Source organism: Thermobia domestica, chromosome 1 (assembly GCF_964235325.1).
Source record: "Thermobia domestica chromosome 1, izTheDome1.hap1.1, whole genome shotgun sequence".
Taxonomy (NCBI): Eukaryota; Metazoa; Arthropoda; class Insecta; order Zygentoma; family Lepismatidae; genus Thermobia; species Thermobia domestica.
Genome location: NC_137454.1, coordinates 310983626 through 311055714, shown reverse-complemented (window position 1 = coordinate 311055714; position 72089 = coordinate 310983626). Strand labels below are relative to the sequence as shown.

Below are 72089 nucleotides of genomic sequence, written 5' to 3'. Positions count from 1 at the left end.
GACTTACGTACTTTCACAAGTTTCACCAATCTACGCCACAGTATTAAATAAGAACAAACCAACACTTAAAACTATGCCACAAAGCACTAATATCACTATTTGTAATAATTTGCCAGATTGTAGTAAAGCAGATTGTAGTAAGAGCACTGAAACTGAGTGGGAAAACACACACTTGTACCACATCACTACAGAAGATGAGAAACACACCAATACATTAATGGGACACTATGAAACCAAGAAAACCGACATTTTCCTTGAAAATTTTGACAAACACGGGAAAACCGAGTGCCCGAAAGAAATGAAAAGTGAGTTTTTTTATCCGTGCGATGTAGTTGTGCTATAATACACAATATTTTAAGACAAATAACGAAATATTTGGTAGTGCATATTAACATCCAGTGTTATCCGTACAAGAGTGACGCGCAAACAGAGTTGCTGGAGCGAAAATAAGATTAACCTTGGTCGAAAAATGATGAACAAGCAGTTACCAAGTTGGAACTTATAGCAGCGTAGCCAACGCCCTGCAGCAAGATTTTATTTCCGTCAACTTTAAAATATCTGTGGATAAATTTTAGGATGAAAATAAAACAATTATATTTTCAGTTTTTTTACAGTACTACGAAAAATATCAGCCTACTATGTTTTAGTACTATGTTAAGAGTTTTGTTTTCTAGATTTCCAATCTAATGGCAGTGGAAATAAATGATGATTAACCAGTACTAATACGGCCAATAAATGCGGCAGTTGGCACGTATGGACAGAAAGAGTAGTGGAAGATTTTTGTAATACGAAACCCTAAAAGCACTGTTGCGAAGAGAGATTAACCAAGAGTACTTGTAAATGAACATATATATAATTTTGCACAGAGTGCTTGTGCAAATGTGATGAGCAAGTAATTCATTGAAAACTCACTAGATGTCGTGAGCATATACTTTGTCAGTACATTTTGAAGTTTTGTATCCTATAATTATATGAATTAAGTAAATGATTAAAGATTGAAATATATATATATATTATTAATGTTTAGGGGAAGGAATATCAATTATTGTTTATACTATTTTGTAGAATTACACATGTTTTATTTAATTTCAAATTTACATTTATGTTTTACTACTGATTCATTTTGTATGTTGTACAGGGTGTTCATAAAAGTCGCCCTCTTACGAGGTCTACTTTGGTTTGCGAAGCAACCAAGATTTTAAGGGGGGCCATGTGGCAACACTCGTTTTCGAGTTAATTATTTTGTATATTTTCAATTTTATTTTAATGTTTACGTTACTAGAATCGTATATTAAGGTTAAGGTGATTGTATGTTATGTATGAGATATAATGCAAGCTGCACAATGTTGTTAATTCCAGTGTCTGTTGTAAATAAATGTTAATAAGATTGTCTTCGTTGAGAGTCTGGCAATGTAGGAAGGAAATGTAGACAATGCGCCTATTCTCACATTAGCCAGATTCTATGCATTGTACAAAGAGAATCTGTAAGATTTCACAAATTTCACGAAATCACGGATATGCGGAAATTGCTTAGAATCGAGAGATCAGAGTGTGTCGAGGGTTGCAGTTTTTGAGTCTTGACACATGGAAGGAATTTGTTTTTCCATGTGAAAAGGGGTCGCACGTGCCGACAAGCAGACGACGGAGGTTGGACCAAGCTCAACAAAACCAGAGGATCAGTCCTAGAGGTGAAGATCAGTCCTAGAGGTGAAGATCAGTCCTTGGAGATCAGTGAGGATCAGTCAACTTTTAGTCCATGATTAAGTCTTGGAGAACTGAGTTTAAATCGCCAGACAGCCAGATGACAGAGAAAGGGAATTCATCGTAAACTACATTAGTTGAACAACGTAGAACGTCACGTCCAGATAAGCTATTGAGGGGATTGCATACCTCAATGCTCGTCCTCGGAGTTCAGCAATCAGGAGTATCATCATAGAGGAGCTAGGTTCGACACCAGGTCGTCGCTGGAGCAACACCAAAGTCAACAGGTATGTGTTACACCAACTCAGGGCTCAAAGGCTCAATACTCGACCGTTGCTATACTCGTCTGGCAAATCGTTCCTAATATCCGTTATTAAAAGCATCACGAAATCTTACAGTAAAATCTTAATTATGAGAAATATAGTGATATCAATTTAATGAAGCTAACATATTCTTATTTGAATTTATCCCCATTAAAAGAACCTCTCGCATATGAATATTAGTTTTATCCCACTCATTCTAGATGGTGAGTAGAAGGCATCCAGTTGCACTCAAAATTGCATCCCCAAACTAGGCACTGAGTGGCTTGGTTGTCAATATATATATATATATATATAACAGTCACCAAAAATTAGAATAGCACCACTGCCTACAGATATGGAAGAAAACCTCCTTCACTGGAGGAAATCTCATGACAGTGAATTTCCAAAATTAGCTCTTCCTAAGTATTTGTGTAGGTACCAGCGTTCTATCGGAAAGAATATTTAGTTGTGAATGCAATATCGTAATTGATGTTCATACTTCACTTACAGTTAGTGCAGAACATGCGAAACAACTGATTTTTTTCATGAACAAAAGAGCTCGTTCCTAAATAGCAATGTCATGAACTTCAATGCATCATACATTTCTAGTTGAATACTCAGTGCTAATAGGCATATTTCTAAACAAGACAGTTATTGTTCATTTTTCTCTGTATGTGTGTTTGTGTTCTTCTAAGTTAATCCGTTGGCTTTACAAATTTAACACTTGGACTCTATTTTAATATCCAATTTTTGAAAAAGCACGCGATCAATCGAGATCTCTTTCATGTTATAATTAAATTGATAATCTTTTTGTATTAAAAAGCTTTACGCAAAGACGTGACATCTCCCACATGAACTTACGAGGTTTCTTGTTATTGGTTTTGTGCAAACCCATATCTAAAAGTGTTCATGTTTTTATTAAATTTAGGCTAAACCCTACGTCTTATACCATTATTCAGTTCTGCTTATAAAATCAATTTAGAAAGGTTCTTAGTCATTCCTAAATACAGTGCACGTAATAATGCATATTCTAATACTTAAGCAAATCCAAAGAAATAGGGAAGTGTTAATACTACCTAAACATAATATTATCAACTTTATATCGTGTCGTGCCTTCAAAGCTGGGATGTAGTGAATTAGTGACACGATACAAGCCGCTTCTGTCTACTATCCAAAGTAGACAGGAATACAATTATAATCATATCTCCACCAACCTACGATGTAGGATTTTATGTTTAACATGTGAAGGTTATAAATTAATTACTATGTGAGCAATTAACTTTAATTAGACATTTATTATCTTTACTTTAGTAGAGTTAGGTGTATTATGTTGTGATGTTCTGTTAAGTGAAATTGCTTGATCACGTTAATAAAACTGATGGCGATTCAGTCAATTGAGAATAACCAGAGATGTATTACTACATACCTTCGATGTATACTGGAGTCGAACCCCTGGACACGGAGTTCGAAGTCGATGTCCAACACAGTGGATGGGTTTCCACTGGAACTCGATGTGGCTCTGCTACAGAGACAAGAACTGATCCTAAGAACTGATCTCCTAACGGATCCTCTGGGACTGATCCTGATTCAGTCCGACATAACCTTTTTATGTCAATTTTCATTATGACGAATTTGTTGCTTCTCTCTTACCAAATTTCGTAGTTCATACATCTCTGTGCTGAAACCGCAGTTTCTGCATTTTCTCTCATTGACCAAAACTCCAGACAGTTTACGTCTGCGATTTTCACAATTTTACCTAATTTTGAGAATGTGTTCTTGTGAACACAAATTTATACAGAGTTTACATTTTTCTTCTTGCTTCAGTATTTGTTTATACTCTTGAGACACTTGCAGACTCGTGTCTGTTACTTAATGAAAACAACAATCATAAGCACTATGTAATCTGGTATGATAATCTGTCTGTCTGCAACATAATTAATTTCTTACTACAAGTTACTTTATAAACAATACTTTAATTTTCCTCTTTTTAGCCAATTAATAAAAGTAAATGAATTTTGATATTGAATTCTATTACGGAATTTTGGCGTACCGTGACAATATGTAGGTCTGTGTAGGGAAATGACAGAATGGAGGCTTTTGTTTGTTTTAGTGGGCTGAGTTATGTGGCTCAACTTACGTCTAGTAACCACATACAAATAAACGGAAAATTACTACTATGCACAAAAAACGAGTAAATTCTTGTTTCCCTGTCTGTTTAGATTTAAGCAAATTTTAGCACAGGCATTTGATTTTTCACTCGCAATGGCAATACAGCACAAACATTAGTTGTAGTGAGGATATCAAGTTGACTCGGTTAAGGAATGCAGCCATGTTAATGATGAGAAATATTTTGGAGGGCATAGCTCCCCGGCTCTGCACTGGTTTTGGCTTTATCTTCGAAAAGAACATCATTTCTGCCCAATACAATTTTTGCACAAAGTTTGGTTTGATTCGGTGAAGAAGTGTAGCCGATAATATAAGTTAAATACACAATATTTAGGTGGATTAAGTAGACGTAGAAACATCCCTACCCCACCGCCGCCGATTTGGACAATCTTCGAAAGGAACCAAATTTTTAACCCATACTAACCCTTTGTAAATTTGGCTTCATTCTGTTAAGAAATCAAGTCAAAAGAGAAAATTAAATATTAACATGGAATGTTGGGAAGCATAGTTTCCAAGCCCTATATTAATTTGACTCATGAAACGGGCCGTTTCTCTGCCTCATACGAGTATCGTGCAGTTTGTTTTCATTCGGTTAAGAAATGCAAATGCAGCTACTATTGCGAGCCAAAAAGCGTTATATACAGTGGTGTCGAAGGTATTTTTCAGCTGGGCGGGCAAACTGCTGTCTTGAAAATAGACACGGGAATGTAACATAGGCAAGATAATACGAATATGTGTTTGTAATATAACAATAATTTGATTTGATTTGTTAATAATAATAATAATAATAATAATAAATGAAGCTGTAAACAGTTTCGTGAGAGTGAAATTTCCATCTATTAGAGGCAGCTTAGTTTACATCTTTAGATTAATTAATCCCGTGTCAGTTTTGTGCTGGATTTTGGTCTGGTGCAGAAATTCTACACCACTGAAATCAGAATTAAAAACATATAAAATTGTAAAATTTTTACTGCTCACAATGACTGTTTGTAAGTACAAATTTTACCATTTTATATACTGCTACATATTTTTAACTGTATTTGGCATTGTCACACGGACACTATTAAAGAGAGGAAATTAAAATTATATTTTCAAAAATCCAGTTCTGTGTTTCAGTACACTGTAATAATAGAAATTGCTATTTAGAAGTACAAACTTTGTAGCACTTTGTAGTAGAAAGTTACTTGTATTATCTGTCAAAAAAGTAAATGTACACCTATTTTTCGAGTCTGGCATTCCTGCGCTCCATCCGTGGAGAGTATGAGAATTAAATCAATCAAATGTTTACTGAGGGGCAAAAAGAAAAGTTTAATCTGAATAAGACATTGCAGAGGCGCACAAGCTGTGAATACGAATAGTGCATACTGTAAATAAAGGACGACACCGAAAGAGAAAGTCACAAACAGCTGTTAAACTTGGAAAAAAGAGTAAAAATTGTCGAAGTGGGAACATAAAACACAAATAACCCAAATACGCCGACAACTAAACTTTCACTACGCCATAATCTTGGTGTAGTGGTTAAGGAGCTGACTTACAAGTGCAAAGGTCGCCAGTTCGAATCTTCGGTGAGGACGTTTCTAAAAAAATTTGTTAATACATACAGCTTATGAGAGATGGTAAAAGAGGTGGTATTTAGTCTTTCGTAGCAATTATTATTGGTAATTGCTTTTATTCTTGTTTTAATTTTGAAAGAGAAGAATATCCGAACAAATGCCACCAAAATTCCTCATATTTTGAATGTAAACGCCATTTGCAATTAGTAAAGAATAAAAATTGAACGTCCCGATGTAGCTGCAAAAAGTAAAAAGAAAAACATGGAAGTGGAGTGTTCGAATCCATACTCATGGTTATTAAAAATACAATTTCTACATGCCTTACACCTCCCGACCACGTTTCTACCTTAGCAAGTAAGAGGTTTGTGTTTAGGTTAGGTTGGTCAATACGTTTTGCAAAGGGGCCCGGTTTAGCTCTCACGCACCACAGGTGCAAGAAGGGAGAAGGGAGCAAAACACTTTTTCTCTCTCCCTCTGTGTCTATTTATCTATCTATCTGTATATATATTACGCTATTTGTGAATGCCATAACCACCCTAATTTTCAGCGGATTGAGACAAAACTTGGCACAAACATTAATTGTTGAAATATCTTGAGTTCGTTAACCAGAATAATCAGATGAAAATGTTCAAAATGGCGGCCCTTCAAACTCTTAAAAACTTCCAAGGGAACCAAATTTCGCCCATAAATAGGTATTCAGAAAGTTTGAATAACTTTTCCTCTTTTACTGAAATATCTGTGTGCAGGGACATTGAAATATTGGACCCGATTAATCGCATAAAGAAGGTTCACGCCCTTTCGCTACGGTCATGCTTTTTTTTTGGCGGAGGGGGTTATTTTGGTATCGGAACAAGATGATTGTTAGTGATGATATGAAACTACACATTGAAAGTGAAGTAACTTGTGAAACGTGTTATTTGAAAGAATAATATAATAAATATGCTTTCCCACATTTAACACAGAGAACTGTAAATCATGTATTTCGAGTTCGGGAGCGTGAATGGCAAGGAGTGTTATTTGATTCGCTTTTTAGTAACACATTGCATTGCAAATAAAGGTAGGCAACATTAGTGGTAAGTAAAATAATAATAATAATAATAATAATATGTGTTGTTTGTGGCAAGGCAATAGCTTCCTCAATTTTTCTTTAAACGTAAAAATTGTAACGCCATATCTCCCTTATAAACAAAATGTTAGCAATTTATATCGAGAGAAGGGGAAATTGTTGAGTGATGGGAGCAACGTTGGACAGTATGCACTCATAGTACTCAGAAAAATAAGCGATTTCAATGCAAAATGAACGAAGAGTCATTGTCATTGGTAGTCATGGGGCCACGGCAGAGTCCTCTTAAGGCAAAATATCGATAATTTATATCGAGAGAGCAGGAGGTGATAGTGAGATGGGAAACACTTTGGACACCGTGGGTTCAAAGGCGCATCGAAAAAAAAATTAGGGGGTGAGGACGCCATCCAGCCTTACTTATTTCCACATAATAATATAAAATTATATTGTCGAAATACACACATGAGTTAGCTAGTAATATTTCATATTATTATTATTATTATTATTATTATTATCGAGAGCGTCTTTTCATTACGTGTGCATGTTTGACATGAAGCCAAAGAGAAGATCCATCGTTCGTAGAAAGAATAAGAATAGTCAGTTACTTTAACTGTGAACGACAGAGAAAACTACGAAAAGAGTGATTACCTGTAGCGAAAAGAAAGAATACTTTCTCTCAAATAGAAAAAAATCAAGCCGAGATAGATTCGAACTCGCATGGACGGCGCGAAAAGTCAGTGCTTCGTTCACTTTTTTTTAACTGACTCACCGAATGTGGTTCAGTAACTTACTTATTGCTAATTTTACTTGCTTCACTCGTTTAACTTGATTTTTCTAATAACTTATAACGACAGGGACACGAACACAGAAACATAAGGAACAGTTAAAAATCATAGATGCTCTCCCGTCGGGAATCGAACCTGGGACACCATACACCAAAGGCGCACGTGCTAGCCACTAGACCAGCGGAGAGGGCACTGCTCACTCTCTGTGTCGTTAGGGATTACGACCACTGTATTGCCAGCTATCACTTCTGTGGGTTGTATACTATGATCACATGTTTCTTCTTTGCTGGAAGAGTTAATCCTACATTCTATGTAATACATGAGGTATTTAGACCTACATGCTCTTCATATAATGTAATAAAAGGGTCATGCTGGGAATAAGAAAAAGAACATTCCTTGGACAAAACGGAAACTATTGGCATCAGAAATATTTATCTAGGAGGCATGCGCAATAATATATTTCAGAATAGTTACTGTTTAGTAAACGAAGAAAGGTGTATAAAAAAGCAAATATGTCGCGTCAACGAGATCGACCAGCGTTGACAGAGGCGGAAGCAGATGTGTAGTAATACAACAACTTGGTTACATTGATAATTGGTTCTTTATTCTGTAGTAGATCGTATCACAATTTCACGGGACAGCAGAGAAAGACTTACTAACGCTGTCATATAGTAAGCTTTAGTAACACGATCATATAGACACAAATAGATGTAACTGTGAGTACTACAACTTATTTAACGAAAGCCGTTTAGATATTCAGTGGTTTGCAGGGTTGTATAGGACACAAAAGTTAAGACAAAATACAATTCTTCATACCTCAGCTTCCAGTAGCTAGATACATGCAATTTCTGGTTAGATACTGAAACTGCTGTCGGATTTTAATGCATGACGTATTGCAGGATACAAAATGCTTTGCATTGTTTGTTTATAGACAGCTACTAGCTTAGTGTTCTGAAAGGTTGTGTATAAACTAGGGATAGCCAATTCCGGAATTATTACTCTTCGGACTCCCGAAAGTAAAACGAGACAAATTCCGGGATTCGAAAAATTCCGATTTTGGAATAATTCCGGAATTCGAAAAAATCCGGAATTTAGAAATTTCTGATTTCGTTAACATTCCGGAATTCGAAAAAAAAATCCGATTTTTTTCGAAATCCGTAGTTTTTCTCAATTCCGGAATTTTCTAAATTCCGGATTGTCTCCGAGTTCCGGAATTCTTCTGAATTCCGGGCTTTAACTGAATTCCATAATTTTCCGAAATCCGGAAAGTGAAAGTTCCGCTTCCAAAAAATGAATTTATTTTGGTTAATATGAATCGTGGCGGAAATAAGTCTTTGATCAGGTAATGGCGACTGCTTTGCAAGAAATGGGGTGTATGAGAGTCCATCTGTCATATTTGTAGTTTCGTGTGGAGAAAAAACAAACTTGTAAATCAACTGTTTAAGAACAACTCAGTTATTAATGTAAACTTTTCCGGCTTCATAAAAGAAATACGAAAGACATTTTGAATCAAAGAAATATAACATACATGTTTGCAAGCGGAGACAAAGAAACCTAACGTAACCAGATTGAAAACGAATCTTTTACCGCGTAGCGATCGCGGTTCAGTGGTCAAGGTACTTGTGCGAATGCACATTGTAATTTTTTTACTTTAGGATTTATGATGGCGATTGATCGGCGATAACATACGTTCTATTATATTCAGATATTTGAATACTCGGAAGTGTCAATACTTGAACTATCAAATCTTCAGGAATAATAATAGTAATAATAATTATTATTATCTCGTAGATGATTAAAAGCTAGGAGCTAATTATCGCTCAGGTCATACCATTACAAACAGAAACGTGACATTTGGAAATCATATTTCGGTTTGGCTTATTGTTGCTCACGAGAAGAGGAGTTTCTCATCTCGTTTCTAAAACAAATAAAATAACATGAGAATTAACATTTTACATTTGAAACGGGTCAAGGCTAACTCAAAATTTACGTCTCTCTTTGGAGATGAGAATCGAGACCAGACGAAAAGAATGGCAAACATTTCCCGTCTTGTCTCGATTTTCGAAATAGTGTATGTCTATTCTTTAAGTAACAATTGCTCTGTAGACTGAATCTCATAGGCTATTTTGTTACATTATATTTCAGAGCTCATTGAATTATACTCTGTGTAGGTATATTGTAGCAAAGCTTTTATATTTACCTCTGCATATCCTAAAAATAGTTTATTATATGCCTTACTGTTGCGTGATATTCAGTTATATTTATTACAGTTATTTTCCTTAAAACATACAGTAGAATACTTTCTACATGAAACTTCAATGGAACGTTGTAGTTTAAAATGTTGGTAGTTGCAGAGGTGTCTTGAAGGTGCGGAACCCTTTCCCCGAAATCTCTACTTTTAAGTAAGTTTTGCCAAATTTCAACGGCAAGTTTAAAACTTTTATTATTATTATTATTATTATTATTATTATATCAACACCGTGAATAATCTTTAAAAGATATACGGTTTGTATCTGAATAGTAAAAGCTAATTGACTGTCGATCTCGGTCGTCGAGAAGTCTTCAGAAGGGAAGGGCATCGGTCACGTTCTGGGTTTGAGTTCCGAAGGGGCAAGTATTCGAGCTCGAGCCAAAAATTGTTAAAAGTTATAGGCTTCACCCAAACATGTTCAAAACAGCTGGGACCGGGTTTAGGGCTTTCAACGGCTCGGCTTACAGCTCATTCACCATCGAACCGAACCGAGAAGTGAGCCAACAGCTCACCCAACCAAGCCGAGTTGAGCCATCGGCATAGTTGAGCTGAATCGAAACGTGCCGATGGACTAGTTTCAATTTAGCTGGCTTGAACCGGTTCACATGCGCTGAGTAGGGGACCCATCCCAACCGAGAAAGCTCGTGCCATGGGCTCAATTGAGCTGAGTCCATGGCTCGTTCCAACTGAGCCGGCTCGGATCATCGGCTCATCCCAACCGAGCCGACTCGAGCTGTTCGCTCAGTTGATACGAACCGAGCCGGTTGATATCACTACCCGAGTTGGTCTTCTGCTTGGTGTCAAGAATTCGACAGTGCAGGTCTCAGCCTTGATTTTAAGAACTACAGTATATATTGGTGATTACGACATTTGAGGCTGTCTCGTAATAATAAAAAAACTCTTGTCTTCTTGTTATCTAGACGAGACACACTAAAATTGCCCCACGAGATGCACTAAAATTACGAGACGAGACCCATTCCTGCCGTGAGCAACACTAAAAGTATTCCACATTACTGCTTACATTTCTCATGGCTTTCGCTTTAACGTCTAATCAGGCCATTATTTCAAAACGAACTGAACGAGCGAGCGAGCCGTTATCAAACTCGACTCAACTCGAAACTCGCCCTCGAAAACAGCTTGACCTTGATCGCTACGCGGTAAACGATTCGTCTTTAGTCTGGTTACGTTAGGGTTCTTTGTCTCCGCTTGCAAACTTGTATGTTATATTTCTTCGATTCAAAATGTCTTTCTTATTTCTTTCCTGATGTCGGCAAAGTTTACATTAATAACTTGAGTTTTTTTAAACCGTTGGTTCACAAGTTCGTTTTTCCTCCACAGGAAACTACAAATATGACAGATTGATTGATTGATTTTTAGTTTAGCGTCCCGTTCAGCAGCGAGGCTATATGAGACGTGGACCTACTGATTAACGTGGAATCCGAACCACATGAGCTCCCGCCGGGAATCGAACCCGGGTCTCCCACGCCAAAGATATGACAGATTGAGTTCTCATACTCTTTATTTCTTTCAAAGCAGTCGCCTTTACCTGGTCAAAGACTTATTTCCGCCACGATTCATATTAACCAAAATAAATTCATTTTTTGAAAGCGGAACTTTCACTTTCCGGATTTCGGAAAATTATGGAATTCAGTTAAACTCCCTGATTCAAAAGAATTCCGGAACTCGGGGAGAAAAACTACGGATTTCGAAAAAAACCGAATTTCGGAATGTTAACGAAATCAGAAATTTCTAAACTCCGGATTTTTCTGCGTTCCGGAATTATTTCAAAAGCGAAATTTTCCGAATTCCGGAATTTGTCCGGTTTTACCTTCGGGAGTCCGGAAAGTAATAATTTCGGAATTGGCTATCTCTATACACAACCTTTCAGAACACTAAGCTAGTAGCTGTCTACAAACAAACAAGTAATGCAAAGCATTTTGTATCGTGCAATACGCCATGTATTAAAATCCGACAGCAGTTTCAGTATCTAACCAGAAATTGCATATATCTATTTACTGGAAGCTGAGGTATGAAGAATTGTATTGTGTCTTAATTTGTTGTGTCTTATACAATTCTGCAAACCACTGAATATCTAAACGGCTTTCGTTAAATCCAAGTTGTAGTATTCAGTTACATCAATTTCTGTCTGTATGATCGTGTTACTAAAGCTTACTATATGACAGCGTTAGTAAGTCTTTCTCTGCTGTCCCGTAAAGTTGTGATACGATCTACTACAGAATAAAGAACCAATTATCAACTTAACCAAGTTGTTTTATTACTACACATCTGCTTCCGCCTCTGTCAACGCTGGTCGATCTCGTTGACGAGGCATATTTGCTTTTTATACCCCTTTCTTCGTTTACTAAACTAAACAGTAACTATTCTAAAATATACTACTGTGCATGCCTCCTAGATAAATATTTCTGATGCCAATAGTTTCCGTTTTGTCCAAGGAATGTTCTTTTTCTTATTCCCAGCATGACCCTTTTATTACATTATATGAAGAGCATGTAGGTCTAAATACCTCATGTATTACATAGAATGTAGGATTAACTCTTCCAGCAAAGAAGAAACATGTGATCATAGTATACAACCCACAGAAGTGATAGCTGGCAATACAGTGGTCGTAATCCCTAACGGCACAGGGAGTAAGCGGTGCCCTCCCCGCTGGTCTAGTGGCTAGCACGTGCGCCTTTGGTGTATGGTGTCCCAGGTTCGATTCCCGACGGGAGAGCATCTATGATTTTTAATTGTCCTCGATGTTTCTGTGTTCGTGTCCCTGTCGTTATAAGTTATTAGAAAAATCAAGTTAAACGAGTGAAGCAAGTAAAATTAGCAATAAGTAAGTTAATAAAACACGTTCGGTGAGTCAGTTAAAAAAAAGTGGACAATGAACTGTCTGTTCGCGCCGTCCATGCGAGTTCGAATCTATTTCGGCTTGATTTTTTATCCATTTGAGAGAAAGTGTTCTTTCTTTTCGCTACAGGTAATCACTCTTTTCGTATTTTTCGCCGTCGTTCACAGTTAAAGTAACTGGTTATTCTTATTCTTTCTACGGATGATGGATCTTCTCTTTGGCTTCATGTCAAACATGCACACGTAATGAAAAGACGCTGTCGATAATAATAATAATATGAAATATTACTAGCTAACTCATGTGTGTATTTCGACAATATAATTTTATATTATTATGTGGAAATAAGTAAGGCTGGATGGCGCCCCCACCCCCTAATTTTTTTCGATGCGCCTTATGGGTCCACGGTGTCCAACGTTGGTCCCATCTCACTATCACCTCCTGTTCTCTCGATATAAGTTATCGACATTTTGCCTAAAGATGGCTCTGCCGTGGCTCCATGACTACCCATGACAATGATTCTTCGTTCATTTTGCATTGAAATCGCTTATTTTTCTGAGTACTATGAGTGCATACTGTCCAACGTTGCTCCCATCACTCAACAATTTCCCCTTCTCTCGATATAAATTGCTAATATTTTGTTTGTAAGGGGGATATGGCGTTACAATTTTTACGTTTGAAGAAAAATTGAGGAAGCTATTGCCTTGCCACAAACAACACATATTATTATTATTATTATTTTACTTACCACTAATGTTGCCTACCTTTATTTGCAATGCAATGTGTTACTAAAAAGCGAATCAAATAACACTCCTTGCCATTCACGCTCCCGAACTCGAAATACATGATTTACAGTTCTCTGTGTTAAATGTGGGAAAGCACATTTATTATATTATTCTTTCAAAAAACACGTTTCAGAAGTTACTTCACTTTCAATGTGTAATTTCATATCATCACTAACAATAATCTTGTTCCGATACCAAAATAACCCCCTCCGCCAAAAAAAAAGCATGACCGTAACGAAAGGGCGTGAACCTTCTTTATGCGATTAATCGGGTCCAATATTTCAATAAGTCTCTGCACACAAATATTTCAGTAAAAGAGGAAAAGTTATTCAAACTCTGAATACCTATTTATGGGCAAAATTTGGTTCTCTTGGAAGTTTTTAAGAGTTTGAAGGGCCGCCATTTTGAACATTTTCATCTGATTATTCTGGTTAACGAACTCAAGATATTTCAACAATTAATGTTTGTGCCAAGTTTCGTCTCACTCCGCTGAATATTAGGGTGGTTATGGCATTCACAAATAGCGTAATATATATACAGATAGATAGATAAATAGACACACAGAGGGAGAGAGAAAAAGTGTTTTGCTCCCTTCTCCCTTCTTGCACCTGTGGTGCGTGAGAACTAAACCGGGCTCCTTTGCAAAACGTATTGACCAGCCTAACTTAAACACAAACCTCTTACTTGCTAACGTAGAAACGTGGTCGGGAGGTGTAAGGCATGTAGAAATTGTATTTTTAATAACCATGAGTATGGATTCGAACACTCCACTTCCATGTTTTTCTTTTTACTTTTTGCAGCTACATCGGAACGTTCAATTTTTATTCTTTACTAATTGCAAATGGCGTTTACATTCAAAATATGAGGAATTTTTGTGGCATTTTTCGGATATTCTTCTCTTTCAAAATTAAAACAAGAATAAAAGCAATTACCAATAATAATTGCTACGAAAGACTAAATACCACCTCTTTTACCATCTCTCATGAGCTGTATGTATTAACAAATTTTTTTAGAAACGTCCTCACCGAAGATTCGAACTGGCGACCTTTGCACTTGTAAGTCAGCTCCTTAACCACTACACCAAGATTATGGCGTAGTGAAAGTTTAGTTGTCGGCGTATTTGGGTTATTCGTGTTTTATGTTCCCACTTCGACAATTTTTACTCTTTTTTCCAAGTTTAACAGCTGTTTGTGACTTTCTCTTTCGGTGTCGTCCTTTATTTACAGTATGCACTATTCGTATTCACAGCTTGTGCGCCTCTGCAATGTCTTATTCAGATTAAACTTTTCTTTTTGCCCCTCAGTAAACATTTGATTGATTTAATTCTCATACTCTCCACGGATGGAGCGCAGGAATGCCAGACTCGAAAAATAGGTGTACATTTACTTTCCTGACAGATAATACATTATAAAACAGGCTACATAATTAAGTAAAAAATAAGAAAATATATTTTTTTTACCTACTTGACTTAGTACCAGAAAAAGAAAAATGGAATTTTCACTAATGATTTCATAAAATTTGTATAGAAAATTCAATTACACTAATTATCCAGAGTTATTTTTTTACTACACTTACTTCAGTATATCCAGTTTGTTATTACAATCACCTCTCCTCCTAATCTCATTATATTCACTTCACTTCACACTAATAAAGTACGACATAATTAATAAGAAATAATTCAAGTTTATATTGAATTTTAAGTACTATTTTGTAATTTAATTAATTGGTTATAATTCGCATAATATTTTCACTTACGTAATTCTACATTCATTTTTTTTTCAAAATTGGCCAATAGTATATTTTCTTTTGCTTATCTTTGATATGAATTATCTTGCAATAGTGTTTAAGTCTGGTCGCTACACATATGCAACAAGAGCAGATGAGACAATCTTTCCTGCGTCATGGACGTCCGCAAATAAGTCCTTAGACGACGTAAATAGCTGAATGATCTTTCGCAAATGCTCAAGAAGCTAGCATAGTGAGAACGAAAGTCTCTAGACGAATAACTTGGTCGAGAAGGCTGCGAGAAATTGAGGTTTCAGCACTAATAATTTTTAATATTCTGATGATCGTCAGCGACTCAGTCGTCATCAAGGTAGGTTGAAGCAGCCTGAGCTGACCTTATAATCTATCCAGGTTAAAATCCGACGAGTGAACTTCCAATTCCTGCTTCAAATATTCTCTTGAGAGAGGCCCACCAGCACATATAGCTCCTTCAGAAAGTATCTTCTAGAGTTTTATGAGTTGTTTGAGGCCTGGCTAGTTGAAACGACGCTGCACTTCATTCAACAAATAGTCAATGATTTTTAAGTACAATTTTGGAAGATCTGATACAAGTTCTAGGGTAGCTGCTATAACAAGGATTATCAGTCTCCTCCAACCTAATTGGTGTTCTCTTTTGATCTTGATGAAGTGGGCAATTTTAAATGTAGTCTGTCTGTATTTTCCTTTGCTTCCTTATAGATGTTTTCAAATGCACTGTCAGTTTGTAGGTTTCTCAGAGTGTCCTCTAGATAGAATCGCTGCCGCTCTTTTAGTTCTAGAAGCAGAAGCTTCAGAATTTTGAAGCACTTTCGCCAGTTGTCCTCAAGGTACAAAAACACGTATACTATCAGAAAAAATATCATTCCGATTTTGTTCATTCTTCTCAAATACCCTTTTATAATTACTTTTTGAACATCATTTGGACCACTTGTATTACTGATGATTCTTTTCCAACGTGATTTGAATTCGTTTGTAGTAGATTGAAATCTGATCAGAGATTTTCGCCTAACACACCAGCGAGTAGGACAAAGAGGCAGCAAATATTTAGCATTACTTTCGTTGATAGTTTTACAGGGTTCAAGAACAATATCGGCTGCATGATTATTGCAATGAATGTATACAGCTTTTGGATGTTGAGTCGAAGTTATCTTCTGCACACCATTCACTTGTCCTGACATAATAGATGCACCATCATGACACTGTTGGTTTATATTTTCTGTATTCAGGTTAGGTTTCGTTAGAATATCTTTGATCGTGAATTCTGTTTCCGATTTTTTGCCATGTGGGGTGATCATTTCCATAAAAAAATTGTTGGGTTTGATGAATCAGAGTCAATACAGCTCACACAGAGACAACTGTTCTTTTAAATATCGGCTATGATTGCATAAAATGGAGCCTTTAACTTCTGCTACCAAGTCTCTCTACATTGCATGTCCCATAATGTTTAAAATTTCATTCTTTTAATCGCCACTAAGCCAGTTATCCTGTCGATTAATCCATTGGCTGAGAACAGGCACATCCATTTTTCTTTTATCCAGGAGTGACATCAAATTACCGGTACTATGCAGATGTCCACTGATTGCTTGACCACTGCGAGCTAAATATCTAACACTACTAGTCATTATACACAGTGACTGTCTTCCTTTTCTTGTTTACAAACTTGGTCTGAAAGGAGAGCTGAAACATGTGCTCTATTTCTGCACTCATATCTTAATTCTTTCACTACCACTGGGACATTTGTGTCCCTCGACACATTCTCAGAGGACCCCTGGTAATTTACCACATTTTATTGCTATAAATCGATGTTCCACTGGTAAAGAGAAGCCTGGTAATGGTTCACAGAATTCTTATTAACATTATCAAATAGACAGTAGTGGAAGTGAACGTAAACAATGAAAGTGAGGAACAATGTGCTAGTGATAAAGCAGTGGTTGCATGTACTGTAATTTGGAAAAGGATGCCGAAATGTAAAATATTTGTAATCATAAATACGATCCAATTGTTTTTCTGACAATATACGTTTCATAATTGAAAATACAAGATGATCATTCATGTCAATACCACTGGGGCATATAGGTCCCACGTAAAAATATCAGAGGGATACATAATGTCCCATCCTTCCCACGTCGGAAAACGAAACGGTGGAAAATGTTTTTTTTAAATATATATTTATACGTTTGAAAACAACTTAAAATAGCCATATATTAATGTTTCTCACTCCGAAAAAGTGGTAGTTAAACGATTAAACGAACGGAACGACAATAGAGTTCGTATTTTTAATATGCTCTGAATTGTTAATCCTACCTTATACATTTTTCCTCCTCACTATAAAACGTACTGCACTCTGCATATTGTTTGTAAGAATATTAATTTAAGTTTATGGGAAATGTATTTAGACCCTAAATGTCCTGTTACTCATTTAAACTGTTACATTTTTCTATATGTTTAAAATCTCTCTCGACGACTCGTTTCATATTGCAGACTTACGATTACATCAGCAACAATTTTGAAAGAGTTCACAGTGTTTCGAGAATGTACACCAATGGAAATAAAGAGAATTTTCAATTCTTTTTCCTAATTCTTTCTGTCTAACATGGAAGCAGAAAATGCGCCCGGCCCCTTGTTTCAAAGAAAAGATGAATCTGGAATAGAGAATTTTTTTCACATTACTTTAAAAGGCAAAATTTAGTTCATATAATGAGTGTTGTGTGATGTTTTTACAGTTTGAAATTGAGGGGGCAAAACGAGTATCTTGCCCACTTTGAAAATTTCAGGAGGGGCAACTTCCCCCTTGACCCCCCGGTTCCGGCGCCCCTGGTTATATATATATATAAAGCAAAACCCGCCGCAATTTTTTCGAGGAAGTGTGAAACACCAATATCGAATATCGAAGATGTCGGATATCAACGATATCGGATATCGAATATCGACGTCGATATTTTTGCGATATCGATATAAGATATCAATATCGACGATATCGATATATCGACATATCGCACAGCCCTATTTGAGAGGAGCAGAAATTATGCAAAGTTCAACTTTACTTAGTTGATGCGATGGAGTTGGCATCAGCATTAGATATGACCCACGGATAGGTAATGCAGTGCAAACTCAAAGTAGAAAGAAGAGACGATTTCAGTACGAGCCAGAGAATGAAGCTACTGAAGATCCACATAACAAAATAAAGATCGATTTTTATCACAAATTTCTAGATGTGACTGTGTTAGCTCTAAGAGAAAGGTTTGAGCAACTTAAACATCACTGCGAGTATTTCGATTTCCTTTACGATATAAGTAATCTGAACGATATGCCACCTGCACTTTTGTCTGAAAAGTGCCTGAATTTTAATACGCAAAGAATCGAAAGATATTAACCCCCGTCATTTGAAAGACGAACTGAAACTATTAACCGGTATAATTAAGCCTAAAAGTTCACCAAAAGAGACTAAAATTAATTAACGAATATGACTGCTCCCTATGTCGGTGTTGCAGTTATGATTTTGTTTACCTTACCAGTAACCGTGGCAAGTTGAGAAAGAAATTTTTCGAAAATTATTCTAAGCATATTAAAAACTATCTACGTTCTTCCATATCTCAAACACGTTTAAGTGTCTATCAATGGAACATTAATTGGCTGAAACATTGGACTACGCGAATGTGATAAAGGAATTTGCTCATACCAAAGTAAAAAAAGTTTTCTCAATTAAAGTATGTTAAATTTGTGCATTTCTATTGTGTTTTAGTACATAATAAGTCTTAAGCTAATTATTTACTTTTGCCGTAATACTGTATGATCTTTCTGCTCCATGCTATATTGGAAACATCTTTTGATATAAGCTTAAAAATTAAAATTCTTAGTCGGACTAAAGCATATATTTAAAAAATTCTGTATGCCCTGCTGTATATCACGTACAGCGAAATCGAGCATACTGAATATTGTGACATGTATCGAGTCGTTTAAATATCACGTAAGCATTCGAGAGAGGTAGTTCAATTTTTTTGTGTTTAATTTTCCTTTTCATATATGTTTTTAAATATGGTATCTTACTTTTCTTAATACCTGAACGTCTTCTGTCAAAATAAGGTTTGCGGATTAAAGGGGCGGCATTTGAAAGTACCGCTCAGGGCAGCAAAACTGCTAGCGCCGGCCCTGCTTATTGCGTACCATCTTATTTTAGGATAGCACAGTTTCATTCATGAAATATATTAACAATGCATTTTTACTCCCTTACAAAGTGTTTCTGGAGGGTGTAAAATATATTATGCATCTGTAGCCAACCTACACGAGGTTTGTGTTCATTGTGAGCCTGTAGCACAAAAAATCTCAATTCCTACCATACCCCTTACACTTTTATGCACGGAATGCTGAATAAAGTGAGATTTCAGTTTTCTTACATGTGTCAGAAATTCTCCGGAAGTCGAAATATTTTCCTTCCCATGCGCTCACCGATTTCACCCGTGGGATTACAAATTTTATTTCTATATATTCTAAATCTGCAATTTGCCAACCTACTCCACGTCTACGGGCTTAATACTAATAAATAAAGCGATGAGTAACACATGGGTTACATACTCTTACATTTTGCAGTACACGAGCGCGAGATGGCACGTAGATACCATACGTCATTTATTTACGAATGTAAAGTTTAGTACCTGGGCAAGAGTATGTGTGAATACAAAATTGTCAGTTGTTTAAAGACGAAGCTCCGTACACGGGTGCAATAAGGCGCGTGAATACAATTTCTTTAAAGATAAGGTTCCACACATGGGGATAATACGTAACATGAAGACTTAGTATGTAACTAAGAAAACAAATGTAAATATGTCTGTATGCTTCAACGAAACAATTTTTTAAATACATGAATATTTTTTTACAATTTGTGTGAGCCTAATTCTTTGTGAGATGGCATTCACTATTTCCCCCAAATCCATTGACAGCTCCGGAATCGGCACTGAGACTTTTAGTTCACGGCTCAGTGGTCTTCGCATGTTTATGGCTTTGCCTTTAACTGATATCTTCAGTTCTTTTATACGACATATCTTATTTTTAACCTGGTAACTTCTTTAAGTAGCTCCTTTTATTATTGGTGGAAGTTATTTTGAGTATTCGACCCCTTCTTTTTTTATGGAATTTTAATGTAAGTGCACGGAACACAAATAGATTACAATTTTTATGTTTTGCACGTAAATAGAAATATTTAGTCTTGTTCTTTACACTTTCTTCAATAGGATTTGAAAACATCGTAGTATTATGTTAACGATTGGAACAAGCAACCGAATTTTTACCACCAATACCTCTATAGTGTGAATTTAATGATAAACAAAGAAGGAAAAGTGCATAACTGGACCGGGACTCGAACCTGAGATATTTGGTTTGCTGTGCCAATGCTTTAACAACTACGCTAATTATTCCTTCAGCAGTCAAAGTGTATGGTTGTTCAGGGAGCGGAATCGGTAGCATCAGAGTGGTTAAGGCATCGGCTTGATACGCCGAAGACCCTTGATTCAATTTGATTTCATTATTTGAATTTTAGTTAGAGTCCCTTTAGCATCGATCCTATATTGGACGTGGACTACAGCTTAACGTGGAATCAGATCCACATGAGCTAACGCCGGAAATCGAAGTCGGGTCTCCCACACCAAAGAATACCTGACTCAAATTTCGGTGCAGTGATGTTTCTGTAATTCTGTACTAGTTTTAATTCCGTAGTGTATGAGGTAGGAGATTGAAAAAGCAAGAAAAACTCGTTAATATACTTTTATTTGCCTGTAAAATATAAAAATGGTAATAGGTATATTCTTTTTAGTGTTAAATGTAGTTATAGTGAGTTTAAAAAAAGATTTTTTTAACTTTAGGGTAGGTCCTCAAAAACAAGGTGCATTATCTAAAGAAGTTACAAGATTGAAAATAAAATACGTTCCTTAAAATGTATAGAAGTTCAAGCTTTAACCGTGAAAAAATGTTTGCTTAACATGTTATTAAGGACCTTGATATTGGAAACTTGACTCCGCAATATTGTATGGTATTTTCTTCAGGAATGCAAAGAGGATTCTACTAATTTTATAAGTTCAGTTGAATTATTTCTTGATTATTTTTACGTCCCACGATTATACCCTCTAAGCTACATCAGATAAGTATTCCACCACAAATTCGTATAGCCTTGGAACGAACTACGAAATCCTAGTGCCGGAAGTGGATGTCTACCATTGCGCCAGTCATGATTATTTAATTTTTTCTTCCTTAAGCCCAAGAGGTAGAAATCCATTGGTATAACGTCTGGAGATATCATCATGAAACTGCAGATTCAGCCATCACGGAAAATTAATCTATAATGCGGGGCGACTTAGTCTTTTTCGAACAATTTGGAGAAATCGTCAGTTTTATTTATCGTGCTTGGGAACATTTCTTCCTTAGGATATGTAAATGGGAACACGTCGAGATATATAATTTTTTTTTATCACAATTACGGGTTTCTCTGCATTCAATAAAACGTCGAATAAATATAAATCATAAGTGGTAAAGATAAAAGGACGACTCAAAAAGTAAAATGAAATGAATTTTTTCTGCTTAACGTCCCACGTTTATGCTTTTCACATTAAGGTAGACGGATGATTAAGGCAAGTGAATGATTATGCATGAATCGGTGGAATAAGAACGTGGAAATAAACGGAATTACCCAGAGAAAATTTACTTACACGATGCAATCCACCGCTAACTTACTTGCTCGGAGATAGAATCACAGACCTCACGCACCGGAAGTAAGCGCTCGCTCACTTTTAATTTTAATTCGCCCCAATCAGGGTATTGTTCGCCAGCTGCACCTTACGTCCTTTCGGCGTATTCCAAACACTACGGGATACGAACATAGAAATACCAAGGACATTTAAAATGCTGACCTTGCTCTTCAGAAGGCCCTGAACCGCAATTGGCTTCATCTCACAATGGGCAACCTAAAGTCTCAGACCGCTCGGCTACATCCACTGGCTTAAAATTAAATGATTTTTTTTTTTTTTTTTAGTTTAACTTTGCACATATATGCCCTTTAGACTAAGTAAGACGTTGATTAAAGAACAAATGAATTATGGTAGAAAAATTGGTGGAATGAAAAATGGGAGTAAACAAGGATTTTTTATGCTTTCTTATCGCCAGGTGAAGGGACACATCACGCCACATTTATAATATAAAAATCTCAATTTCGATAATAATCGGACTTAAAACCCTTGGACTTTAAGCACGAGCTTTGATGATGTACCGTATGAAGGCAAGCGTGTTTACCGTAACTTGCTGTTCATTTGTCGATCACGTTTTCGTAAATGTAAAAAGAGAAAGAAAAACTATCATACTGAAATTGTTCAAAGTTAATGAGCTCTCTATGAAACTCTAAGTTGTGGTTGTTAAAAAGAAAAGTTTATAATAGTAAATATTGTTGTGGCTCGTGCTGAATAATTCGCTGTACCAGTACAGGATGACTATGATTCATGAATATAAAGCAGAGTACAAAAATTAAGCTTAAGTAATTCTTTACACTAATTTCTTAACGTTTTTTTTAAAAAAAAAAGCTGACGTGAGGGATTAACTCCCGAGTTTTCTGGTATAATTTTTACATAGGCTGTGTATTCAGAAATATTAGTACTTGCAACTAGACTTGTAATATAACGTTGGTTGCGATGCTTTCCAGAAGAAGTGCTTTTTATTTATGTAATCTAACATTTTTTTTTTTAGATTATCATTTTCAATGAAAACTTAGCCACAAGCCTATCAAATTTGTATTATATTGACTGTCTAATGTTTGGTTTGCTTAGCTATATTTTAAAAATATTAACACATCATCAAACATTTTTAACCGACATTTTAATACATTCATCGCAAAACATTTCGAATTCTAAAGAAATTAAATTCCACCCTTTTGAATAACGACTGATTGATAGTTTTTGATACAAATGAAAAGGTATTTTTTTTCTGTCGTATGCATTAGCGGGTGACTGTTCAATTGGGATTTCTCCCTGAGAGTTTTGTAATAGTTCCCTTACGAGGAGTGTCATTCCTGTGAATTAATGTGTGACTCGCCAATTTACCCCGAAAATTAAAACTTTTACTACATTCGTGACATGAGAATTTTTTCTCTTCTGTATGTATTAACAAATGTCTCTTTAAATAAGAATTTACCTTAAATCTTTTACCACACTCCTTACACGAGAATGTTTTCTTTTCTGAATGTGTTAACATGTGTCTTTGCAAAACGCATTTTTGCTTGAAACTTTTACCACACATTCCGCAATTAAAGAGTCTTTTATCAGAGTGAAATAATAGATGTGTTTTGTAATTAGACTTATATAATATAGTTTTTTCACATTCCTCACACGAATAGATGTTCTCTCCTGTATGTGTCATCATATGGGCTTTCAAAGCTGTTTTCGAACGAAACTTTTCTCCACACTTCTGGCATGAAAAAGGTTTCTCTCCTCTGTGTATCAACATGTGACCTTCCAATCCTTTCTTTTGGGTGTACATTTTACCACAATCCAGACAAGAAAACGGTCTCTCACCCGTGTGCGTTCTCATGTGGTGTTTCAATCCTTTTCTACTTTTTACGGTTTTGCCACAGTCCTGACAGCTAAATGGTCTTTGACCTGTATGTACTAGCATGTGTTCCTTCAGCGCAGACTTTCTGTAAAATGACTTATCACATTCGTTGCAAGAGAAAGGTTTTATACCTGTATGTATTATTACATGTGCCTTCAAATTATTTTTATAATGGAACATTCTTCCACACTCATGACAAGAGAAAGGCTTTATACCTGTATGAGTAGATAGATGTTCCTTTAAGCTAAACTTACTAGTGAATTTTTTTCTACATTGCTGACAAAAGAAATATTGCCTCCCTGTATGTGTTACGATATGTCTCATTAATTTAGATCGTGTATCAAATGATTCTTTACAATCGTGACAAGATATTTGTTTCTCGCTTGAATGTATCAACATGTGTTGTTTTAAACTACCTTTGTTAGAAAATTGTTTTCCACATTCCTGACAAGAGGAAGGCGGCTCACTTGTGTGTAATACTATGTGGTTCCTCAAATAACACTTTTGGCTGTATGTTTTCCCACAATCATTACAAGTGAAAAACTTATCTTTACGTACTAACACTTGCTTTTTCAGATTAGTCATACGATCAAAAATTCTGTCACACTTCTGACTGGAGAAATACATTTTATCTCGTTGAAGTAACGTCTGCATTTCCAAGTTGTTCTTTTCATTACATACTATCCCAGAGTCATGGGGGGAATGAGCTGCATGCATAAATGTACGACAAAATCTTTTGTTGCATATATTGTCTGACTGTTGTTTCTGAGATGAGTTTATTAATGAGTTCTTCCGGAGGGCAGAGTTCCCTGCTAGGAAAGTGCCACATTCTTCAGAAAGATGTGATACCAAACCCTTGGAGGTCTCCCTGTGTTTCTTAAGGTTAGAAATCTTTTTAAATTCATAGGTACGTTGCATTTTCGTTCGCGCATGAGGAACATTTAAGATGCAAATTTTCTGATTGTCGATACCGCTGCTGGACTCACAAACAGATTCTCTGAAATAATAAAACTAATAAAATCACAGAAGTACAGTTAGTATTTTACATCATACTCCATCTACATAGTGACTTAGAAGAGAAGTTTCCAAAATGCATATTCACTGAAAATATTAAATGTAGACTTGTTTCCAATTTGGTGTGGTTTCCAAAGATAAAGCTACTAATAGCTTTAGATAATAAGATTATGGTACATGTACCACTTTACACTATCAAAAAGTTGACGACAAAAAATACACCTTGAAATGGGGGTACCCTATCTTCGTGAAACTCACGAACATAGAACATGGTACACATGATATCCACACGAAATAGCTTAAGTGTTATAAGTATTGAAATCACCCAAAACGAAAATGATCATTTGCTAATTACAACTACAGTTACTACCGAATAGGCCAAACAAATACTTACAGCACATCCAGTGCCCTATTGACTTGGAGTATTTACTTTTAAAAAGTCAGTGTCTAATTTGAGGGTAAACATTTGCACATTCGGTAGCCGGTAATTATTAGTAACTTCACTAAAATTACTTAGTAAGATGGGATCCGTTGCGGAAAAATTGCTTGGAACGTTTCTGTATTTGTGTGCAGGGTGAATTGATTTAAATCAAGGTTTACATCACATGATTTTTTAAATAAAAATCGTTCATTTAAATGAAATTCCGAAATAAATTAATTTCAAATGAAAATCTGTGAAATCTCGTTATTGTTCTGATGTCACCCTCTTGAATTGCATAAAAAGTTACGTAAGTAAAGTGTGTGTACGAAGTAACGGATTTCGAATTCCCCTTGAACCTTATTCCTACCTTGCTAACTATAAAATCTGAATTCAACACTGCTAGGTACCTATAACATAATAGATTTATCACCGCTTACCCACTGGAGTTCGATCTCGGAACTCTCCATTCGACATTCAAGATGAAAATTTTTGTGTGTGCGCGTTTATTTCGATTATGGATGATAATAATCATAAGATGCAAAATAGAATTTTAAGAGCCAGCTTGTATAACTATCAGATTTTAGTTGGATCATATCGGACTGAAGTCTAGATGAACTTACGAGGGTCATTCGGAAAGTAAAGAACGTTTTGCGCAAGCGCGTGCGCGTGTTCCCCCCCCCCCCGCTGGGTTATTGACCTGGGCATGCTTTAGCCTCAGTCTGGCACCAGCTGCGATCCGCTACGGTCCGTTCTTGCTTCGCTGTGCGACTGTAAAATGTGCAATACCATTACTGATCCCGCCAAGTGTGAGGTTCGTGGTGTGATAAGATTTTTGAATGCAAGAAAAGTGCGTCCGATAGAAATTTATAGACAAATCACTGAGGTGTATGGAAACCTAATGAATGAAGCATCAGTTCGTAAGTGGTGCATTATGTTTAATGACGGACGGACGAATGTGCACGATGAGGAACGCTCGGGCCGGCCTTCTGTTGTGACTGACGAACTCAAAGGAAGAATTGAACGGAAAATTCAAGAGGATAGGCGATTCACTATTGATGGGCTGCACGAATTCTTTCCTGAAATTTCAAGAACTGTGTTGTACGAAATTGTCAGTGGTGAACTTGGTTACAAAAAAAAAAAAAAAAAAATAGTGCAAGGTGGGTGTCTCGACTGTTATCGGAGGAACACAAAACCAAGCGAATGGGAGCCGCATTGACTTTTCTCAGCCGTTACCATAAGGATGGCGATGAACTTTTAAATCGTATTGTTACTGGAGATGAGACGTGGATTTCGCACATCCCTCCAGAAACAAAGCGCCAATCCATGGAATGGCGCCATTCAAATTCTCGGAATAAACCGAAAAAAGCCAAACAAATTTTGAGCACCAGAAAGGTTATGGCTACGGTCTTTTGGGATCGTAAGGGTGTTTTGCTCGTTGACTACATGCAGAGAGGTGAGACCATAAATGCAGCTGCCTACTGTCAGACGTTACGTTGACTTCGCCGCGCGATCCAAAACAAAAGGCGCGGATTGCTGACCAGCGGCGTCATCCTCCTCCACGACAATGCCCGTCCTCACTCCGCGGCATTGACGAGGGACTTGCTTCAGCAGTTTAAGTGGGAAGTTTGGGAGCATCCACTCTATAGTCCAGACTTAGCCCCCAGTGACTTCCACCTATTCCCAAAGTTGAAAGACTTTTTGGATGGAAGCCACTACGGCAGTGATGATGAACTTAAGGAAGCTGTTAGTGACTGGTTCAACAGTTTGGCGGCAACTGTGTATGCCGAAGGCATAGAAAAACTTGTACCACGGTATGACAAGTGTTTAAATTTACACGGCGACTATGTCGAAAAGTAACTTAAGTATCACATAGTATGTAACACAAATTTCGCCTTTGTATATCAGTTATTAAAGTGTTTATACAAAAACGTTCTTTACTTTCCGAATGATCCTCGTATATGCTAGGGTTTTAAGATATCTGGCCTAAGTTTATAAGGGCAATAAATTATGCAATTAATTGAAAATGCATGTACAAGAAAAATGCTCTATAAAATCCACTATTACTTTTTCATTTAGTTTTTATTTATGTTATAGAGTACAGATAAATTTCTGTTACGGCTTCAGCACGTAGCAACTTGATTCATTGCTACTGTTGTCTTCTTATACTGCTATTAGATCTTCGTATATTTCCTAATATTAAGAACATTAGTAACGGGGCAATTCTTCTTTCTTCTCTTCGTAACATAGGGTTTGTAAATCGTCAGATATTCCACCGAGTAAATCACCACTCCACAATTAAGATGAAAATTCTTTTGTGTGTGTGTGTTTCCAGATAATATGGGCGTATTTATAGGGGTCCGATCCCCTTCCCGAAACTTGAAAATTGTAACAAAAGAAACACTGACCCAAGCTTCAACACAATTTACTGTGTTTTAAACTATGATATGTAACGGTTTCGGATATCTAACATATCCTTCCTCAGACACTATAGCATATAAATGAAAATAGAGACATATATATAGTCATTGTTATGAAAAAATTTAAGTCTTTTAAATTAAAAAAAAAACTTATGAAAAATTTTCTTTAAAATCTTTTAACAGACATATACATAATGATTGTTATGAAAAAGTTTAAATACTATTGGCTCAAGCCTTCGGCTAATTCTTTAGGTCCCCGTGTTCACTATCCAACCAATCACGTTCCGCCATTTTTGGTCTTTATAAGGGCCTTTGTTAATTTCATCGTGTCGACGCTATCCGAAGTTCTTTAATACGTATGTCCTCTCTCCAGTTCATCAGCTTATCTGTTCCTACCTTCTCTATCCAATCTGCGTCTTTCCACTTCCTTATTATCATTCTCTTCACTATCTCCAATACTTTGGTCTTATATCTATTAGTTCCATGATTAGTCTCCTTATCGCATTTTCTTTCCTGTCTCTCCTACATACGACATATCTCAGTCCTCACACTATACCCTGTAAATTACTTCTTATTCCTCTTCATTAATCATTTTGGTGCCTTTTCTATTCTTCTTTATTGATCTCAATAAACTTTCTCCACTCTTTGTATAAGTTCTGACCCCTCCTTTCTTCAATAACTTCTTCAGTTTCTCCGTTTCTTTTCCCATACTTTCTATATCATGCCATTTGCCATTCTCATTCTCTTCATTCTTCTTTCTCCCTCTCTCCCTCCTCCTGGATTCTTCTTCCCTCTCTAACTCCTTCCTGCTGTAACCATTCTTCTCTAACGGTAAAAAAGGCCCTTATAAACACCACAAATGACGGAATGTAATTGGTTGGAAAGTAAACAGGGGCATCTAAGGGATTAGCTGAAGGCTTCAGCCAATAGAATTTAAACGTTTTCATAATAATGACTATATATATGTCTGTTAAAAGAATTTGAAATCTTTTTCATAACAATGATTGTACGTATGTTTGTATTTTCTTTTATGCTCTATAGTGTCTGAGGACGGATATGTTAGATTTCCGAACTGACACACAATCATAGTCTTGCAAATAAAATCAGAAAAATAAACATACTGCTGAACAAGACTGCACTTATTTAATATAAAAACACATTTACACGTGACGTTTCGATCTTCTATGTCAAGATCCTCATCAGACGTACACTGAGTGATACAAAAAAAATACTAACATATATATACATAATTCATCTTCCTAGTTGCTCTCATTGGGCCGTTCAAACAGCCAATCAGAAGCATGGAGATCTATCTGAACTGAGCAATGGGAAAACATAACATTCTACCAGAAAGAAACAAGGAGCAAACAACCATTGAATACATTAATTCACATACATTTTTCTGTATTTATCAATAATATTTCTCCCTTCTTTATTAATGCTGATACACTTGGTCCAATTCATTAAGTTTACATCCTCTTCCTTTTCTATCCACCAAGCCTCTTCCCACTTTCTCGGCCATAACCTTTTTTCCCTTTCCAGCACAATAACTTCTTCCCAGTTCACATCATAACCTTTTTCCTTTACGTGTTTAAAGATTGCGTTAGTTTCTCTTCCATATTTCACATAACTTTTATGTTGTTTTTTTCTTTCTTTCAATAATTTCCCCGTCGCGTCTCCCCAATATATTTCATATCACAATCCTTACAATATATTCAATAAATGACACCTTTCTGATCTCTTTTTTTCTGTTTTCCTCCATTTGTTTTTGACCATGTCCAACAACGTTCTGCTACCTTTTTTATACACTTTGACCCCTTGCTTTCTTAACATCTTTTTTAAAATCTCGGTATCTTATCCTAGCCATACAATGCCTTTCCATACCCCTTCATTTTCCTCCCCACTTTTATCTTTCCTAGAGACCACAGATGCTTTAACGATATCCGTTTTACTATAACCATTCTCATACAGCTGTTCTTTAAAGATTTCCACATTCTGTTCTACGTTTTTGTTACAAATTTTGGTAATTCTTTCTAACATATTTCTTATGAAATTAACTTTTGTGCTTCTATCTACATTACTTTTCTTATTACAATAAATACCAGCATTACATTCTTTTTGATACCATTGAGTCTTAATGCTCTTCCCTTCCTTACTCATTAAAATGTCAAGATAACATAATACATCTCCGTTCTCTGTCTCTAGTTCTAATTCTATTCACTTTTCTTTATCTTCAATACTACCAACGAACTTCAACTCTTCTTTTGATCCTTCCCGTATCCCAAAACAATCATCAACGTATCTACATAAAAATCGAATCTTTCCTTTCCCCTTTTCTACCACATCCTTCTCGCACACATTCATAATGATATCAGACAATACCGGACTTATCTTAGATCCTATACTTAAACCATCCTTAATCTTATATATGTCATTCTTAACTTTACAGAAACCAAACTCCCATATTAAGTTGAGGGCTTTCCTAAAGTTCTCTCATTTCCAGCCTTCAACACATTCTCCTCCCATAACTCTCTTAATCGTATCAACTATAGCACTTCTGTTTAGACTAGGGAACATGGCTTTAGCATATAAACTAAACAAAATACAATCATTATTAATTTTAGCAATACCGGTGAAGTTTATTACTTCTCTATAGTCTTTAGCTGCCAAAGTCTCTTATCTGTCTCTTACCCACGCTAACACTGGTTCCATCCAGTTTCTAGCGGTTATAAATAATTATTCCTTCAGTCCATAACTGGTCTAAGATTACTTCCTTTTTGTGTATTTTTGGAAAACCCTTTAACACCGGCACTCTTCCATCTACATTCATCCATTTCTTAAGTCCCTTCTTTTAATTCTTCTATAATTTCTTCTTTCTTCTTGTCAACTAATTCATACTGTCCATCCACTAAATCCTTCACCTTGTCCTCATACTATGCTTTATCCATTACCACTGTCGACCCTCCTACGTCAGCTCTCTCTACCACTGTCCTTCCTTTTCCTAATGCTATCATATCCTCTTCTTCCTTCTTTTGTCAAAATCGAAGATGATCTGTGGATTTCTTTCTTTACCAAAACCATTGCCTTCCTTCTTAACCTATCTCTGTCCTCTTCTTCTTTAACCTCATTCAACGCTTTTTCTATAGAATAGACTATGTCATCGACTCTGCTTGTTCCGTCTTTCACTTTCAATTTACAACTCAATGAAAGAAAAGACTTCTTCTCTTCTGACACTTGTACTTTCCCTATCACCAGTACTCTTTCTTTGGTCTTCTCGCTTATGCCCAACGCTGTTAATTTCTTTTTAAGTCTTTGTTCTACTTTACCACTAAAACGTATTTCCCTTTGTCTTAAATATTGTACTAGTCTCTTACAAAAATAAATGCCAAATCTACACATTCTTCTAATTTTTGTGCAAAAGCCTTACGTTTAGCCTTTTTTTCAAACCAGCTGTCAGGCTTCTCATGTTCTCCATCTCTGTTCTCCTTAAAAGCGTCCTTAACTTCACTGACTGTCTTTTTATATTATTCCTCTGGATTCTCAAACTCCTAGGTATTATTTTCTTCCCCATACACTTCTGCAAAAACCCACTTGCTGCTCCATGTTGATTTCCCCCCTTCTTCTGTTTTTCCACTTCTCAACAGCCCGTTTCAGCTTCGGGCCCATTTCAAACTTACACACAATCATAGTCATACGTCTTGCAAATAAAATCAGAAAAATAAACACACTGCTGAACAAGACTGCACTTATTTAATATAAAAACAGTAGCTTTTTGTATCACTCAGTGTACGTGTGATGAGGATCTTGACTAGAAGGCCGAAACGTCACGTGTAAATGTTTTTATATTATATAAGTGCAGCCTTGTTCAGCAGTGTGTTTATATTTTAAATTTCCGAAACCGTTACATATTTTAGTTTAAAATACAGTAAAGTGTGTTGAAGCTTGTCATTTTTTTTGGTTACAATATTCAATCCAAAGCCATGGATTGTCTTGCTATTGAAAATTGTGTATATTTTGCATAGCTTTGGGTTTGATTCTCACTTGTCTCATGTTCAGTTGTGTTAGGTTTAGGATATTTCAACAATTAGGTTTCTCTCCTTCGACTTAATTATGATTGACGTACTGTCTAAAAGCCGTGGGCAAGGTGAAGCTTGGTGGTTTGTCTAAGTTGCCACTGCTTTCCATCGGGTGAAAATGCCCTTAATGTAGAAATTAAGGATTATAGTTGAATTAAGCCATATCTCAGACGGGCAACGCCTGCACTTCCTGGTTTTGGTGTTACGTCCCTGAGTTGCACAAAAAGTAACATAAGATTTCCATCCACCCTTGAACCTTATTAGTGCCTCACTCACTATAAAGTCTCAATTCAACACTACTAGGGACCTACAGTTTAGTGTAGAATTCTAATCACTTTAGTACCCACGAGGGTTCGAACTCGGGACCCTCTTGATACAAGGCGATGAGCTTAAAGATTGATCTACCGGAGAAATTGCCATTCGATATTTAAGACGAAAATTCTTGTGTCTGCGTATCTGTTTGTTTATTCTCAGATAATAGGGGCGTATTTATAGGAGTACAATCTCCTCTTCGAAACTTTAAATTTTGTACATTTTACATAACTTTTAACGAAGTTTACGTATTTTGTATGTATTTCTTGTCGCAAGCCAGTTTCGGACTGCCGATTTTTTAAATATGTCCCTGGTTAATATTAAAACCTTTTGTGAAAAAAAGTGCTATGTTGATAAACGTTGCTGCACTTTTTCTTTAATGCTCAAGAAACATAGTTTGCGATTGAAATAGGTTTCACTTAAATGGTGTAATTAACTTTACATACTAATTCGTAATGTTTTTCGTGAGCTCGCGACTTGTATTATACGAGGAGAATGATGTGATTTCAATCAAAAAATCGATTTAAATAAAAAAAAATCAATAAAATGTTTTTTTTTAATCATGATTTTTCCACCCTGCTTTTGTGAAAATTAAAATAGATAATCAAGAAAAATTTTAATGTTTATATGATTTGTAATGGTTCGTTTTTTAAAAGAAAGGAACAGCCTCTAACTTCGATTAAAATAACTTAACCGATTCTCGTATGTACTCGCACCCAAACTAAAACTATGAAATTAAATACAGATGTATTTATATTGGAATACGGCTCAAAGCCGTAAATTTATTTTGAAAATAAAAAGATGTAATCGCAATTTAAGTCTAGGACTTCCGATTCACAGTTACAATAATAATAATAATAATAATAATAATAATAATAATAATAATAATAATAATAATAATAAAAGAAAATCAAATCACATACTGATTTTTCTCATTTCACTATATGCTTATATGTTGCTTTTGATACTTGCAGGAACAGCACAAACTTTTCTCTAAAATATGGTTTGAAACAGATCACGTAATAATTTCCAAGGTATCGATATGAATGAAAAAATGTATCGTAAAGGAAAAATGTATCGTGGGGAAAACAAAACAAGCTAACCGATTCTGACTTTAAAGGCACGGACTTGCATTCATAAAGAAATATTTATTTATTTAACAATCACTAGATACAGCTCAGAGGTCATTTTAGACTGAATATCAACAACAACAATAACAATGGAAAGGATTTGGAGACGTATCGGCCAGTGTCTGTTTAATAGGTACCATTCCGTCATTTGCCTGGTACGGCTGACGAAAATCGTGGATGGTTGGCAGCGGGAATAGAACCCACGACCTCCCGAATGCGAAGCGAACGCTCTACCACTTGAGCTATTTCGCTTAGTTGTGTCAGAGCGAACTGTGTCAAGATTACAGTCAAAACAGTCTTGAAAATGTTTAAATATTAAAATTTCCGTTATGCAGATGTTAAGAAAACACTACTTATAATACAACATACGCTACTTATTTTATGTAACTGCATGTATTATACAAAATCTGTAGGTGACGTGACATAAATTAAAGCTTTCGTAATTAGAGCATTAAATTTGGCAAATTTTACTGCAAAATTTTTGCAGGACTCTAACTTATGCTTTTACCTTCCTTTTTTTTGCTTTGGTTTATTTTATTAATGTTTCTGTTTCTCTATTTTATGATTTCAAATTTTTTCAGACTTTTAAGCATTCTTGCCATAATTTTATAGATTGGTTTTATCCTTTAACTGTTTAGTGGACAGTGTTGCTCTGAATTAACATCGCATTCTATTCCGTTATCCGTACGAATTTTAACTTCAGTGATCATTTAATTGGGATTATTGCTTTCATACAATATTTATATACATGATTTGCGGGTAGTTTCTTTAGATATTTCTAATCTTCGTCAACAGGGTATAGTCAAATTTAGTATTATAGAAGCTTCATCTTCTATGTTCCGCGAAAGTTCTTTTTTATTTTTTTTATTTGTGGTTTCTTGCTCTGTAGGAAAATATTTTAACGGAAATTTTGGTAATTACTAAGAGTATTCTTATGATATTTACCATAATAGGGCAATGCTGCTCAGTAGCTACATATACAACCTATTTTATGGCAATGTTGCTTTCAAATAAACACCTTGTATTTTGTAACCAAAGTACAAAAATACCTTAATAATTAAGGAAATATGGTTCAACCATAAAAGCAAACTAAATATCTTAATGGTATTGCTATCAATGCTTGCCCATTAAAGGGTTAAATATTTTGCAATTTTTGAAATTATTTCTATCCGGACGATACATTATCTTTCGAAGAGAGTCTACACAACGTTTAGTTTTTAAAATCTGCCCCATACTGTGTCTCCTTTAGGAGCTAATTTCCTTATTTTTAGTAATGCTTCTTTCAATGCAAAACTTCTTGTTACTAAGACTTATATCTATCCTACGTTCTTCACCACCTTCCCTCTGACAGGCCATCATCACAATAATTCGAGTTCAATATCCTGTAAATCATATTATCTAAAGATTAATACAGTTAAATACTGCACTTTCTACTGAAATATTTTCTATATGTAGAACCTCCATGATCATTTTGAAGTAAACAGAACAATATAAGAGAAAATAAACACAACGTACCACTGTGATTAGATTTTCATAGCACCTTTTCATAAATCAAGTATGGTTGTTCTGATTTTCAGAAAGGACGAAGTATCTACGTTGGGAAAGAAACTGTTGTCAATTATATAGAGAACCCAGGGTTGTAATCAAAGACAAGAATGAGTAAACCGATGTTTTGTTGTTTGGTAAAAATCCAGGTTAACGACTGTGAAGTGAGAGGTATTTCCCAGAAAATTGTGTATTCTATATCAAAAAGAGTGAAAGTATTTATCAAAGCAAAAGTAGTCATATTTCGTACTAGACCTAGTTTTATAGCAAATATAAAATAACAACATAAAAAACGTTTTTGAATCTGTATCAAGATTAGTTTACACCGTTTATCTTCTTAAAATCAATGCGTTTCTATTTAAGCTCGAACTGTTACAAGTCTTTTTTTCCTTTTGTTCCGGTAAAAATGTTGTTTTAAACACCAAAAAGAGCAACATCACATAGCACGTAATACAAGATATGTTGGTCACATATTTTCATTAAAGTATTTATAGAAGAGATGAGTCAAAGATTTTGATTTTATACAAGATTGACAAGATGTGTATCTTGAGCATTTGGTGGAAATATTTCAGAGCAGACTGAAAGAAAAATATTTTACCAAATTATTGCGCACAATATTCATACTGGCTTAACGATCACGACTGCTCACAGTGTTTATTAGAAATATTTGACATGTCCTTTCAAGCACAATAATACTAGTATCACTACATAGAAATTTATTAATATAAAATTTCAAAATACATACCTTCTTAATCTGCTATCATTTTCATCTTTTAATACGTAATTCCCAGTTTGGGTTAATTTCACAGCTATATTAGTTCCTTGGATTGTCAATCTTTTAAGACAAACTACTGGATTCCTAAATATCACACCATTCTTAACGTTAGGCTCAGACTTCATTGAGTGAATATCATTTGAAGTTCGAGTACAATTTGAACTTTCGTTCTTACGTATATTCTGGTCTGTGAATATTGGCGAAATAAGATCTTTGATTCCAGTGAACGTCACACATTTCCTGTCCACTGCATCTTCCTTAACAGAACAAACATTATTTTTAATTTCGGAGAAAATTTTACATTTTGTATCACTTTGTTCATAACCTGCTTGATACTCATCTTCCATTCTGGGTGTGTTCTGTATTATTTAATACGGATAATGTTTTCCACTGTGATTATTACAAGCATTTAATTTAAATTATGATCTATGATTCAATTCTTTATAGATTGATTTTCAATTTTCTATGTATTGTAGCTTTTCACAGCAAAACCTACAAGATTTAGAACAAATTAATACATGTAAAATAGCTTCACAATTACAACAAACGAACAATATATATTGAAATAATGTACCAAAATTCTAATTAAAATATCGTGTCAAAAAGTGTGTAAAAAGAAAAAAAGCATGTAATTTATACTGCTTGTATTTTAGGAAAGTGAAAAGCTATGCAAGATTATAGAAGACTAAACCTTGAGTTGCATCGTTGTATAAGAAGTAGATGCTTTATTACATAAGAAAATTAAACTTATAAACTGAAATAGAAGGAAGTGCGGATATCTACTAATTGTGTGAGTTACTACAATATTCCAACAGGAAGCGAAATACAGGAAAAATTGTGGGCATTTCTAAGAGTTAAAATCAGTTAAATGGATCAAAAGTAAACATAGAAACATAAGAAAAAAAACTTAAAAAGTGATAGCCAAAACGTTGATACAAGGCCACGTATAATAAAGGCATTTTCTTTGAAAAAATGAAAAGTATTGCTGCGTTTAGTCAGAGCAAAGGTTAGTCATTTTCCAGCAAGTCTTTACCATTAAGAATGTGCCTTTGGCTAAATATAAGTCGTGCTTTTGAACTTAACATAACTCGTGATTTCCAACCCAATGAAAGTCAAATGCACAGTGAAAATCATAGAACTATACGTCTATGCAGTGAATGTTTAATGATGTATACTACTATATAAAATAGTAAAACAGACTCGTTCGTTATATATGAAAGTTTTCTAAACTGTGTTACGCGAACATCCGACTGTCCGCAAGAGATTTAAAGTGTCCGGCAGGAATTTTATTTTTATAAACCTTTTTCCATGTTGCTGTCACGTAGAATATTTTTAAGGCATGTTAGCTTAGTTTCAATTAACTGAAAAGAACAGCATAGAATAGGATAGAAGAAATAATAAAATTGTCAATCAACTCAGAGATATATGTAAAAGACAAGTAACATTAGAAACTTTAGGCTATTAGTTCTGAAATAGCGCCTGATTCAACATATTAGTCCCTATTTATAAACTAGAATACTGCACGACGAATGACTCCCACATGAAAACTCTTCTTGACGAGGAAGCAATTTTTTTAGGGCCATCTTCAAAACAGCCTGTTATTTTCTGTTCTTTGAAACTCACATGGAAATGATTAGGTACACTTATTATTACACTCAGAAATCAATTGACTGCCTCGGGGTAAGCTAATGACATGGTTCTTTGAGCTTCGAGACAAAATAATGTTGTTTCTTAATAATTCTAATCCTATCTAACACAACATTTAAACGTTTTGACATGGCTCACATCTCAAACTCTTTTGATGGATATTTTTAACGTCTTCAATAGTTTTAACTCAACCATTGAATATATGGTCATCGTATACTTGAAATATGACAACACATAGGCAACAATTGAGAAGTTAAATTTGTGGTGCATCCGTTTGGAAACATAAAAATCTACTGAGTAATTTTTTCGATTTTAAAGAACACTCGAGTCAGTGGTGCTAATCAGCCGGTTCGGAAGAACCTATTTTGAGTTCTCAGAAAATTTTGAGTTCGCAGAATAGTTTGTTACAGCCATAAATAATAGTAAATTTTATCCGGGAACAAGTAACTTTGGTTTATTCATCTTTGTGTATAGTTCTTACAACTACAGGACTAAGCTGATATATGATCTCTTAAAACACGGTAAGCGTTTATTTCTTAATCTCAAATGCTCACATATCGAAAATGAGAAGTCAGTTCACATGTGTAGTGGTGAGGGGTATTTATATTTGAAACGCATCAATTTACTATCTCTCTCTCGCTCTCTTATATATATATATATATATATATATATATATATATATATATATATATATATATATATATATTAACCGGCTGTTAAAAAGTTAGAATAACACCACTGAGAGCAACCCCTTTCTGCTGAAGGTGTGATTGCACATTTCAGGTCATTGGCGTTTCATGTACGTCTGCATTTTAAATTATTCAGAAAAAAAATGATCGCATGAAAACAATATTTCTAAATTCGAAATATACTTTCTTCAGTTGAAGAAACAACTTATCGAGCTATCTTGTATTTGGGCGTTGAAAACTATGTTTTCTTTGTTATTGCTACTGGAGTTTTGGCTTCAGCCTAAGGTTGTGTACCCTAAAATTCGCAAAAGGATTGGAGGAATTCTCAATAGGATTTGTCGCTATTTGGTACCATTTGTTGATATTTATTTTTGTGATACAATATTTAATCTTTTTGTGCATGTAGAAAACAAATACAGGAAAATATTGAACGTACAACGAGATCTGCAATTGAAATTCCTCAGCCTTGATTCAGATACATAGAAGCTGACTTCTAAAAAAGAGTATCGGTATGAAAAACAAATACACCAACATACTTAATGCGGAGTCAAATTATATGTACGTCATCGTCTTGATCCCTAAATGCCAGTCACAATCTTGATCAGAAAATTGCAGATACAACCATGCATACAACATAACTAAAGCATAAGAAATAAAATCAAATGAAATCCTCGGAATTCACTATGACAGATTCAAGTGCTTATATTTGTATTTGTCGTTCACATTTAATTCGTATTGGAGTGTTACCCACTGTAACCGCTTTCTGGATTTGCCCCTTGTTGTCTCACCAACGAGTACTTTCAGGAAATTTGAACTTACCTGGTAAAGACATTAATCCTTGTATGCATATGCAGTGCATCTCAGGTCCTGTGGGGTTTTATTTTTAAAGCTATTTCAGAGAGATTTAACCAATAAGTCTTGTTATCTATGTATTCTTTTAACATTCTTTTATACATTCATGAGTAGCTTTAGAATATTTTTGCATTATCTGTTAAACAGTAATATTTGAATTAATTTAATAACCGCTTAAAAGCTAAAGCAGGGCCTGGGAGACCCTAATGAAATAATAATGATGTGCGAAATATTTCACACATTTTTGTAAATAAAATTGATTCTAAATGCAGATGTTATTTAGATTTACTACTTCTTTTAATGATTATTGTGCTTGTTTGTATTTATAATTGCTTACTTTATGTCCAGTAGATGGCGCTGCAATACATACGCAAACTGCTATTGTGCTGCCAAAATGTCTTGAGCCGTGGCAAAAATGCGAACTAAAGCTCACACCGCGACACACTCACGCGCTGAGCCAATAAGGGTTCAGCAGCTGCTAAGCAAGAGAGCCTTAACGAAAGAGATTGGAATTCCTTCAGCTGATACCAGCGCCTGAAACGGAAGACTAGGTGTCAAGTCAATGTGGTATATTTATATCAATCGTTTATATATGATTTTTTAATATAATCTATCAGCCATTAATTTAGAACTTTTCTGCTAACTTATTTCCTTTGTTCGAACACTGACAGCAACAGAATTGTTGGGATAAAGTTCTTATATATCTTATACTGTTGCTTTCATTTTGTGACTAGGTGCAATCTGCAGTTCCCGGTCACATTAGTTGGCAATTTTGTTAGTTCTCAGTTTCAGGGCAAAATGGCATCTACGTCTAGTGAAAGATGAACTACGAAGAAAATATGTGAAGATTTTGCCCGTTTTGTAAATGAGTGCCCTGATGATAGTGTCCTGTTGAACAGCAGTAGTGCTAAATCTGAAGATGAAGAACCCAATACAGCTCATCAAGGAAATCTAAGTGATGAATATTTCGATACGTCATCATCAGTGTGAATAATTAATCTATTTAGTGATTCCGATACACTTTTTAGTCTAAACGACACAATTTGGAGCAAAAAAAAAAAAAAAAAAAAAAAAGCTCCTTTATCACGGACTCCAGGACATAATATAATGAAGTGTTTTCCAGTTGTTTCAAAGGAGTGAAAACAATACGTCGAAAAGATGCGTTTGACTGTTTCGTTTCAAAGGAAATCATGCATGAAATTTTACACTATAGAAAAGTCGAGGGAAGAAGGGTAGCCATATTCAAGTGAAAAGAGTCGGAAAATATTAGTCTGGTCGAAATGAATATTTTCTTGGCATTTTGTTACTAGCAAGAGTAGAAAAGAGCGAGAATGTGCCAAGCACGGAACTGTTTCTCTCTATGAAGTCAAACCAATACTCAAATTCACTAACTTTGTCAATAGGTTTGAAGACATAAAGATAGATTACGATTTCACGTTAAACGTACAATATAAATATGTCTGAAAAATGATAAACTAGCACCTATTCGTTTTGAGTGGAAAATATTTGTGGAAAACTGTAGAAAAGTAATTGTTCCAAGAGAAAAACTTACTGTGGATTCGTTCAATACATTCCAAGGAAACCTTCAAAGTACGTAGTAAAAATTTCTTGGTTATGCAGCGATCAGTCATCATAAGCCATTGATGGTTTTGTATACGCAGGAACAAAAACAAAAGAAACAATATCAAAAGAAATCTATGATTGAATGTAGTCAAAGACTTCTGCAGAACTGTTTCTGGAGAACTTCACGAAATATTACTATAGATAATTTCTTTGGAAGTGTTGATCTGGCTGAGTATATGCTACAACGATGACTTACGATTATGGGAACACTAAGGCAAAACAAACACGAAATTCAAATTAAAATGAGAGTTTAACATACAGAAGTAGGTTCATCAATGTTTGCATTCAAGCAAAATGTGACTATGATCAGCTAAATGCCAAAGGAAAAGAAGGCAGTCATTTTGATAAGCACCATGCATCATGATAAGGCAGTTAATGAAGATAGCGCCAAAAGAAAACCAGTGATTATAAACTATTACAACAAAACTAAATGTGGAGTTGATGCTATGGGTCAAGAAGTTAGAGATATATGCAAAAGACAAACTACAAAGCATAAATTGCATCAAATAGTCTCTTTGCTGTCGGGTCAAATATGATGGATGTGGTAGCATTAAATAGTGACATTGTTTTCAGGATGCAGAATGCAAATTATTATAAAAACAAGAAAGACAATGGTCGATTATTCTTACAGGAACTGACAAAAAATTTAATGAAAACTCTAAATGATTCTAAGATCGCAACTTGCTACAAGCAAAAAGTAGTGCTTTGAAGATATGCGGAAGTGAAAAGCCTCAGCATGTGAAAAAAAGCATGACAAATAGCAAAAAGAAGATGTGAATTTTGTCCATGTAATATTCATAGAAAGAGTGCATTGGCATGGTGCAAGTGTGGCAAAAGCATTTGTAAAGAAGACAGTAAAATAATTTGCAATTCATGAGTTTTGTAGAGACATTTGTTTTTAAAAAACTACTAAACAATTATGCCATTTGCATACATCAGTAATTGCATAAATATTGCTCTTTTGATGATTATAGTACCACTTTACACAGGTATGTTCAGAATTTTGAAATAAAGCACAAAATTATAAAGTATATGAGTAAACTGGAAAAAAAGTATATTTGAAGAAAACATTGTATTACAGTGGTTTTTTTTTTTTTTTTTTTTTGGTATTTTGTACTAATTGTAATAAATAATATAATTGTAGAGATCGGTTTAAAACTTGTATACTTATGAAAATTCCTACTGTTAGTCTATTGTAAAATAAATTAAGCTATGAAAGGGGTGCAAGTAGTAATTTCATGAAATTCCAAATAAAATTATATAACATACAGGGTCTCGGAGGCCCTGCATATGCATTAGCGTATATTTATTGAACTATGCGGACATGGTTTAAAGAACATTTCCGAAAAAGGATTACAGAACTTTTTCCGGATCGTCCTCAGTTCTCAACAACGAGATAAGTATCAAGCACCGAGAGGTTCGGATGTCTCGTCTCGAAATCCTCGCAGACATCCAGATGATCGCTCAGACCACATGCACCAGAAACACATTAAATAAAATAACACTATGCTCGAAGAAAAACAATCACAACACTAATTACTGACACTTAACTATCTTTACAAATATAAAATTACATTTCACATTTCACGACGTAATAGCCCTTTACTTTTGTATCACATATGTATGTGGATGAAATATTATATTTGGGGGTTCAACACAAATACTTTTCTCACACCATTAACTAATGCACATGGAAGTTAGTACAGTGAGGTAGCACTAAATGTAATCCCACGACGTAAGTACCTGGCTGTTGCGAGAAGAATACGTAAAAAGTTGACACCTACTGTCTCATACAGTAAAAACGCACTCGAAATGTAAAATTTAGGACATTTTTAGTGCCCTTTTATTAATTATACGCACTAGGTCAGCGAACCCGGGACTTCACTACATGGGGACTAGCCGCTGTACAAGTCGTTGGTCAGCTATGAGACATATGTCCCTTTACTCAATTCTATAGCGAATTCAACAAACCTGTTGGCTACATCGACACGCGGAGAAAAACTCCTGGAGTTGAGGTGCTCGAGGTGAGAGCTTGGTTGACCGACTGGTCAATGTTGGCAGTTCATTTTAAAATGTAATCAGGGTAAGCCACTCTAATAGATACGCAAATTAGATGGTGAAAGATTCTACGATAATTCACCGTTCACTGGCCACAATGGAGGAAAAGAGTTGAGTAGTTCCAACGTGAGATCGTGGAGATAAGAAAGGACTGTGCGATATGGTTGGCGACGGTCAGTCGTTCCAGCACCTGGTCTGCCAGTATTTCCATAAATAATTGAAGAAAATTCTTAATTTAGTTCCAAATAACTATATAACGTAGTATACAGGGTGTGATTGAAAAGTGCCGGAACTTTTCCCGTCGCGCGGCTCCCTGGCGTTCGAAAAATGTGAGGGGTGGGGGAAAATGTGCGCGAGACCTTCCTCTTTCAAGCGGAACTTGGCCCAGTGCGCTGCGAGCAGCGATTGAGAAAGCATCGCTGTCCGCGCGAACGTCGTTTTGGTCGTCGGTCACGTTTTTTGAGCGCCGAAAATGGAGTCAAAGATTGACCAACGCTTCGCCATCAAGTTTTGTGTCAAACTAAAAAAGACGTTCACCGAGACCCAGGACCTGCTCAAGGAAGCCTTTGGGGAAGATGTGATTTCTCGTACTCGGATCTTTGAGTGGCACAAGGCCTTCAGGGAAGGCCGGGAGGACGCCGATGACGAAGGCCATCGACGGCACTAAAAGGGCACTAAAAGAGGCCATCGACGTCGAAAACCGATGAAAACGTCGACCGAGTTCGCGAATACCTGAACCTGGAATTTTTTGCACTGCATAGTATGTCAAATTAAGTTCTTCGCTGATCTCCCGGAGGGTTGTCCGACGGTCCGGACGTCTTTTTTAGTTTGACACAAAACTTGATGGCGTAGCGTTGGTCAATCTTTAACTCCATTTTCAGCGCTCAAAAAACGTGACCGACGACCAAAACGACGTTCGCGCGGACAGCGATGCTTTCTCAACCGCTGCTCGCAGCGCACTGAGCCAAGTTCTGCTTGAAAGAGGAAGGTCCCGCGCACATTATCCCCCACCCCTCAAATTTTTCGAACGCCAGGGAGCCGCGCGGCGGGAAAAGTTCCGGTACTTTTCAATCACACCCTGTAAATGGAAGAATGATTTCTGTCTATATAAAATACACAGAGCGTCCACAAAATCACTCATATAACCTGGTAACGGTTATACCACGTAGCTTCTGCTTTAGTCTGCAAAGGTATGAGTGAAAGTTGAAGCTGCATTTTGCAACATAAATTCTAATGGCATGGACTGAGAAGTGAATAAGGAGACCTGTAATTTAAACTAAACCTCATGACCATTACGAAAGAGGAAATCCCATCAGTTACCACGAGGCGATCTCAAACTGAGCAAACTTTCCTCTCACTAATTTCAATCAGGAACTACATCTAGGAGTAAGTTTCTAATCTGAAATAGAATACACACTATGTTCTCTAAAAATCTGAAAATATGTTATATAAAATCTAACAGAAAGTACTTCCTTATTATAGACGCATTTGGACTTGAAATAACTGAGACTATTGGAAATACGCAGAGACAATTACAATATTTTAAAAATTCATGAGTTATCAAGGAGCAGACACAAATATGAATAGTGTGGCTTTTCGCTAACGGACATTTCAGTTATAATTTGTAAGTAAACAGTTCATCAGTGCAATTATCTACGCTGACGCTCCTGTTACTTATGGAATCATTTTCGCGCTTTCGTGCGTACCAACCACTTTCGGAACGTCATGAACTGAATTATATAGCTACAATTCTTGCTTGATGTGACTACCTAGTTCAGATTCGCTGATATATTTCAGATGAATAATAGCTTTTATGGTATAAAAACTTGCAAGTAGAGCTCCTTCGTGGCTAAGCGATTAGCGTACGTGCGTTTGGCGTGGAAGACACGGGTTCGATTCCCGGCGGGAGCTCATCTGGTTTAGATTAAATATTAATCAATAGGTCCACGTCTCATATAGTTTCGCTGCTAAACGGGACGTTAAACTCAAAATCATCATCGTCATCAGCTTGCAAGTATACTATCAATTTATGTGCAATGCTTTGCGCATGTCCCAAGAAAACAGCAAATCACAATATACTAATGCATTAATTAAACATAAATAATATAAATAATATTATAAAGTAGCTTATATACTCTTTATTTGCACGGAAATTTCCCTTCCACTCTTAGCAAAATTCAACCGTAAACTTTACACTTGATTGCAGTGATACAAAGAAGCTATAAACTATATTTTGCCGTAATCCAATAATTTGAACATAGTTTGTTTTGCAAAACACTCATATATTATATATTTACTTGTGTGTTTGTGTGTGTGAAAATTTGCAGCTTTGATAGATTTTACCTTACGGAATACAACCTCAAACAATAAGATTATTTCTTCTTGTTGAGGGACGGCTTATACCAAGTTTCACTAAAGTTGGTTAAGATTTACGGGACTTATTGTGGAATGGACGAACAAAAAGACACAAAATCGACTTCCCAACAGACACTTTCGCTTCAAAAGACGTCATCTTCTCTTTTAATGCATAACATGATTGTTTTTCAGAGATAAAATATTTTTTTAAGATAGAGATTATATTTTAAATATAAATTTGTAGCGACATGTTAACTATCAAGTATATGGTAAATAATCCATTCTGAAATTCATTACGTTATATAAAAGTTAAAGCTTGTGGATATTTAAATAGTTTCTTTCGTTTCATATGCTGCGTAAATTATACAGGGCGTTTTAAAACAACGCCGACAACGTTTGGGATGTAGTTCTTGACACCAAGATAAGACGAGAAGAATTGACCAACCTGGGTACACAAATGCTTCGTTTCGGAGTTATAGCCTGTCAGAAACACGAAGAAATGAACTTTAAGGTTTCATAGCTCCAAAACTATGGAACATACCACAGTCGGGTCAGGACTTCATTTAGGAATTAATATGTGCTATATCGGAAAATAAATATTTCGGAATCCTAAGGTATTCACGCAGCAATTTGTATAGAGGGTTTGGCTACGAGCACCAACTACCTCTATAAGAATTGTTGCGGAAGTACCGTAGGATTGTGTAACATCGATATTTGGATAGAGCACATACTAGTTCCCAAGTGAAGTCTTAACCCGACTACGATAGATCCCTTAGTATTGGAGTTATGGAATTTTAAAGTCATTTTTTCATGTTTTTGGCAGCTTATAGCTCAAAAAGAAAGTATCTGCGCGCCGAGGTTGGTCTATAATTTTGTCTTATCTTGGTGTCAGGAATAACTTCCCAAATGTTTCCGGTACTGTTTTTAAACACCCTGTATAACGAGTGTTTCAATGGTATGGGGCTGTTGTTTAACTAGATTATAAGTAGATACGAAAAGATGCGAAGAAAATTGTTGTTGCAAATAGCTAGTTTTAATCTAAAATGCAATTTTTGCGATCACCCAAAGTGCTTGACTTCACACTGGTAACATGTCCTATAACAAATGAATGAAAAAAAAAAGTTGCCCATTCAGGAGATTCTTCCCTCGGGCCCTCACCATTCGGGTAATACGAAATTGTTAGGAAGTGGATTTGAGGCACTTTCGGTTTCTCTCGTAACAATGGGGAAGTTCCACGTTTCACCTTTGCATATTCTTATGCGCTGTTCGGCCATAAGACTGCAGAACTGGAAATATTCTTTTTTATTTAGCATAGGATCTGTTATTAGTATAGAACTCAAGCGAGTAGTGTGATTGGAAAAAAATCGACTATTCTAGATTGAGAACCACCTATTTTAAAATTTTTTTTCTCTTCTCTTTGTACGTGCCTCAATTCATAACAGAGTTGGTTTATAGCTGCAGACTTTTGACCCACACGTTACTAATATGCACTTCTTTAGCAGATTATGTGGTATACAGAGCTAAACAGGTAAACATGCTCTGTTAAATTATTTAGCTACTGCGACACTCAATCATGTGCTTTCTGGTTTGTAAGGCGTCTTGCTACCAACTGGACACTGGTTTAGTTCTCAGAAGGTTGAATTTAATTTATTTTGCCCTTCTTCCCGTGCGACTCAGGGTTTCTTCCGGATGTTCAAGTGAATACTTGCCAAGAAGAGGCGACGTGATGGAATGGTGTGACGCGAACGGAATTTATATAAAAGGGAGCGAACAAAATTCGCTTTCTTCTCTTTTCTCAAAAATTATTGTAAACTAGTATGCAAACGATTACGTAATTTCAATAATAAACAAGACAATCTCATAATTGCAACACGGCTTAATAGAAGGCAATCCATACTTACTGAAATATATAACAATAGAACTTCATGTAATTTTGTGGATTTACAAGCTTAATAAGTTTTCTCTTCATAAATAATTATAAATTTAAAGGAAATTTTATGTTGCAGAAATTAATTAACTGTAACAATGGGCGACAGGTTTGAAAATGTGACAGCCACTATTAACGGAAGTAAAATTTAACAATTGAAGAAGAAATTGATCTTACAGACTAGTAACTTACGTACCAGTACTCTGCAAAAATGTTAACTAAATGAAAAAAAAAAAAAAAAAAATCGTGGTGTCTATCACCAATTATTGCACATAACATCAGACAAACAACCGCAAATATACACTAAGTATGAAGTAAGTACATTTACTACTGCCGTAAAAGCTATAGGTATGTATCTGCATGACGAATTTTCATAGCAAGAACACGTAGACAAAAAAATTAGCCTTGGCTACGTACATATACGAACAATAGTCCCCCATACTGGATCTGCAATCAATTATGTCTGTGCACTATGCCATATTCTATTTTGATATTAAATACGGGCTGCGTTTGGTGATGATCTTCAGAATTTAGGAACACATTCAAGTAACAAAATGTGTCAAATGAATCATTAAAAAATCACTGAAATGCACCAGCTGTAAGAAATTACGTAAATCATTTAATAGGATTATAGTTTAGCATCGTATATATTTGATTATTTGATTGAGCTATTTGAAATTAGCCAGGATCACTTGGATAGTATTAAGAGATGTTGATACTCACAACTATCCTACAGTGGAAGAGATAATTTATGTACTGTGCATCATACAATATCTGCATATGAAAAGCACATATCTAGATGGGTATAAAACTGTACAGTAAGCTACCTGTGTATATATACTAAAAAGTATTATTTGTCAATTCAATACAAAAATTGGTCTTACATGACACATTTCATATAACAGACGAATATCTAGCAAGTTCATCTTGCAACTTCGAAAAAAAAAACTAAATTCTTAAGTGTATTAAACGGTAAATATAAATATACACTTATATACAGCAATTGAAATATTTACTCATAAAATTCATACATAGCCTACCATTATTATATAGATTGTAGAAATGATTTATATCTCTCGTAAGTAGTTCAAACAAAAGTATTTGTTCTAAGTATTGTATCTGCTTTAATTATTAACGAGTTTTACACCATTTTATACTATGCACATGTAATATCATCTGTAGAATGATTAGTAAAACTAATCAAATCAAATCTAACATGACCGCTGCTTCTAGTGGTCATCTAGAATGTTAACCCTCGAATGAATAACACTCTTCGTGCTATACGGTTTGTGAATATATTAAACTCCTGTACGGAGTTCGTGGGAATGCACCATACTTTAAAATGTATTAGTGGACAATGTGAAGAAAGAACAAGCTATATATATATATATACAAGCACCCCGGCCAAAAAATTAGTCACCCCCCTTGGTACTTACGTTAATACCGTGTAGCGCCGCCCCTGGTCCGGATAACCGCCTGGATGAGGTTGGCAAGGGAGTCCACAAGGGTCTGCAAGTCTGTCACATCCAGTTGAATCCACTCACGGAAAATAAGATCACGCAATTCCACCACACGTCGGGGATGCTGATGTCGACGTTTTACCCGCTGTTCCAACTGGTCCCACAGATGCTAAATTGGGTTGAGGTCCGGCAATTTTGCGGACCATTCGAGGTGTGGTAGGGTACCTGAGTGTTCCTCAAACCAGTCACATATGGGTCCAGCTCTGTGAACCCTGCTGTTGTCGTCTTGAAAAATGGGTGTGTCTATAGCAAACTCATCGCGAAGAAAGTGACTGAAGGGTAACACCTGCTTGTCTAGGATGTTCAAATAAACGTGTTGGTTCACGTTCGTGGACACCTCAATGAGTGGGCCTACCCCATTGTATGAAAAACAACCCCAGAACATGACAGACCCACCCCCGGCCTGCACCTGACCTTCCACACACTGCGGGTGAAAAGCTTCATGTGGCCGTCGATGGACACGACACCGGGCGTCATTTGAATACAGGCAAAATCGTGATTCGTCAGACCATATGACATGGCGCCAATCTGCTACTGTCCATGTTTGATTATTATTGGCCCACAGCAGACGAGCACCTTTATTTGCCTATGGAAGCAGTGGCCTTTTGCGAGGTACCAGACTCTATATGTTCATTGCATGCAGTTCCCGTCGCAATGTTCTCTCGCTAACAGGTTGGACTGGACCTGCATTCATGGACTGCAGTAATTCCTAGCTGGGTTTGGAAACGATTTCGATTCACAAGCCTGGAAACCCATCTTCGGGCCCGATATGTGAGGATCTTCTTCCGACCACAGTTCTGGCGTCGTGTTTCATGGCCACGTATGTTACACCACCGCTTGTAGACACGTTGAACACTCCGCCGCGAGATACCAACATATCCGGCAACTTCCGTCACTGTGATCATGAGTACGGCCAAACACGATTGCCCCTTTTTGCCACTCCGTCACGTCCGCGCTCATCCCCATCTTGCCGCGCACACACCGCTTCGATCGGTTCTGTGTCACTCCACAGTAATGCCTCTGATCGCGTCGAGGCAGTGTATGCACGTTTGGCCATGTGATTCGAGCAATACGCCATCTTTACCTGTTTGCCAACGCATCCTTGCTCCCGACCGGGGGTGACTAATTTTTTTTCCGGGGTGCTTATATATATAAAAGAAAACGCACTCCACTTTCTTAATACGCAAGGAGGGAACCTAAGCTACTTATTTTGGTTTAAATTTCGTTAATCCCCACCGCAATCACATATATCATGGTTCGCAAAAACAAATTAATCTAATCTTAATTAGCTTAAAATAAACGTGTCTAATGTTGTTACGCCGGCTGGCGAATTCTAGCAAAATTTATTCGCTGACTTTGCGGAGTCACTGTCTTATATTATCCTCTCTACCCTTTATCGAGAAAAGACTCACCGAACTAAGTTCTCTTTACATGACGCGAGCATATATATTGAGTTGCTCCTATTTACCCTTCGCGGGCCTATCACCTTTGTACTAGTCTGGGGCGGTTGGATGGCATTCATATTTTGAGTGACTACCTAGTACAGGTTGGTTTGTTTATTTTGCGCTTTAGTTCTGACATATATCCAGACGTTGTAGCTATACAGAAATTGTGAAAGAAATGTAATTGCTGATCAATTACTACTTGTGACCGCGTTGTAGTCTGTCTATGCAAGGTGGGGTAATGTTATGTTGCCCAGCGCAACTACTTTGCAGAACAATAAGAAGAAAATTAGAGTAAGAAGTACAATTTAGAACAATTATTTCTAGTCGTATGACCTATGCGCTAAGTCTTTTCATACACAGTATTGAAGTTTACCTTAAATTTTGCAAAATATGATCTGCCTGTACATGATCAGAACTTTAAATTTTAGTTCCTATGAACTTCAGGATTGCCCCTTAGGTTAGTGATGGGCAAAAACCCGGGAAGATATTTTTCGGGAATGTTGCCTGGGAAGATTCCCAAAAAATGGGAATATTTCGCGAATTTATCTACAAACACAAAGAAAATTGCATTCTATTACTACTGTAAGACGGGGTTACTTTGCACAAAATATGAAAAGAGTTTCACAGTCTTCTGTCGGCAAAACCATAAACAGTAAGGAAGAAGTTTCAACTCCTACCCTAAGATAGAACATATAACTGTGTTTTGGCGGTTAACGTCAGTTATAATTACCGGGAGGTTTCGCTGTTGTAGAGGTGTGGAAAGCAGTCACTGTAAAGGCCGACAAAATTTGAAAAGTATCAGCAACAAGAATTTCCGTCAAAGTCAAGTCAGTTTCGTACAATACTACTGTATGTAATGAAAATTTGATGCAATAGTTGAAATTGAAATGTGAAACGTTTTGTAGTAAAAAAAAAGTAAAACTGGAAGAAAGCTGTTACAGCCTCTATTCGGGGTTACTTTGCACACGTCAAAAATACCTCTTAGATAGGAAATTATTACTACTGGAACCTCCTGCATTCTAAATTTAGGTATATTTCCTACTTAGGTAGATGCCGAATTAATTTCTTGTTGGAAAATAAATTATGAACAGTGGCGGATTCAGAACAGTAGTTTGAGAGAAGCTTCACCCACAAAGGCTTCGGTGTTTTTATTTATATTTTTTATTTTAGAAACAACTAGACTTTTGTAAAGGCTTGCAGCTTATACATATAGGAATGATTAGCATTAGATTTGTTGAAAAAGAAATAATGCAATTTGGGTGGACTTCAGCCTGAAAGTCTCAAACCCCGTAAATCTTCCACTAATTACGGTTGAAATGATATTCTTGGGTATAAGGAGTAACGCAGGCAAATGCGTTCACGGGGATTTTTTTTTTTTTTTGTTCTGTTCCTGAGTTGGCATTTGTGTGACATATGCTGAACTATTAGAATGTAGTTCCTGTGTCGGTTAGGGTGGGCCGAAAAAACTCATTTTTTTTTATTTCGAAGTTGTAATAGCGCGGAAAAGTTGCGAATTATATAGACAAAGAAAAATAAAAAAAAAAATTATCAAAATCGGTTGACATCTTCCGGTCGCGCATAGACCCTAAAGTTTGACAAAATATGAAAAAAAAAAATAGTTTTTGCGATTATTTTTTTAAATTTTTGAATTAAATGTTTTCGTAATGTAATAGTTTTTAACGTCTTCAAATAGAGCCTAAAAACATTGTATTTTAATTTGGTTTAGATCAGTTGATATCTTCCGGTCGCGCATACGGCCTAAAATTTGTCAAAATATTTGAAAATGTTACATTTTTACGAGCTTTTTAAAAATATCTTTAATAAACTGTTTTTAGACATAATACTTACAGTATTTTTATTTTTGAACATAAGAACATTGTGTTTTATTAAGATGCGAATAAATTAACAACTTCCCATTGCGCAATGATTCCAATGCTATAGAAAAACAGTACCTAAAAAAGCTAGTCCTGTGACATGATGGGTGATAACCTGATAACAGTAACAACGTGCATGGTACTTTTTGACTTGCTCTATATTTAAAAAGCTTAAATATTTATTAAGCTCATTCAAAAAGGTTTCGTAAAATTATTAAGGAAGAGCATTACTCGCTGATTCAAGAACCCGGTTCACTGTACGTTGGCCACGTTACTCCAAATTCTGGAAGCTCTGAAGATATTGTCAAGTCCGTAATTTCTTACCTGCCTGAGCGTGGTATTTCTCTTGAAAATCTAATTGTCATCGGATGTGATGGTACTGCTGTGAATACAGGTTGGAAAACTGATCTGGTTCGCCGAGTTGAACTTCATTTGAGGAAGCTTGTACAATGGGCAATTTGCCTACTTCATTTTAATGAGTTATCATTCCGCCACATGTTTGAGCACCTGGATGGGCTTAGTTGTTCTAAAGGGCAAATCGGTGAAAAGTTCGTAGGCTGCCAAAACTTCCGGTGGTTAACTTCCAGAGTATTGATTGTCAGATCTCAGAGATAGACAAAAACGTGCTTAGCAAAGATCAGCAATACCTACTTCATATATCAAAGGCAATAAAATCAGGAACCTGTAATGAAGATTTGGCTGTACGAGATCCTGAGCACTTATCACATTCGAGGTGTTAACAAAAGCAAATAGAACTCTCACATTGTACATTAGTGAAGAAAGCCCCTCACCTGAACTTCAAGAACTAGTTTTGTTTATATTAAAATCATACATGCCAATGTGGTTTACAATCAAAAGAAGTAAACACTTTACAGACGGCCCGAAACTTGTTTACCAAGCAGTACAGTCTACCAGGTATTTGCCAAAACCTTTGCTTGATGTTGTCGACCCTGTGATCGAACGGAATGTGTTTTTCGCCCACCCAGAACACTTACTGTTAGCCATGACTCAAGATGATAGGAAACACATAAGAGAGCTCGGACTGCGAGGAATTCTGAAGGCAAGGCAGAGAGATGCAAGAAGGAGAACATTCATGCCACCAAAAATCAACTTTAATGCGCAAGAATACTCAGAAATTATCAACTGGATGGACTGTGAATTATTTTCTCCCCCATTGTTGGCAGAAATCAGTGACGACGAGATCAAATTGGACATCGGCAGTGATTCAATCCCTGACTGGAATATTACTTTCAAGCAATTCCCAGTTCACACGCAGGCTGTTGAACGCAGTGTAAAACTCGTCACGGAAGCCTCAGGAAAAGTTTGTGGAGCTGAATCACGAGATGCATTTATAAGAACCATTCTGCTGTCCAGATCATCTATGCCTAAATTCATCAGCAAATCAGTCTTCAAAGTACCTTCGGTTACAAAATAGAGAAGAGTACTAATGGACACTGGACAGGTTCAACTAACATGGACTATTTATTCAGAACTCTGTTTTTTCCTTTTTTTTTTTTATAAAAGTAAGTTTATTGTTAAAAACTACATTGTAACTTAAATAAATATTTAAGCTTTTTAAATATAGAGCAAGTCAAAAAGTACCATGCACGTTGTTACTGTTATCAGGTTATCACCCATCATGTCACAGAACTAACTTTTTTAGGTACTGTTTTTCTATAGGATTGGGATCATTGCGCAATGGGAAGTTGTTAATTTATTCGCATTTTAATAAAACACAATGTTCTTATGTTCAAAAATAAAAATACTGTAAGAATTGTTTAAAAACAGTTTATTAAAGATATTTTTAAAAAACCCGTAAATATGTAACATTTTCAATATTTTGGCAAATTTTAGGCCGTATGCGCGACCGGAAGATATCAACTGATCTAAACCAAATTAAAATACAATGTTTTTAGGCTCTAATTGAAGACGTTAAAAACTATTACATTACGAAAACATTTAATTCAAAAATTTAAAAAAATAATCGCAAAAATGATTTTTTTTTCATATTTTGTCAAACTTTAGGGTCTATGCGCGACCGGAAGATGTCAACCGATTTTGATAATTTTTTTTATTTTTCTTTGTCTATATAATTCGCAACTTTTCCGCGCTATTACAACTTCGAAACAAAAAAAAAAATGAGTTTTTTCGGCCCACCCTAGTGCCGGTACCAGTACCCTAGTGCAATAGTAAGAAGTATCCATGTGCACAAGACATGCCATATGCGTCAAATTCCCCCCCCCCCCCACACACACAGTCATAGATAAAGTACAAGTCTACTACACATGCAGATAAAAGTACAGGTACATTCTTTTTTATTTTCGTATCAGTCGATATGTAAATAAAAGTCGCTTTGTTACCCCCTTTGTAAGTTTGTACATACTCAGTGAATAATCCCTAAAAGTATGAGCGTCCTGCTCTTTCGGGAACTGATGCAGCTTCATGTATACTATATCCCTTTACTCTACTACTGATATTATAAACATATTAAACTTTTAAATGTTACAAACAAATTAGATTTGATAACTGCTAGAAAGCACATGTCTCAGTATTTTATCATTTGCACATACATATTGATGTCCACAATATCTGCAAGATACTGACTTATCTTCGTGCAGTTTTACTATACGGATCCGTGCTATAGTTATGCTATACCAAGTTATCTTTTAGAGCCGGATCACTGTTGCCAACTCGCCAGTTTGAAATGTCGCTAGTTTAGTACTCTAAAGTCGCTAGAAGTCGCTAAACGCCTCCTGCCAAGTCGCTAAGAAAAGTCGCTATATAATTTTACAAAGGAATTAAAATAATTTAAATATTTTCCATGTACAATGGAAGACTCAAGTATTTTTTTCTTTTTTAAAAAATGATCATCTTGACAAAACCACTGCATTATGCGCTTTGAAGAATACAAAATTAATAAATATAGCATTAAAAGTTTGCAAATACTTAAAATTTTGGATAACTTTTTCTCATTTTTGGGGGGGGGGGGAATTCATATTGCTTTCGTATTGGAACACTTCACCGAACTTACTCCACGAAATTTCTGTATAATTTATGTTAACAACAACCGCAGTTAAATTAATACATAAATCACACGCACTACACTGAACCAGAAAAGCACAATATTCTCCAGCATCATTGTCACTGTACGCACTTTTTCCGAACCGCAGTGAAGAAGGACATAATCCTCATAGCAGCGATGAATCCAACGAAGTAAGTCGCTCATAGCAGTAGTGCAACCGAGTGTGTAAAAGTAATTAGTCTATTAGTATCACAAACTGCAAAATTTTGGAAACTTTAATATAAATATAGAACAAATTATTTGAATTCCTAAATGTCGCTAGATTTGTCGCTAGGCGCTAAATAATTTTTTTTTTGTCGTTAGACACTTCCAAAATAGTGTTGTGTCGATCATGAACGATTCGATCATTATGAACGAATCATGGCGTGAATCAAATGAATTATGATTCCTTTCACAAATGAATCGATTCTTCTAATGAATCATTTGTACTTCACTGAATTGTTTGCCGTGATCAAAATGAATTGAGAATCACAAACTGCCAGCTTGTGTGAGACAATTGGTGAGGTTGCTTCTGCAAATGCGCTTGCAGTTCACGGGGAGTGAAAAAGAAAGGAAACCATACGCGCGTCTTTTCTTCCTGCTTTTGTAGATGCGTGCGATTTTTTTTTTCTTCTGCGTGGTAGGGTTGTTTACTAGGAAGAAAGGGAGCCGCATTGTTAGATTACTTTCAGAATACACTTTCTTGTTGCTTGCTTCTTGTCGTGAAGTACTGGCAGTGTTGCTCAATTAGATGTAACACAACTTCGTAGTTAATATCAACATACTCTTGATGAGCATTTATCCATTTTATTAAGATACTGTATGTGAATTGGATAAAATTATTTTCATCACTTTCAACTGCAGTAGCCAAAAAGGTCAATTTTAATGTTTTATAATCAACTCAAAGTACTATATTATATTCAATGTAAATACAGTACTTACACAGAAAAAGTGCACTGTAAATTATTTGCACTGTACATAATTGATTTTAAACAGTAGAAAGACGAATAAAGATTCTTTCTGGGAAGACAGTGTATAGCATCTTTCAGTAAAAGCACTTGTCCACATGGAACGAAGCTTAGTGGTACCAACTTTTCGCTTTACTTCTATTGAAACATACATAAAGACACAAATAGTTTTCTGAGCTTCCATGTAAACAAGATGTGGGAGACTCGGGATCGATTCCCGGCGGAAGCTCATGTGGTTCGGATTTCATGTTAATCAGTAGGTCCACGCCTCAAATAGCCTCGCTGCTGAACCGGACGTTAAACTGAGAGTCAACTCAACTGAAATTTAACTAACTAACGGTTTTCTCTTAGAAATGTAGACAAACACTGATGATACCAGGGGTGGCCGGGGAGAAAATCCGCCAGTCCAAGAAGTTTCTCCCGGGGCATTTCTCAGATTGGGTTCAATTGGGGTTACCAGTATTTTCGCAAATACATGTTCATCTCTTGCTTATTGAAGTAGTATTGGCTCAGTGGTAAAGCGTTCACTTCTGGTAGATGGGGCCCTGGTTTTCTATTTGCGCCAAGTGGGATTTATGGTGGACAAACACCATATGTGTGGGTTTTCTCGGGGTTCTCTTGTTTTCGCTCACTTCCTTCATTTCACCATTTCATTCATTCTCATCATTATCGTTTCCTTTAGTCTAACGATGATAATCTAACGATGATAATCATGGAATGTAAAACTTTAAAATTTCATTTCATTTTGCGTTTATTCATAGTCTCCCCGAGCTAAATCTTTTAAAATTATCACAATAGTATTAAATGCAAACTCCCTCTTTTTCTCTATCTAGAACAGGCCTGCCCATGAATTGGCTCCCGGAGCCGAAGCGTGAGCGACAACGAGCTGAGATAAGAACAGGTGAGCACAGGTGTTGGTAGCTCCGCCCCTTCCACTGCATCCGATAAGTGTTGCCAACCACACATGATGGTAAAAAACCTACGGCCAAGCCTGGTCACAAATTCGCACGATGTTGAAGCATTGAGCAGACGCAAGCGTGAAATGTGCAGGTGTGCTCTCCCCCTCCCCATTTCGAAAGCAGTGACGCGAAAACACTGCAGGAAATAAAATTGGTACGTTTTTTGATTCAGGAAGACGCATGATAGAGGTTACAGTTAGCGTTGAAGTAACTAACAAATGAAAAAGAAAGAAAGAAACTAATATTAAACATGTCAGCTTACAGACGTAAAAACGACTGCAAAAATCGAAAACGAATTGTTTCAGGCCTTTTTTAGCTTGCTTACACAATTCGTGACATTGTATTACATTAGCACTCGGTCTGTAACTTGTCACTCGCTTCATGTTTGCTAAGTTGTGAACGCCTTTCGTTGCTAGATTGATAGCAGAACGACGGGAGGTTGAAAATAATAATAATAATAATAATAATAATAATAATAATAATAATAATAATAATAATAATAATAATAATAATAATAATAATAATAATAATGCGTATTATTATTATTATTATTATTATTATTAGTAGTAGTAGTAGTAGTAGTAGTAGTAGTAGTATTCGGACCAAAGGCGGATGTAAATGGGGATTGGAGGAAATTCATAACGAGGAATTGCATAGTTTATACCGCTCACTTAACATTGTTAGGGTCATTAAGTGTAGAAGGCTCAGGTGGCCATTCCGTGTAGCCAGAATGGAAGAAATTAGAAACGCTTTCATAATTTTAACTGAAAACCCAATTGGAAGAAGACCACTAGGAAGACCTAGACGTAGATGGGAAGACAATATTAAGATGGATCTTGCAGAAATAAGAGTACAGAGTAGAAACTGGATCCAGTTGGCTAAGGACAGAAGTTAGTGGAAATATGTTGTAAACGCCGCATTGAACCTTCGGGTTCCATAGGCCATAGAGTTAGTTAGATATTATTATCTAAAAGAAATGTTCAAATGTTGTTAAGAGACAATTACACAGAAGAACTGAGTTCCGACCAAACACTAATTTGCCGGAAGGAAATTCCAGTGCAGTCCAGCCCACTTTAAGCGTTATCCGTGCAATCTACGTTTCATGTTCAAGATATTGGGAATAATTGTTCGTATCATTCAGTTGGAACGTTCCCTTCCAAGTTTACGCTCTTACAGTAGGCCTACAACATCGTGACTTTCAAAACCAGTCAGTAACTATCGAAGAAAGACAAGCGTGTAGCTTCAGTCGTTGATATGATTTAACATTCTTTTTCACTTTTAACAAGCTACCGGCAAGCAACCAGCCAGGGACAATATATTTTTCCTTATTAAAAAGACACTTTTTGTTAAAAAAAAAACTAATGGTACCCACTAATGGTCACTCTTAAAAATGGAAAATCTCTTTGGCTCTCTTAATATTTTGTTTCATTCTTTGCGATCAAAGTAACATTAAAAGTGGAAAAAATGAAATGAAATCTTTGGGTTTTACGTCCCACGGTTATACCGGTTAGGCTAAAGGAGACGGTGATGATGAGTAATGAATGAAATGATAGAACGAAGAAAGTGGGAGGAAATGGGAGAACCCGGAGAAAACCCACGCACACGGTGTTTGTCCACCGCAAAGTTCACTTGGCGGGGGCTGGGATCGAACCCGGGACCCCAAGCACCAGATGTGAACGTTCTACCACTGAGCCACCGCGGCCCCACTTTAAAAGTGGAGTAAGAAATACTATTCTTCCTATTGATAGTGGCTTCTAATCTCCACAACCAACCCCTTGCTAAGCCTATTCGTACACACATACATGCATAAGCTAATTTTCTGGAGATAATACTTAGATAATTACAAACAAGTGCTACAGTATTTTTTTTCGTATCAACAGATTATCTGTTTTCCTAAAAAGCGAAACAACATACCCACACTCGGATTAATTGAGTTGATTTTAGTTTAGCGTCCCTTTCAGCAGCGAGGCTATATGAGACGTGGGCCTACTGATTAACGTGGAATCCGAACCACATGAGCTCCCGCCGGGAATCGAACCCGGGTCTCCCACGCCAAAGGCGCGTAACACTCGGATTAAGAATTTGATAATATATATATATATATATATATATATATATATATATATATATATATATATATATATATATATATTGAAAACTGGTTTTCCATTGGGCAAACTGGCAAATTTTTATAAATGTAAGCGATGGTTTGGTTCCACCACATCCTTCTTTAACAAAAGGAAAGAAAAAAGAAGAAAAGGAACGTACATAGTTTATCATTTGATTGCTGTTACCAGTTTGTGTTGTCTATAGTTAACGGTTACCACATTGTAAAAAACACTATACACTAAATGGCAATCAGTTACTATACATACTTTTTTTTTTTAATTATTTGGTAAGCTAGTGATTACCGCCAAGGTTGACAGCACTTCCGCTCCTCTAAGGACAAAACCCGAAGATTCACGAAGCACGAACAAGGGTATTTGCTCGTAGAATGCTCGTGAGCGTTCACGAGGAGAGTTTCCACTATCTGCTCGCCGTGGCCAGGGCTGATCTAGAAGATCAGTATCTTTTCCAGTCAAGAATAAAATAGAACATATTTTAGAATATAACAGAATAAAATAGAAATCTTGCAGTTTAACGTTCCATGTTTGTGTCCATTAGCCTAAGGAAAAAGGATGATTAAGGCAAGTAAATGACGATGGAAGAATAGTTGGAATGAGAGTGTGGAAGGAAAGGGGAGTGGGTTTACCCGATAAAACCCACGGACATGATGATGTACACCACATACTTACTTAGCAGTGGATCAAACCAGGAACCCCGCGCAAAGGAGGCAAGAGTTTTATCAGTGAGCCACGGTGACCCCTAGGATAGAATAGAATGGACTGCGAGATAACAATTTACATTAATTATTCATCCGCATCTTTTTTACCCAACAGAGTATAACTCTGACTTACAACAACAAAAGAAATCCATTAACATGATGTGTACTTTACAAAGTTTATGTAACCTGGGCAAATAATACTCACTAGAAATGAATATAACACTACAGACTCATTGTATAATGCTTTCTGTATTTAAAACCAAAAGTATGAATGTCGCCTATACAGAGCTCTATTAAGCAGAGCTCTATTTTTCCTATATTAATATGTACGACAATAAGAAGTTGAAAATAAATTGTTATAACTGCTCATATCCCGTGAAAATCTTACGGAGTATATTTCAACAAAATATTTCCTCGTAAACCTGAAGTTGGCAGAAAAAACGTGGAGATTGCAACAGTTTTAGTGTTTGTCTCAAGCTCTAATATGAAAGCAGGATGAAAAAATAACAACAATGGAAGTAAAGCAACAGCATATTATTGAAACTTCATAATAGTTCTAAAGCTTACGAGTTTCCGAGCCATTCCACTCACCCCGATGCAACGCTGCCCGTGTCATGTGGCAAAGATGATACACGAGACTGCATTTCCTCACAAGGAATTTATTAAGTTGCGCAGAAAAGAAGTGCAGTAGCCCAAGCGATTAATATGATCTAATAATTCCCACTCAATTCATATGATCGAATAACTCATTGCGCAAAAGAGATGCGCGGAAACCTAACTGATTCAATGAGCGAATCATTCTCAACCAATTCACTTGCGCAAAAGGTATGCGCGGACGACCAATTCATATGAACGAATTAAATGATCGAATCATTTTAGTGAATCAAAGTAAATGAATCGATTCTCCAAAATGAATTGTTTTGCCCATCACTATTCCAAAAGTCGTTAGTTCTAGCGACAAAGTCGCTAAATTGGCAACACTGAGCCGGATCTTGTCTTATCTTGTCTAGTGATGGGCAGTGGGAATATTCCCGGTGGGAAGGAATTTAAAAATGGGAATATTCCCGGGTTTTTTCCCTGGCCTATAAATTCCCGGGAAGGAATTTATTTCCATTCTTTACTTTAGCTTCCAAATTATAAGAACCATATGACTAGTTAGTTTATTTTAATATATTATGATTTACTTCTAGGTTTTAAAGAATTTTGAGATTAAGAAATTTAAAATTATTTGACGGTACTTTATATAACTAATAATTTGATTTTTTAAGTTACATTTCAATTTGAACTAAAAAGTAAGGTAATTGTTTAGAGGTGGGGGCCAAAACTAGCAAAAAGTAGGATGATTTACGGAAGAAATGAGTTGATGGTGATGTTCAAGTAGTCAGGAAAGTATCGAACACATTTATTTTAATGCAGTAGGGGATTTATACCAAACGGAAAGGTAAGTGAAAGTGATTTATGTGAGAAAAGAAAGTGAATTGTTGGTAATGAAGATAGAAAACAACGTGCCATGCGGGGCTCTAACCCGCCTTCATTCGCTAACGCTCGCTGTGCAACGCTGTCTGAATTTAATGTTGGTAACGTAATTTAACGTATGAAACCATAAAACAACAGCATCGGAATAGAATATCGCAAAAAAGTAGGTGCAAAAGCTGGCCGCCAAAGCTAAAGAACAGCCAAAATTAGCAAAGTACTAATTTACAAATGACGAAAAGGAACCATTTTGTAAAGTAATTTAGAATTATGTAGAAATAGAGATGAAGTACTATTAATAAATCCTGAACCACCATTAGTAATGGACTTCGGTCTGTCTCCTCTCTCTGACTCGAATTTCTGAAGAAGTACTCGGACTTCTTTTGCATCTGAATTAATGTATAGAATTTCGAGAAATAGGTAGAATGAAAGGTCGTGTATGGCAATGTTACGTGCTAAAATCAGAGATGGAGTGGGTCAGTGGGTCGATGGGTCAGTGGGTCAAGTTTTCTGAGTGGGTCAGTGGGTCAACAGTATGTGACCCACCACCCACCGTGACCCACTGCGACCCACCACCCACCATAGTAGTAACAGACAAACAATTCCACAGGTACCGTTAGGTACTATAATTAATATAGAAAGTAATGATCTGTGTTGGCAGTCGGTTGGGTTAGGTTATTAGGGTTTGATGACCTGGTTACGTGTATTAGAAAGTTGTTATATTTCTGTTTTTAGTTGTGCTGACATGGAAAGGTCATGTGTTCTTTTTCGAGTTTGTATACGTGTCTGTAGAGACTTTATACTGGGTATTTTTAAAAATAATAATAATGGAAATTTGAATTAAATCTGTTGATACGTCATTTTGAGAGAATAAAAGATTACACGAACAATATGTGAGAGAGAATTAAAAGATTACACGAACAATATGTGAGAGAGAATAAAAGATTACTCGAGCAATATGTGGAGAGAGAGAGAATAAAAGATGTTTAAAAGTTTATGTGATACGCACCGGGATCGAACCCGGGACCCTTAGCACCGGCGGTGTATACTGTATGATGGGAGGGAAATATTTATTCATGCGTGACTTTTTAATTTGTTGGATCGTATGCATAGCATACTCGGTGAGCGTGGTAAAACTTTGTGTACGGTATGATACACTATGATGGTACATATACAGAGCGTGGTTTTCGTACGTCTTTTGCTGATGAACTTAAGACATAAACTGAACTTTTCGCGCGCTTTTGGAAACCCGGTTGGGTAGGAGTGATGATGTGTACATGCTAAAACTTGAATTTTAATACAAAGGAAGACCGTTGACACGTTTGGTAACCATTACAGAATACCGCCAGACTGATAGAAATAACTTTGGCGCCGCGGTAGGTGAACAAAAGGAATATTACGGACGTGGGAGATAAGCATCACAGGTTGGAGACAGACAGACTAATAGAAATAACTTTGGTGTCGTGGTAGATGAACAAAAGACATTGTCGGTGAAAACATAAAAGAAAGATTGCACACGTAGAACATTAGAAATTGGGGACAAACTAATAGAAATAACTTTGGCGATGTCGGTGAAAACATAAAAGAAAGATTGGTGACTTGGAAGATAAACATCACAGGATGGAGACAGACTAACAAAAATCAAGTTTTATGATAGTTTGTTAATAATGAATACAAAGAAAGTTTTTACATTACGAATGGTAGAACATATGAGGTTATTGAACGCGAATGCAAAAGAACATTCACCTATTGAATGATGATCATGTTGAAACATGAAGGGATGTTAAATACGATTGCAATAGAAGATTGTTATATTATTGTAATAATAATGAATGAATGATAGTTTGTGGCATCCGTTATTTTACGTGGACAATATGCTGGTGTATGTAGGGTCGATGTATTGTTTACATGAATAATAATAGAAGTTGTAAATAACAGATTTTATTTTAAAAGCATGTAAACTATTTATTTACACGTGATGTATCTAAATCTGCACATAGATGACAGATGATTAAATAGTTCGTCTTATGAATACCGTTGTAAAATGTGGGGAATGATTTTACCAAAGTGAAAATACCAAATGTTGATATTTTAAAAGATTATATGAGAACATGTTTGCTATTTCTATATTTATAAAAATTCCATAGAGAATTGGAAAAGTACATATGAAAATATTTTAATTGGCGTGGTAGGACTGTTTGAAAAATGTTTAAAGTATCACGTGATATGATGTTATCGATAAAGTTTTCCTTATATACTGGGTATGAAGAGAAGACTGGTATAGTATCGTCATGGAGTCGATTCAGAGTCAAGTACAGCGAGAAATTCAACTTTGCAACGAAGTAGATTGGGATTCTACATTTGACTTTGTAGAATCTCCAAGGAAAAAGTTTAAAACTGCGAGAGATTTACCAGATATATTTATTGACGAGGAAACTCAGTATTTTTCTCCAGCTTCGCCAGTATCCTCAGAAATTATTAGAGAGGAAGAAATTATTGACTTAAGAGAAGATCCAGTATTAATCCCATCATCTCCTGTTGGAGTGAGGACATCTTTACCAACACTTCCAGCATCCTCGTCATTATTAGGAGTAAAAAACATTCAACCACCATCTTTAAAGTGGACACTAGATAGTAAAGAAGAAGAAGAAAGAACACCATCACCTGATTTATTTACCGCAGAAGAAGAGGAGATGGATGGAGAAGAAGAAGAAGAAAGAGCACCTTCACCTGACTTATTTAGTGAAGAAGAGGAGGAGGATGAAGAAGAAGAAGAAAGAGCACCTTCACATGACTTATTTAGTGAAGGGGAGGAAGAAGAAATTTTGCGCTTATTTGACGAACTGGACGAGTGTAAACCCGACACACCACAGGCAAGTGTTACACCTTCACCTTCACCAGCACCACCACCACCACCACCACAGACGGAGCCCTTAGACTTATCAATGAAGAAGAAGAAGAACGAAGAAGAAGAAGAGTGTAAGTGTACACAAGTGTTTGTGGATGAAAAGTGCATCAAAAACACTATTTTAAATTGGAACCCTAATTGTGTATTATTATGTGAGGGTTGTTTTTTTGACTGTCCGCAACAAATGTCTCACCGATGCCTTTTTATGGACATTGAAGCTTTAGAAACAGAGACATGGCTAATTTTTATTAAAGAAAATGTGAGAAAAGAACTTTATAACATATTTCGAAACTCACATAGAATGTGTGTAAATACAATCATATTTGAAGAAGAATATTTCAAATTAATAAGAAACTCAAGATATTTGAATGAATTAGTAGATATTCTACTATCAAAGAATAAGAAATATTAATTTTCGGTGATTCTGTATATATTGTCTAACTTTTATGTAATATTATTATTATTATTTTGCTTGTATATTATTTTGATTGTATATATTATTATTTTCCTTGTATATTATTTGCTTGTATATTATTATTTTGATTGTATATATTATTATTATTATTATTATTTGCTTGTATATTATTTTGCTTGTATATATATAATATTACCGAAATAAATATATACGAATTTTATTTCTTGATTTTTATTTAATATTAAAACTTTCCTAAATAAAAGGTATTATTGACATTTTACAAGGTGAAACTCCTTTATGCTTTCTATCGTTTACTTTTTGGAAAAGCGTTTAAAAATTGGTATTTGATGAGTGTTTTATATTTTTTTTACTAATACTTTGAAGTATTTAAAAGTTTGATGAGTATTTTACATTGACAAGTTTGCGATTTTTGAAAACATAGTTTCTTGTAGCTGCTCTAGCGAGTATGCTTTGGCATACGATTTATTTACAGTTTTGCAGCGTAGCTGCTTTTACGACTTTCTAATTTTAATAACGAGATTAGTTAGTATTTTCGAAATTATTTGTAGGTTCACAACGTAGTTGCTCTTACGACTTTCTATAAGAAAGGAGATTATAAAAATAAGATACAATCCAATAATTAACACGGAACTTCTAATGAAGTGATTGAACAAAAAAAAGCAAATGAACGAATAAATAATTAATATTTCGGAACATCTTTAGTATGTTCACACGAAGTGTTCGAGTAATTTATTAGGAGCTTTTTAATATTTCAGAATGTAATTCCTCTGAGCTTCTTATGGAAGCGATCCATTATTAAAATTAACCGACTTTTGGAATGGCATAGGAGAATATAAAACAGAAACTGATTTAATAACGAATTTTAAAAAACTCAGTAATATTATAGTATGATTTATATACTTACAAAATGCAAAAAGTTTTCACATACATGCAGAAACTAATTTTACAAACGCGAATCCTAACATGCAGAAAGTTTTTTCACATACACGTGATATAAATGTCGAAAAGTGTTTTTTTTCAAAAACAAATAATTAACACCAATTTTAAAAAACGAGTCTGTGTAACAGACGATTTATTTTACAAGTTTACAACGTAGCTGCTCTGAGCTTGTACACCAAGCGATCCGTATAAAAGTGAAAATGTAATTTTCAAAAAAATGAAAATGCAACTTGTCAAACGTGAAAATGTAACTTGTTAAACGAAAAAAAACTGCAAGTTACGAAAATGTAATTTTCAAAAAATTTTTAGAAATGCTAGTTACGAAAATGAAAATGCAAGTTATCAAAATGAAAATGCAAGTTGTGAAAATGCAAAACCGTAAACTAAAAAAAATGTGAAAAGCGTTTTTCACATGCATGCAATATAAAATGCACAAACAAATTTTATGTAGGCGAATCATAACATACGGATTTTTGTTAAAGTTCTAATTTCATGAAAAAATTTTTTAAAGAATTTTTCCCTACGTATAAATTGTAAGTCATATTTGAAACAGTTTACTTTTACACTGTAAGTGTATTGAAAAAATTTTCGCGTTGAAGTAAAATATATAAGATGTGTAAGGAAATAAATAAAACATGTAATATAAAATGAGAAAAAATTTTATTTACAAATTTCAATAATATATATATATATAGTTTACATACAGATACATTCCTTGATATATTGTTTAATACAATCTATATTTATATTAGTATATGCACAATTACATACTGGCCAATTTATTGCTGAAAGTTTTTTATCACTTGCTTTTGTTAATTTATACACATTGTTATTATTATTATTTTGTAATTGATTACCAGAAGAGTTTTTATTTTCCATTATTACTATTTCTTATGCATATTATAATGTAAATCTTTTACTAAGAATAACTCTGTAATTAACTGAATGTTATCTTTGTTTAATAAAATGTTATATAATGTCCATGTAAATTCCCAATCATCAATTTCAGTATCACAATGCACTCTTGCAAATTCTTCATATAAATCATCAAAAGTTTGTCCGCTTACCATTGTACGCCATGCATTATAGCATAACATATTATAGTCCGAAGTAATACAATCGTGTTCTTCTATTTTGCTCTTGTTTTGAAAACACCCATAACACAAAAGTTCTCGTGGTGGTTTCCAACGATCAATACACATTAATACACATTGTTCTTTTATAGAAAAAGAAGAACATTGATATTCGCAATTGTCATATGTATTTAGGAAACGACATTGGTACTCACAGTCTGGATTGTTGATACACATCTTTATCGTACTCAAGATATGCTTCTCTTAAGTCAGAAATATGATAATCATTAAACGTGATTTCTTGATATGAATAATTAAATTTGTTTATAAGATGGGGAATATTTTTTTTATAAATTGTGGTGGACAAATATCGTACATATGGAAATTTCTCGGGAGTTCTCCCGTTTCCTCCCACTTCCTATATACTTTTAAGAGCTTATTTTAGCTCCCATATTTAGTTCAAACACCTTATTTTTAACAACGAGTTTGCACAGCAAACGATTTATTTTGCAAGTTCGCAATTTTTAAAATATTTTCGAAATTATTTGTAGGTTCACACTATAAGTGTTCGAGTAATTCATTACGAGAGGTTAAATTAATAGAAATCGATCCGTAAAATAAGTTGCTCCGACTAATATATTAGGAGAATATTTTTTTATTCTCTCCCATACTGTTCGACAAATAAAATAATCACCGTCTCATTTAGCCTAACCGGCATAACCGTGGAACTCAAAAATTGAAAATGTCATTTTTTTTTCTAAGTAACCCTGTGACTAATGGGAAAGGGACCCGCCAGTTATACTACAAATAGGACTACATAATTTCCTTGTAATACAATACTGTTTAAATCTAGGGTCACCTATAACTAAGGAAAATGACCCCCGCCAGTTATAGCTATGTGTTACAATACTCGTACGTAATTCTCTTTTGCTATAATACTGGTAAATCTAGGTAATCTATCTAACAGGCAAAAGCCCCCTCATTGAGGGACATGGTACAAATAGGAATACCCATACATAATTTCATTTTGCTTCCTTGTAATACAATACTGCTAAAATCTAGAGGAACCCATAACTAATGGGGGAAGGGCTCCCGTTACTTGTAAAAATATACTACAAATAGTCGTACATAATTCTCTTTTTGCTATAATACTGGTAAATCTAAGCAATCTATCTGGCAGGCAAAAGCCCCTCATTGAGGGACATGGTACAAATAGGAATACTCATACATAATTTCAATTCGGTTCCTTGTAATACAATACTGCTAAAATCTGAGCAATCTATCTGACAGGCAAAAGCCCCCTCATTGAGGGACATGGTACAAATAGGAGTACATCATTTCATTTTGCTTCGCGGATATACAACAGGTTTTCAAGTCAAAAGACAGTGTTCAATAACCAATGTATTTAGGGGGTTCCGTAAAATTTTCTTTCTTGGCATTAAAGCTATTGTTTGCGCTATGTGGCTAACATTCAGTAATATTTACTATTAAAACACAATAATGTTGGGGAAAAGCGCTCCCCCCAAGACTAAAACATTTCTTTCTGCAAATACTAGTCTTAGTTCAAACATTTGCGTTCCTAAAAAGATTATCAGTTGTATTACCAAAGCGTAGTAGTATGCCATCTATTGGCAAATGAGCTTACTTAAACAGTTCAAGTCCCATCTGTACAACGTACATATATATATTAGGTATAACTGATTTAAAGTGATCGGTATAACAGTTAAAAAATCGTAACAAATGAATCAAACATATTGTAATTAAGCATCCTATAATTAAGCAAATAAAACTCTACAAGTAAATGGTCCGTCTTTAGGCCTTTTATTTGTAGGTTCACACTGCAAGTGTTCTGAGCTTCTTATTTTTAAAATATTTTCGAAATTATTTGTAGGTTCACACTACAAGTGTTCTGAGCTTCTTATTTTTAAAATATTTTCGAAACAAGTTTCTCTTTATGAGATTTCATAGAAATCGAACCAATAAAATAAAATAACACGATCCAATTTTAATAACGAGTGTTATAAATAACACGAACGAATAAAATAATCGCAGTGTAGCTGCTATTACGAGTATGCTCTGGCATACAAACCAATAAAATATTTTTAAAAACGAGTGTTATTTTAAATAACACGAACCAATAAAAAAAAGAAGCGAAATAATAAAAAATAACACCGATTTTAAAACGTTCACAAATAAATTTGTTCAGAGTATAACATACGATCCGTAAAAATAATAATAATAATAATAATAATAATAATAATAATAATAATAATAATAATAATGTCCCTCTTGCATGATTACAAAAATGGTCGTAGGTTTATTTCCCGGATAATGTTTCTCAGAAGCAAATCGTGTAGTTTTTCAATAATTATTCAAAAAACTTTCATTATAATTAAGTGAATAATACATGGCATTTAAAAAGTTCTCACCTTAAAAAAAAAATCAAAGTTCGTTTTGTTAAAATCACTGACGAAAAAGTGCAACACACACACACTATGGAACTGTGTAAAAACAATAATAACAAACTTTATTTCAATACTATATATATATATATATAAGGATTTCATTATGTCCCTCCCCCAAGCATCATGTTTTCACCGGGTTTTCAACCCGATTTCATTAATTATAAATAAATAAATAAGGTCATCATATCCGCTAACATCGTTTATTCATTCATTGCCACAGCGAGAAATCTAAAAATTTCTTATTTTCAAGTTCGTCAACCGCTGGAGAAATCTCATTCAGACAGGGTATCGATCGATCAACATTCAGGACAGGCTATGTACGGTTTTCATCTAATTAAGGAAAAATGCTTACATGTTCATCAGATATTAGATATTCTGCCAAAAATCAGATATTGCCACAAAAATACATCTTCTAAAGGGGGAAGAAACATAAAATTTCTATCTATCTTCTTCATCACTGCAGATAAGTATCGCAGTGACAAACATCGTTAATGGAAAAATATTTCAGTATGTCGCCAGACAGTTTCTCATGGTCAAGAGAGAGAAAGTGTCTAAGGTTATTCCAGTACAAGCGGAAATAAAATTAGAAAGTGCATTGACACTCTATACATGCGTGTCACAAGTCATAGTTCTAACGTAAGCAAGGTGAAAGCGTGTAAGGCAACGACCCGGAAATAATGGAATTTACAAAAATAAAACGCTGTTCATTCTAAGACAGCCTTCTCTCAGAGACGGAAGAACAATTCACTCGCTCCGTATTTCAAACTTGGCTGTAAACACGAAGTTAACTATAATAAATAAACAAATCAATAAAACGATGAATAAATAATCCATTCAATCATACATACACACACTTCGTATTTCTCACATGTTTTTTTTTCTCGCCAATTTACATGTGAGAATTGCAATAATTCTCAGTACAATACAGCGTTCACCTCTAGTGCTTGGGGGTCCCGGGTTCAGTCCCCGTACAATACAGCATTCATCTCTGGTGCTAAGGGTACCAGGCTCATTTTCAGTACAATACAGCATTCACCACTGTTGCTAAGGGTCCCATATTCAATCCCCGTACAATACAGCGTTCACCACTGGTGCTAAGGGTCCCATATTCAATCCCCGTACAATACAGCATTCATCTCTGGTGTTAAGGGTCCCATATTCAATCCCCGTACAATGCAACGTTCATCTCTGGTGTTAAGGGTACCAGGTTTATTCTCAGTACAATACAGCATTCACCACTGTTGCTAAGGGTCCCATATTCAATCCTCGTACAATGCAACGTTCATCTCTTGTACCAAGGGTACCATATTCAATCCCCGTACAATGCAACGTTCATTTCTGGTGTTAAGGGTCCCATATTCAATTCCCGTACAATGCTGCATTCATCTCTGGTGCTAAGGGTACCAGGCTCATTTTCAGTACAATACAGCGTTCACCACTGTTGCTAAGGGTCCCGGGTTCGATCCCAGTGCGTATCATACATTATAAGTGTTCTGAGCTTCTTATTTTTAACAAATAAAACAATCACACTATAAGTGTTCGAGTAATTCATTACGAGAGGTTAAATTAATAGAAATCGAACCGTTAAATATATTAGGAGAATATCTTTTTATTCTCTCTCACATATTGTTCGTGTAATCTTTTATTCTCTCAAAATGACGTATCAACAGATTTAATTCAAATTTCCATTATTATTATTTTTAAAAATACCCAGTATAAAGTCTCTACAGACACGTATACAAACTCGAAAAAGAACACATGACCTTTCCATGTCAGCACAACTAAAAACAGAAATATAACAACTTTCTAATACACGTAACCAGGTCATCAAACCCTAATAACCTAACCCAACCGACTGCCAACACAGATCATTACTTTCTATATTAATTATAGTACCTAACGGTACCTGTGGAATTGTTTGTCTGCTTCTACTCACCATGACCCACTGTGACCCACCACCCACCGTGACCCACTGCGACCCACCACCCACCATGACCCACTGTGACCCACCACCCACCATGACCCACTGTGACCCACCACCCACCATGACCCACTGCGACCCACTGACTCAGTATGATCTACCGACCCTCTCTGCTCACTGCATTGTAGAGAGTATCTTCTGAAGACTGGTAAATTTGTCTCCGTTTTACTTTCAAGACCTTCATTTCCCTTTCTTTTCCACTCGTTTCTGTCTACTTACCTGATGTGAGTATATCTAACCAAGTGAAAAAAGAACTTCAGGCACTTTTGGATATAGATATTTTTAATAGTAATAATAGCAATAGGACTTACACTACAATTCGGCTTTCGAGACCTGTGAGATCTTAGAGCTAACTACTGGAAAAAATACATTTTTGAATCACTGTAATATATAAATTATTTATAAAAAATTGAATGTAACTATGTGTGGCTAATCATCATGGTCAAATTGCAAAGTCAAATGAAATTACTTTTGGTATATAGTTAGGCCTTAATTCAAACTGGGATGTTATATTGCTTTTATTATAATGCATAATATCCTAAGGAGGTAGTGAGGATCCGAATTTTTGCGAGAAAAAAAATGAGTATCTTGCAAGCCGTTAAACTTACGGAGCTGAAATTCAGTGTATTAACTCTTGATTGAAAATAAACAGAATGTGTCCTAGCATTTTTTTAAAATTCTCCTTTATGTGTGGGGGGGACTTTCTATATATGGAAAGTTGGTAGTGAGTTGGTTTGTAAAAATGATCGAAAACGATCGATGTTATTTCAGAAAAAAAAATCAGAAACAAAAAATACAGTGCTTGGCTTCATATATCCATTGCTTTCTGCTATAATAATTGTTGAAGCTTATGTTTATTATATGGAGCGCTTACAGCACAGGTCAATCAACCCATAAAGTTGTGAGAAAAATAGGCATAAAATTCGTAGTGTAAACTTAATTACACGGAAATTTGAAGTTTGGATTGTACGCATAATTGTATGGAAAATTTTACACTTTTTTCCCTTTACGTTGGTCTACTTACTTTGATTTGGAACTTTGAAATTTCATCCTTTTTTCCACTGAAAAGTATTGATAATTCAACAAGGAAATAATTATACTATGATAATTTAACTGAAATTCATCGTAATTTGGCACATGGCAAACAGCAGTGTGGTAATTGAAGGTAAAGAAGGAGGGAAATTCCCATTCACCTCTGAATACTTTCCAGAAACCTCGTTCCCTTTTGCTTTCTAGACGGGGGAGGGAGCTTGGTAATTGTATCAAACCTTCATGTGTAATTACAAAAATTAAATTTATGAACAAATAAGAAATCATCAGTTTATCAGACTTTAATTGATAATTTATTCACAATATTCCCTATCGAAGGCGTGATAGATGAAGTTTCTGTTCTACATGGGTCGACATTGCCAACTGACATGGTTGATATGGAAAAGATGTTGTATGGCGATAGAGAGATGATACTTCTTGCTGAGTATTTCAAAACTGACCGAGAAAAATCGTTATGAGACTTAA

General features: G+C 35.6%; 1 protein-coding gene across 10 annotated transcripts; it reads right to left on the bottom strand.

Moving 5' to 3' along the window:
* Positions 1-23055: 23055 nt before the first annotated feature.
* LOC145662166 (uncharacterized) lies at positions 23056-54904 on the bottom strand. Of its 10 annotated transcripts, none has more exons than XM_081727517.1 (4): positions 54642-54904; positions 39023-39219; positions 35468-35989; positions 23056-24804 (listed from the first exon to the last, which is right to left on the bottom strand). In XM_081727517.1, exons 3-4 carry the CDS (start codon positions 35842-35844, stop codon positions 23211-23213), a joined length of 1971 nt encoding a protein of 656 aa, XP_081583643.1. In that variant the 5' UTR covers positions 35845-35989; positions 39023-39219; positions 54642-54904; the 3' UTR covers positions 23056-23210. The 10 variants fall into 10 exon arrangements, with proteins under 10 accessions (XP_081583643.1, XP_081583669.1, XP_081583637.1 ...); XM_081727543.1 differs by having other exon boundaries at positions 54519-54646; XM_081727511.1 differs by lacking the exon at positions 54642-54904 and adding an exon at positions 53871-54435.
* Positions 54905-72089: the final 17185 nt, after the last annotated feature.

Bases quoted from the DNA above. Each gene is read 5' to 3' on its own strand.
- LOC145662166 (XM_081727517.1), bottom strand. From the start codon at position 35,844: ATGGAAGATGAGTATCAAGCAGGTTATGAACAAAGTGATACAAAATGT. The intron at 24,805-35,467 runs GTATGTATTTTG...TTATTATTTCAG, and splicing joins AATGATAGCAGATTAAGAAG to AGAATCTGTTTGTGAGTCCA.